The sequence below is a fragment of the Impatiens glandulifera genome, chromosome 3 (genome assembly GCF_907164915.1).
Source record: "Impatiens glandulifera chromosome 3, dImpGla2.1, whole genome shotgun sequence".
Classification (NCBI taxonomy): Eukaryota; Viridiplantae; Streptophyta; class Magnoliopsida; order Ericales; family Balsaminaceae; genus Impatiens; species Impatiens glandulifera.
This window is the reverse complement of record NC_061864.1, coordinates 22,030,930-22,103,018: the sequence shown is the minus strand read 5'-3', so window position 1 is coordinate 22,103,018 and position 72,089 is coordinate 22,030,930. Positions and strand designations below refer to the sequence as shown.

The window sequence follows — 72,089 nt, the reverse complement described above, 5'->3', positions numbered from 1 at the left end:
GAAGATAAATAAAAATTTGAGTGAGATTCCTAGTCATGAAAAATGTGCTAAATGGGAGACTCGGTAATTTGAAGGTGATAGTTTTATTACTTTTTTTGTTCTATCTTAATTGTCTATATACATTGTGGATCATAGTTTGGATGAATGAGATGATTGATTTGTCATCTTATTGATGAGATGATTAAGACCATGAATGGGATTCCTAATCATGAAAAAAGGGCTAAATGAGAGATTCGATCAATTCAAATGAAGGATAATCGCAATTTCTTTTGGAGAAACTATAGAGGATCATTTGAAGCATTTGGTGAAGACAATTGAAGAGAGATAGTGAATCTTGAAATAATATTATTGGATTGCTAGGCGTTTTTGAATTTAAGAAACTAGCAGATTGCAAACTAATTTGTTCAAGGAGAAGTATGAGGTTCAAGTTGGTTGAGTATGCAACGTTCAAGGCAAGATGGGTGACAAATACTTTGTCAGATCTTGAGCTAAAGAAAAGAGATGTCGTGATAGTCTAATTTATTTGGTATGAATTAGACAATAAAAGTTCGTTTTGGGTTTTCTCGCTTTCGATCAATATCTTATTTTGAGAAAATAGACGATGGAAGTTCGTTTTGGGTGTCCTCAATTTTCTATAGATATTTAATTATGAAAAGTAGACGATAAAAGTTCATCTTGGATCTATTTGGTATTTTGGTTTTAGTCGATTATTGAACTTGAAAAATAAGACACTTGGTTTGTGGCAAACAAAGGTGAAGATTATTTTGATATAATAAAGAATTATTAATTCTAGTTTTCGCATATGTCAACGGGTATAAACAAAGATTGAGAAGAGTTATTGAATGTCTCTAGTCGCTGAAGTATCGTAGTTGCCAAAATTACTTGGTATTATAAACTCTATGATTTTATCTTCTAAAGGGCTTTTGAGCGGAAGTGGGGGTATAATGATTTATTTCGTGAATGACTCGAGTAGTGAAGATTGATGTGTGTCTCATAACTTTTTGATGGCGCGATATATGTGATGGTGGAGATTGTTATTCTTCTAAGGGCTCTTGAGTGGAACTAGAGTTACGTAAAATTATCTCATGAATGGCTCAAGCAAAGGTGAAGCTTAAAGTGTTGAACCCATTTATTTCTTGATTGTTGGACTTTTTTCAAGGTGTAGATTGATGGGTACGACTCGTGTATTTCCTAAGGGACGTGAAATTCGTCAAGGTGGAAATTGTTGAATTTGTAATTTATTCATCACTTTTCAATAAGCGCAGTATTCGCTCAAAGTAGAGATTGTTGGATTTTGGGCTCATATTTTATTAGAGTTTATATATTGTAATGACTTTAAGACTTTATTGGGCTTATGAGTAGTAGTTTAATCTTTTTGGCTTTTGATGTACTCTTATAAATATAGACACTGTAACCTAAGATTACTTGAACCATTATTTAATGGAAAATCAATAGAATGGACGACTCCCCGAGGATATAAGCATTGTTGGTCGAACCTTGTTATATCTTGTGTTCTTTATTATTTTTTACCATTTTATCTTTATATCTTCTTTTATCGTTTGTTTAGATTATATTTTTTCTCATCTAGGTGCTTCCTTCCTTTCATATGAAAATTTGATTAGTTATATGAATTTTATTTAATATAACATTTTTTAACTTATATTAATTTTCTTTAAAAGTTTAATTATATATTTAATTTTCAAACTTCAAATTTTCATTTAAAATATTAAAAAAAATTAATTCAATTTTTACTTAAAATGTCTTAAATTGAGATAAATTATATGAAGTTTCTTAAATAAATAAATATATATAGTATTTGAATAATTCATTTGAAATAAATAAATAAAATGTTTTTTTCTTAATAAAAAAATTGCGTATAAGAAAACAAATGTGTAAGATTCATATTTAACCGTATACCCAAAGATATGAGAATAAATTTTTATTTTATTTAAAAAAAATAAAAATAAACAGAGCAATAATTAAATAGTATACATTAAGTAACTGATGTCACATGAAGAAAAAAAAAGAAAAATTATGCCACCGTCTCAATAATGCTAGCTCATGTCTAGCCGACACCTTAAAGTAAATTTCGTTTTTATTTAAAGTTGATTAATAATTTTAAGTAAGTATTTAGTTATACACCTATACATTTTACCTCTAGTTTTAAAAATAATTCTAAAACTTCTGCTTTTAAATTTTCTTATAAATAGTAACAAGAAAACTATATAAGCAAACACTTTTACATTTACCATATTTGAAAAGACTTATGAGCTGTATTTTAATAAAATTTTATATTTAAACTAAATTATTAATGAATTTATCTCTTTTTTTTTCTTTCCTTTTTTTTTTAGTGAGAAATACTTCTAAAATCTTATAGACTTATTGGATGGTGTAGATATAGTGTATATTATTCTCAAACTAATAAAATGATTTAAAATTTCTCATAATTAGTGAATTTGCTATGTTTGGTAACTAAAATACCAAACATAATGAAAACATATAATTATAATAAGACATTGAGTTAGTTTCTTAAATTAAAAAAATAAAATAAAATAAATTGTAATAACATTTCTTCATTACTTGTTTCAATAATTATATAATTGAATTAAAATTTAACAATACATACATAAAAAAAACCTTAAGTCTTTAAATTTTAGACTACAGAATTCTTTATATATTTGATGTAGGTAGCTTTTCCCTAGCTTCTTACCAAATCTTATACATATTCAAATTTCAAAGAGCTAATTTCAAGCTAGAAATGAAAGTGAGACACCAAGGCAATATAATGTTCAAGAATTAACCTAAAATAAAGTTGTGAAAGACAGAAAAAAATACCGATGTTATTGATCTAAACTCATTAAACAATCGTTATTTGTATGCAAATGGAGGATTTGTAACTCTTTACCCTAGTAACAAGACGAAGTTGTTAAGTTGTCTTTTTTTTTTTTTTTTTTAGGTGAAATGTATTTAAAAATAAGCGTGTTCCAGAAACTCTAAATCACAAAATGACAATAATCATGATAAGAAAATAATAAAACTTATTTAATGAATGTCTCATCCCTTTCAAATTGTTTTGATTTTTTAAACTATATTTAAGAGTACCAAATATTTAACCTTTAGTGTGTTAGGTACCATTCTCATGTGATATCTAATGGGTTAGTTTTAAAATTACTTTTAAGAGAAGAAATGAAGAGAATTAAGGACTTAACCTTATAAAAATAAAAATAAAGAAATATAAACAGAAAGAAGAAAGAGAGCCACGAGTTGTCCATGTGCAAATGTCAAAGCTTAGACAAAGAGATGACATAAATAATAATAATATGACCATACTTGCTTTCCCTTTCCCTTTGCTTGCGTTATATATAAAGTTACTCATCAATGCACCACCGACCGACGTTTAATTATGACAAATTATCACCATCTTAATTAATCCTTACAACTAATTTTCTTGCAAGATTAAAATTAATTATTAAAGTTAATAATCTAAAAAAACAATTATGAAATCAGATCATGGCATATAATCACGACCAAACTGATGATCAACACCACGACCTCGGATTAAATAATCTTCATCATTAACAATCTGCCACCTCTGTTTCTTCTTCTTCTGCCGTTGAATTTCATTCTGTCTCCTCAATTCCAAAACCTTCCTATGCGAATTCGAATGTTCCGTCGCTACAAATGTAGGACTCGCCGACGGCCTATACTCTGCCACCAATCTCCCTGACTTATACCTAACGCCACAAGCATTACACAGAGTCTTCGGTCCCATTGGCCCCGTCCTCCATTGCGGCGTCTTCTCCGACGCGCAATGCAAACACTTTCTCCTCGTAATCTCTCCGTTGCCGCCGGTGGCGGCTGCGGAGGGAGAAAGTACGAGGAGACGGGATGACCAATCACATGGTGCGGCACGTGGCCGCTTGCTTCGTGCCTTCCCCGGGACGACGCTTACGTCGGAGAGGAATTCTGGCTGATAATTACGGTTAGTGTCGGCGGCGGTTACGGCGGCGGAATCCGGGAATGTGGCGGGAATTAGTTGGTGATAGTTTTGCATATTGTCTACGGTTGAGAATGAGCTGTCTTCCACGAAATTGGATAGCCATTCCAGCTCAGCCAAATCGTCAATCTGATAAATTCAAACAAAAAAACTGACTTATTAAGAAGAACTAGCATTACACCACAATTCATATAATCGAATTCGTGACCTTAATCCGACTTTTAACACTTTGATTACGTTTATTAACTCTATTCTAAATAAAATTAATAAATTTGTTACTAATTTTAAAAGATTACCGGAACACAAAGGTCATCGGAGAAATGGGTGTCGGTGAAGCTGTGGAAGAGAGTATCTTGGCCGGAGATTGGTGAATTGCAGCTATCAATGGCGGTGATAGTGGAGGAATCGTTGGAATTTCCGGTGAGGAAAACGTCGTCTTCTTTAGAGAAATCGAACAATTCGTCAACGGCGAAGTGATTGTTGTTGTTGTTTTGGAGTAGTTTCTGGTCAAAAAAACGGTCAACTGAATGGAAATGAGCGTCGGCAGCTGAACCGTAATAGCCGCCGGCGGTAATGAATTCAGGTGCTGCCATTGTTAGTGAGGATAGGATGAACAGACGCACTAGTGTGTGTGAGAGAAAGAAAAAGAGAAAGAGAGAGATTGAAGATGACAATTGACTGAAAGAGGAGATGGGGTTTTGATGAGTGTGATGATGATCGAGTAGCGTAAAATATTTTTAAAAAAATAAGATATTTTCTTTATTATCATATATTATTTTTTTATTTTATTTTTTTACTTTTTATTTTATAGTTCATGTTTTTATATTTTATTTCATTTTGTATTAATTCAGAAAAATAAATAATTGTTAAATGTTGTATGTCTTGTTTTTTTGTTTAAATAAAAAAATATTTATATAAAATAATATTAAATTTTATTTATAATCTACAGTTTAAATTAGGTTAATTATTAGGGTTAAGCAGTAATATTACTACTAATTCCTTACACCCACGTTATTGCACGTTGATTACAGCTCAATTTCAGCAAACTCTCCCTAATTACTTATAGATAGGACCCACGCCTAATTTTAACTAATCTTCATGTTAATTGTACTTTTTTTTATAAAGAAAATAAAATATTAATATTTGAGATCAAGAAAAGATGCAACGGAACTTTTATAATATACTATTATTGTTGAGAGTGGAATGAATATAAAACCAAAATAAGTTAATTATAGGATGATATATATATATTAATTAATTAATGTTTTAATAATAAGGATACACTAGTTAATTTGAATGAATAAAGTTTTTGTGACTTGTTTCATTTTTAAATAAAACTTAAAAGATGAGAAATAACTGTAGATAAAAAAAACAAATCATGCATTAGTGAAATATAAAAGACAATGGAATATCATATACCTGTCAATAGATATTTTTTATTTAATAATAATTTTAATAAAAATATTATAAATAAATATGTCCAAAATTATTCTCATATTAAATATGTCCAAAATTATTCTCATATTAAATATGTTTTATTAGAAATAATATACATACCAAGTTGTTAATAATTGTCAAATTTTATGTGCATACTAAAAATACTATATATATATTAAGTTGATTAAAAAGTATAATATTATTAAAAATAAATAGAAATACATTAATATTTTTTTTAATTTTGTATGCATTCAACTTTTTTTATTCATTATTTTAATTAATATAAATTAAGCTATTATTTTTCAAATTTCTAATCAATCAAAACTCAATTTTATTTTCGAAATCTATGAATAAAATTCTTAAATGAAACATTTAAAATGAAAACATACAGATTCGATAAATGATTTGTTTGAATTTGAAACATTGGTTTAAAACAATTGATTTTTTTTTTTTTTAAGATTACTGTCTTTTATTCTGATTTTGACATTTTAATCTTAAATAACATAATTGATTAGATTAAATAAAATATTATTATTATATTTGATTTTTTTAACTGATTGTAATAAATCCTCTTTGAATCTTCTAAAGGGTGGATAACAATTTGAGTAGAAACGTGAATATTAAAGAAAAAAAACGTGTCCCAAAAATAAATAAATAAGAAATTAATAACAGTTTATTTCTATTTTTTTATGGTATTTTAGTATTTTACTCTAATAAAAAGGTAACTGGGTTTTTAGAATCCCCTCTGTTTAGGTTGGCCCATTAGTCGGTAGGAGGTTGTTTCATATATTGGGCCCAATAATTAATAAGTCCAAATTCATGCATAGTCTAAAATCTCAATATTACAATCAATCAGCTGTTTAGCCAAATTTAAATAAAATAAAACATTCAATCAGCTTATTTTGTTCTTATATAATAAAACTGTGATTTTTTATTAGAGTACTTGTTTTATGTATAATTAGCTTATTTTAAATACTATTAATATATATATGTATGTATATATGAGAATAACAAATTTGTCACAACTTTTATTTAAGAAAATTTAGTTGTTTCTATATAATTTATAAATGTTAAAAGCTAAATCTATAAAAATAATTCTTTTTTTTTATCTCAAATGATATAGGAAATATATGTAATTTCAACTTCACATTAATATGCATAACATGATCACAATTCACAAGTCACACCACATTAAAAATGGCCCATGCATGTTTTGTTTGGACATTTAATCATAGAGGGTTGGTCTAGAACAAACCCTATTTATGGGACATGTAGTTTTTGGAGTTGTTTCTTATACTTTGGTGTTGAAAAATGGTGTCCCCCTCTTCTTCATTTTGTGGTTAGATTCATTTTTAATCTCCACTGTTTCACAATTATTGGATTTCATAAATCTATGAAATGGTGTTATTATTTTTAGTTTTACTTTCGTAGATGGTTTAGTGTCTACAAAATGGTTTCATACCTAAATTGATGTGCTTTTATCTTTTCTCGACAATATTAGAACTCAGGGTCCTCTATAATTGAATTATCTTTGTGCTCCTTACAAAGGGTGTAATGATTATTAGTTTTTTATAATTTTATCCCTCCCTATGAAAGGACATAGGGATGATTTCGCTTATAATATTTATTTATTTGTCATCGGGTTGTGCATTTTATTAAATTTAGATTTTTATTATAATATAAAAGTATGATAATTGACGTAAATCATACTAATTAATATATTTATAAACAAAATTTTAAATGATCTAATTATTAAAGATCCTTGAGTGGTACTAAATAAATGACTGAATTGGGATTTTAAATATAAAGATTCTACTAATATATAAAAAGCTTGAGAACTCGCAAAGCACTTCAAAAGGCATGATGATTCAAATTTCCGCTTGATTCCTGAGATGCATTTCCTCTGACTCCTGAAAAAGACATTATATGAACTAGATTAAAAAGGTCACTCATTCTAAAATTTGGATTCATTTCTTGTCGCTGGCCAAATATTTGTCAAATTCAAATTTGAAAAATATTATAAATATTTATATGTGAAAAGTAATGTTTAATTATATTGGGGAAAATAATGAATTAATTTTGATTGACTAGACTATAGAGAGTATTATTTCAATATATTTGTGCAAAATGTCTAAGGTGATGTTAGAAGATTAATAATTACTATGAATTAATACACTATTATTGATGCATGAGGAAAAAGTTAAATTATTTTATAGGGTATAATGATAACTTAATTGTTTTTATATGATTTTTTTGAAAAATGTTTAAATATATATTTTTTGTTATTATAACTTAATTATTAATTCAAACACTTTATTTTTAAGTAATTCTTTATAATTTATAAGTTAACTATATCTTTATTAAAATTTAAGATGACATGTAATTATTATTTTTATTTTAATTAAATGTGATAATAAGATTAGTTAAAGTGAAATTTTAATTGACAAAGGAGGCCCAATACTGCCAATTATGGCAACATTTCAGGAGCCCAAACCTATCATTAGAGCAGCAGCAGCCCTTTACAGCTATATTGCACTAATTTTTTTAAATTTTTTTTTATGAAATTAATATGTAAGGACGTGTTTGGTAGCATTACCCTATCATAAAATAGCAACACGTTTCCGTATGTTATATTATCTTCTCATAATGTAAATTGAGTATTTTTTTTTATTTATTTATCAATCAAATCAAACAAAATTGAATTACATCTCACATTACATTCTTTCCTATTTTTTTAATTTTTGTTCATATTATTAATAATATAATTCATTACATAAAATCATTAAACTATTTCAAATAAAAAGAATGCTCTATAAGAGATCAATATATGGATATCACTAGTCTTCTTAAAGTCGGGTTCTAGTTTGTCGACACTACCTTTGATTTTTAGATTAATTATTTCAAACCGACAAAATCCATATACTTCAAACCTAGTTTAATTTAGTTTATTTCAGATGACAAAAACTAAAACAAAACAAAATATTATGATCAAGTTTTACCAAATACATTTTATTTTTCCACTTTTTGTAAGACTATGATACTCATTATTTACCAATGTGTCCAAATATATATAGTAAAAAGTGCATGGTAAAAATCAAATCAACAACCCAAGTAAATAATAATAAAAGTGAATGGAGGAAACACCCGTAAGAAAGAAGCAAGTAAAAAATCATAAATGACATTGATATTAATATATATGACATGGCACTAAATATCTCATCATGAAAAACACGTCATCAGAATGGACCCACATGCAGCATCCACGTAAGCAGTATACGTGTCACGTCATCTTGAGAGAGAGAGCATGTGATGTAGACGCCAAATATACGGGTGGGTATGGTAATGATGGATTCAAGACCCATTCTTCTAGTAAAATAATAATAATAATATATATATTAAATATAATATTTATTTTAGGAATAAAAAAAGCTGGAAGAATAAATAAATAAATGAGACAAATGTGTGCTTTAGGAAAAATAAAAATATTAAAAAATAAAATAAAATAGTAAAATATTAATTATAAAAATAGAGTAAATAAATGAAATCGAGACCCGCATGCAAAACCCTCATGATGATGTCCTCTACTGCCGGTTCTATGTATGACGCACGCAATCTCTCTCCATATTTCCACCATTTTTTTCTTCCTCTTTTGCCCCTACCACCTCTCTCTATTTTCAATTTTATATTTATTATTTTAATAAAATATCAAATTATTCATATTTTTTTCATTAAATATTAAATATAAAACAATATTTATGTTTTATCAATGTTTTGAATTAATCATATCAATTTATTTTTCTTTAAATAACATCCAAGTCATTATTATGAAACTTTTAATTCATAATCAGCTACCTTTTAGAACTTATTTTATATTGGTTATTTGAGAATTTTTTAATCAATTTTCACATAAATTTTTATTTAATTAAAAAAAAATTTATTTGAGTTTTTATTTTGTTGAATTATTATAATATTTTTGTATTTAAATTTTATAAAAATACAAATATTTTAATTAATAAATTAAATATTTAATAATTGAAAATAAATAAAATAAAAATATGAGTTTTGAGTATTTTTATTTATTTATCAAATTTAGCATCTAGAACTGTTTTATTTATTTTTTATATAAATTTTCTATCACATTATCCAGAGTTGAGATCTATAAGACTTTTATCTTTTATATTGTTTTTAGATATATAATAATTTAACAAAAAAAAAACAATATCAAAATACATTATAATTTCAATTTTAAATATAAAAATATATTTCAATTGTTTGTCTTAAACAAATTTTAAATAATTTTTTATTTATTAAACAAAAGTTTTTGAAAAATATTCTAAATAAACTCAAGATCAAATAAGCCATCCATGTGTGTTCATGATCAGCACTTATTTGGCCTTTTTGCATACTAAGTATAGGAGAAGTAAGGCTAGTCACAAGGATGTGATGATATGAAGAGAGGACAATGATGAGATTATTGTAGAATAAATTTCATCCAAAATGTTAATTTTTTGGATGGGATATCATGTGACCGATGAAATGTTTAAGGGCTGCACACATTTTGCTTCATTAGTTTTGGTGGGAGATTTAATATCTTCAAATGATACATCCATATTTTATATATGGGAATCTTGAATAACTTGAATATTAGCATGTGTCTTAAGAACAATTGTTTCATATTCCATTACCATTTGGCTAGAAGAATCAATGAGTTCAATTTTCACTACTCTAGTTAGGGTTCATTTGGGCAGAACATTTTGAATCTCACTGGATGATAGATAATATGCGTTTTATGTCTAAGATGCTCGACTTTAATATGGGCAAATTGTTTGGTTTTGGAAAAGTATACATTTTCGATAATAAATGACATCCAACTAAGGAAGTTAGGATGAATACAAAGTCATAGGCATTTTTATAATTTTTCTAATAACCATATCATAATATAGTAACACTTTTTTAATTTGCTCAATGTTTTTCGGGTAAATTCAAGTGTGAGAGGCGATGATAGTGTCATTACTCATTGATATAAAATTCTTGTTATTTTTATTATGTTTGTAGCTTTTTTTATCACTCTTTTTCTTTTCTATACGTTATTTGTATTTCTGTTTTAAATACTATAACTTTTGATCTAAAATGATATTCCTCGTTAAAAAAATTATTTTAATACTCCTATTTTCCATTTGGATGTTTTTTCATTTTGTTGGGATACATGTTATTTGTTTTCTTTTAATGTGATTTATAAAATATTGACAATTACTAAAAGAAAACAAGAGTTCATAGAAAAAAAAATAATAATAATAAGACATACCAAATAATGATCCTTATATTTTAAAGCGGATTAATATGGGTTTTAAACTCTTTATTTCATTGCATGTGAAATTGAAAACAATATTTCAGTATCATTTTTTTCAATTTAAAAACTATTTCCCTCCTATAATTATAAACCTCATTTCAACTTAAATTGTATTTAATAAAAATTAAACTTATGCCTGTGATTTGAATATATTGCAAATCAATTTTTTTTATAATAATACATATTCCTAGCTAGTTATATATTACATTATAATAATAAAACGTGCATGGCCATAATAAAAATAAATATATTTTTTTAATAAAGTCATATAAATTCATGGATAGAACAAATAACATGTGCATATGATATGATTTTGCATCTGATGTTCTGTCTTAATGTTGTTGCGATCCTGCATCATGGATCCTGGATTTTCTGAACAAAGTCATTTTGTCATTACCAAAACACTTTTATCGTAGAGATTTCTGAGAACGAAAAATAAATATGAGGCGGGTTGCACAAATGTCTAAGACCGAAATAAATATTTAGTCATCGCATATAACGTGGGAGCTTCTTAGAAATACGTTAAGAGTCAAGTCGAGGGCTAAAAAATGTAAGTTTGAAAATGAGCGGAAAGACGATGTTACAAATAAGACGTTGTAAAATCTTAGAATTCCCCGATTTTTTAGTCTCCTATATTGTTTTAGAGTTTTAAGATTTGTAAGGTGGATGTTGGTGTTTAAATGTGACATCTCTCTCCTTTTATGGGATGATTTTGTTATTGTCTCATTTCTTTTTTAGAATTTCATCATTTTATTAAAAAACAAATAACTAATTATAATAATATGTACAACCAACAAGGGCAATAACATATTAACTTTAAAATCAAGTTAAAAAATTGTGAATTCCAACCAATTAACATGATGAATCATAATTATCATATATTCAAACCAAGCCATATTTAAAACTATAATAATGTGAATCTCTATCAAATAATAAAACCACAAAAATGAAAATCACTTTCTAGATTGATAATTATTGATTGAGATATACTAAAAATTAATGTTAATTTAACAATGATTTATAATATATATATATAGGTCTTATAGCAAAAACATTTTTTTCTTCCATATATTTCCTCCTAAGAACCTATAGATAAAAATGCTATTTTTTAATATGAATTTATAATATAATAATATATATGTAGATACTTGTTATACATACTTTTGTATTTTAAAAAGTAAAGATATTATATATATAGATTTAGGCATTATAGTCTTCATACATACATGTACTGATGTATACATGCATGTATTTTAGCTTTTATCTTTTTGATAATATGATTATTATTTCATCATCACTTATAATAAATAATAATAGTTAAAAAATTATAATCATCATTTTTACTATTGTATATCAATTTATATATAATAAATAGTATTAATAATTCATCATTATTATAGTATTACATTATGAGTTTTTTTATTGATATTTTTGGAGTGTTCTTAACTGCGAAACCAGAATTTGAAATATACCTGGTCTAATTCAATCAAAAAAATTATTCGGACTAATTTGATAATAATATATCAAATAACAAACAAAATAAATAAAGTTTACTGTCACTGGTACATTTTAGCGACGAGAAATCATCATTAGCGACGTTATTGTCGACTATGACGTTATTGTCGACTATAGCCCGGGCAGTTTTGTACTTGGATCCGCCCTTAAGTGTTGTAAACAAACATTGTTTTGATTAAAAAAATAGTTATCTATGTTTTTAATCACTTTAATTATTAAAAATTATTCTATAATATTTAAATTTAATAAAAATAAAGTAGGAATATTTTAGTAATTTAATTTATAAAATAAATAATTTGATAATTATAAGAAAAGTGATGCAATAAAAATTTTAAAAATGAATAATTAAAATGATTCCCTAAAGAAAACCAACCAAAAGAGGCAGTCTGTTTTACAAATTTCTAGTTAAAAGCTAACATTTTGAATTGCTATATTACTGAAAGGTGACACGATCAACAGTAAAGCTACTGCTAGATACTAGGTAAAACAATTAAATGAGTTTTTTTCAAATAAATTTTAGAAGGGGATAAGAGGTTGGGTCTTGTTCTCTTTGGGTTTTTTAAAAACCTACCCCAAATTAATTTTCTAATCAATCATTTCTCAACAATTACATCACTTATTTCATTAACCAAAATACTAAAATACCCTCTATTTTAAATTATTATGATTTATTTTATTCATATATATCAATACTCTTTAAGTATTTTTACCAAAAATAATCATCACCTCCTCAAAATCATCACCAATCAATATTTTTTTCCCTCTTTAAGTTTTTTCAAAAACCCCAATCCGAACAAGACCTTGGATTTAATTATTTTTACTAGAAAAATAAAAAATAACTTAAAATCAACAATATCATCACAACACACAATCAATCAAATGATTAAGCAATAAACTATCCACAAATGTCTAAAAATATTTTTTTATATTATAAAAATATAAAACGATAAATTCAATCCAATTAAACATAATATCACATTGAATAAAATATAATTACAAATTTAAATTTGAATGAAAAAATAAGAGAGAAAAAGACCTCCAATCTTAGAGGGCAGAGAAAAAAAATTCATTCTCTCCAAACTTTAAAACTGAACTAATAATTAACCGTATTCATAATATTATCTTTTGATGCAAAAATATGATAATATAATATATATAGATAATTAAGATGCATGAAGAATACAAAATATTATGATGAACGTAGCCCCCACCTATAGAACTAAAGGCCAATACATAGGGGCTATATTTGTATGTACGACGGTATAAATTAAATGGAAACTTTAGACTGCCAATTTAATGTTCTTGTTCAAACTTCTTTGTAATCATACCTAACAATTTTACTCTTATATGACAAGTTTATTATTATTATTATACTTTTAAAATAAGTGTTACACAATTTCACTCCTTCCTTCTTTTGTTAACAACTAATTTCTTATCCTCCTAAATTCTGTATCCATTCTATTCCTTTTTATTAACTAATTATGTAGTGTATGAATAGCATCACAAATTGACTATAATCATAATTTTCGTTTACATATTAAATAAGATAAAGATATTATTTCGATTCCCACTTAAAACGCCTTAAATGTTAGTGTCAGAGTTATGGGGTCAACTAGCATCCTATATTTAAAAATAAACAAATTACATATTATTTATTTGTTATTTGGAGTATATGTATAAATAATTTTAAATATTTAGTTAAAGATTATATTTTGTTTAAGAATATGTGTTTATTGGACATTCATATTGGACACTTGCATGTGTGTTGGTTGATTGCGGCAATGAAATAATATTATAATTTATTTGAGTTATTTTTTATTAAAAAGATAAATTTATTTTATCAATTTATTTATTTGTGAATATTACAAATAAAGTCTGAATCTCATAAAAACAATTTAGTACAAATTATTATATTATTTGTCATAAATTATTTAAAAGTAATTCAAAAATTGTTAAAAAATCACTAAATGTTTGTGAGCAACAAATAAATAAGAAAATAGTTCACGACACAATTTTCAGTTCAATATATAAAAAAATCAAAATTTTGGTACATCGTGCTAACAAATTTAAAAGCTTTTCTTTTGTAACTATTAGACTTTTACCATATATTTGTTTATCTTTTCAATAATACGAACTTGTTCATCATCGACATATTCTTTCAATGCATTCGAATGAAGCATCGTGAATTAAGGTTTTGTTGCGGGTTGTTCAATATCTTATATCCGTGTAGTCTTGTGCAATTGAGTTGTGTTTTTATTTCCTATTTGGACATATGTTGATTAATTTATAACAACTATTTCCATATTTATTTAATTTCTCATAAAAATCCATTTTTATATTAATGTGAATCAATAAAAAAAAATTATTATTCATTAGCAATTCTCTCATCCAAGAACCTGTTCATAAACTCATACAATTCAACACTAATCAGATCTCTCGAACTCTCTAGATTTGTGAATTTAATTAGTTAGGATTATACATTTTACCATACAAATATAACACATAGGAATTTATCTCTATTTAGTTTTGTATTTTAAATATCAACTAAAAATATAACTAATACAAATCTTTATTTTTCAGTTTTATTTATTAAATGATTTGATATTTTAATTAATAAATACAAAATTTTAAACCAGTATTCTCTTTTTTTAGTTTTTTATTAATAAAATATCTTAATATTTTATTATATATATATAATTAAATTAATAAATATTTATCTTTTTAAAATTATTAAAATGATATATATATATATATATATATATATATATATATATATATATATATAATTTGTCATAAAAAAGGTTTAGAAATAAGAAAAATAGTCAACAACCACACATTTATAGTTCAATACATCAAAAATTTAAAATTTCTGGTGCTATTGAAATTGAAATTTTTTATTTTCATCCATGACTTTGGACTCTTTTTATATTTTTGAACTTGTTCAATGTCATATTCTTCTCATGCATGCGAATGAAACATCGTGATTAAAGTTTTGTCGCGGTTGTCTAATATCTTTGTCGTCTCCCTCGTCCAATTGAGTTGTGCTTTTATATCATATTTTGATACAAGTTAACTATTTTCATATTTTTTTATTTGATTTACAAAATATCCAACTTTATAAAAATGTGAATCATAATAGAAATTCGGTAATTAAATATTAGTAATCAATATTTTCTTGTTTGAAAAAAAAAAGTAACACAAGTTATAGCTAACAAGCTTTAAAAGGTTATGAGAAGAAAAAAAATACTTTTAGACCGTGTTTATTTGGGTAGGAAAAGGACAAAGGCAGTGATGGCACTTTTTTAGATTTTTATTACAACTAATAATTTAATCATATAATTAAAGCTTTTATCATCAACTTCCTTGGTTAAATTAATACTTTATTTAAATAATTTGATTCAAATTAAATTTATATATGATTTAATAATATTAATAAATAATAAAAACATAATTTAAAGCTTTAAAGGTGATTCAAACAAGGTAAACTGAACAAGTCCAAATACGGACACAACAATAATGAACTATTACCCCAATTTCTCACCTCAATAATTCACATAACTTAAATAAATAAAGATATATAAAATTTGAAAGAAAAAAAAGGTGACAGTGGCGCGTAAGGGCATTTTGGTCCAGAAGAAATAGAGTTCGTTTGTGGTGAGTACAGTAGAGAGGGAAAGAGAAAGCTCTAAACCGGACGGAAAGTGAAAATGGCAAATCCAAACCAAGCAAGACACAACAACGAACATCACAAACAACAAAAATGAATTTACCCAATACAAAAAGTCTCTCTCTTTCTCTCTCCCCTGTCTAGGGTTCTTCTGTAGCATCTACTTCTCTTTCACTTTCCTTATTTCTCAGTAATCTCAATCTTTCTCTCTCTTATGGTTATGGTTATGTTATTGTTATGTATGTACTTATGCTTTGTCTAATGGAGCTCTGTTATGTAGTTGAACGATGATGATGGTGATGATGAAGTAGCAGAGGAATGAATCTCCGTCAATATGAAGAGAAAATTCTGTTTTTGATTTATAGCTGCAAGTGAAATCTTCATTTCTAACTTGGTGAGGAAGAAGGCACTTTGAATCAACTAATACAGTACGCCTATTCGATTCTCTTTCTTATTTGCGATCTGAGAAAAAAAAACAATTCTTTAGACTCAAAGCTCGAAAATCGAAGGATTTGCACGTTATCGTGCTTGGTGTTTCATATTGGGACTCAGCTGACAAGTTATTGGTTTCTTCAAATCTTCTTGCGTTTCGTGATCACTGAATATTTTATACGCATGAAATTCTGTAGAGACATTCTCATCTAATACTTGTTTACACCTTCCTTCATTTGTCTGCTTTTGATGGTGAAAGTTGTTGTTCACAGCTAAGTGCTTCAATTCCTTCTCCGAGACAGGTAGAGAAAGAAAGAAAGAGAGAGAATTTACTTTCCCCTTTGAGCTTGTGTGTTCTTCAAAGGTTCTTTTGGGGGAGATCGATTTGATTATGGCACTATCCTGCAAGGATGCTAAAATCGCGATGGATAATGGTAAATATGTTCGTTACACGCCTGAGCAGGTTGAAGCCCTTGAGAGACTGTATCATGAGTGCCCTAAGCCTAGTTCCATTCGCCGGCAGCAGCTCATTCGTGAATGTCCTATTCTCTCCCATATCGAGCCCAAGCAAATCAAAGTTTGGTTCCAGAATCGAAGGTTGGTCTGTCTGTCTGTCTAGTTTGATTTAGTTAAGATATAATATGTCTTAACAGATTTAATAAAACAATAGTCTGTCTGACTGTGGGTGTTCGTTATTTCAGATGCAGAGAGAAACAGAGAAAAGAGGCTTCACGGCTTCAAGGTGTTAATCGAAAGCTGACTGCCATGAACAAACTTCTGATGGAAGAAAATGATAGGCTACAGAAGCAAGTTTCGCAGCTGGTGTATGAAAATGGCTACTTTCGCCAAAATACCCAAAACGTGAGATCGATTCATTTGTAAATCCAAAGTGAGTTCAATTTGATTAAATTCATTTGTTGGTGCAGGCGACACTTGCTTCCAAAGATGCAAGTTCTGATTCAGTGGTGACAAGTGGTCAACACCATTTAACTCCTCAGCATCCGCCAAGGGATGCCAGTCCTGCAGGGTAAGTGGGCATATTGGTGGGTTTGATTCTTTTTATCATATCTCGTGGCTTGTAATTTTGGCACATTCTTCTGTATTTTCAGGCTTTTGTCCATTGCAGAGGAGACTTTAGCAGAGTTTCTTTCAAAGGCCACTGGAACCGCTGTTGAGTGGGTCCAAATGCCTGGAATGAAGGTAAGTCTGAAAAATTAATAAGTGCAAGGAACTGTTAAATTTTTAAATGTTCCACATTTTCTTAATTTTAAAAATAAATAAATTGTTACTTTGATTTGGACAGCCTGGTCCGGATTCCATAGGAATCGTTGCTATTTCTCATGGTTGCACTGGTGTGGCAGCCAGAGCTTGCGGCTTGGTTGGCCTTGAGCCTACAAGAGTGAGTTAGTTCTGTTAATTACATTTTTTTTGGTAATAATTGCTTGTATAGTGATCTATTAAATGTAGAAGATAATTGTCTGTTGCAATTTCCAGGTTGCAGAAATCCTCAAAGACCGACCATCATGGAATCGTGATTGTCGGGCAGTGGATGTTCTAAATGTGCTTCCTACTGCCAATGGTGGAACCATTGAGTTGCTTTACATGCAGGTATGCCTGGATGAATTTATTTAGCAAAAACCTGGAGTCTTGAAATCCTCTTGATGTTTGTAGCTCTATGCGCCAACAACTTTGGCTCCTGCACGTGATTTCTGGTTGCTGCGTTATACATCTGTTATGGAAGATGGAAGTCTCGTGGTTAGTGTTACTTCACCTTTTTTTTTCTGTATATAAAAACATCTAAATACAGAGACATAAACAAAAGTGTTTCCAAATGGGTTATGCTCGTGAAATCTATAGTTAGCTAGCTTTTATTTGTTGTGTCTGAAATGAACGGTTGAATTCTCAGGTCTGTGAAAGATCCCTTAACAATACCCAAAATGGTCCAAATATGCCACCTGTTCAGAGTTTTGTTAGGGCAGAAATGCTTTCTAGTGGCTATCTTATCAGGCCTTGTGATGGAGGGGGGTCAATGATTCACGTTGTTGATCATTTGAATCTGGAGGTAAAGGCAACACACTTTTTATTCTCTTTTTCTTCTTTTAACTAGTTTAATAAACACACTTAATGTTAGGCATGGAGTGTGCCAGAAGTTCTACGTCCACTATACGAGTCATCTGCAATGCTTGCTCAAAAGACAACAATGGCGGTAATTTTTTTCATCTGCTTTGATTGTTTTGAACTTTTCTTGCTCTCAAGAGTTTTTCGTTTGTAGTTAAAGCTATATACACTTATACAGGCTTTGAGGCAGTTGAGGCAGATAGCTGAGGAGCTTTCTCAATCAAATGCCACCAATTGGAGCAGAAGACCTGCGGCTCTGCGAGCACTTAGCCAGAGGTTGAGCAGGTAATTTCATCTTCTAAATATGATTTGCATTATGATTTATGATTATGTCAAACCATAACCTAATAGGTAATTTCTTTTAGGGGTTTCAATGAGGCTCTTAATGGGTTCACAGATGAAGGTTGGTCTGTGATGGGAAATGATGGCACAGATGATGTTACCATCCTTGTGAATTCCACTCCTGATAAATTGATGAGCTTAAATTTGACATTTGCAAATGGATTTCAATCTGTTAGCAATACTGTCTTGTGTGCACGAGCTTCAATGCTTTTGCAGGTCAGTTTATATATCCTTAGCCTTTATTTCCTTACATGATCTTGGCAAGGAATTGGTTGAGTGGAACTCAAAAAATTCTCATGAATGACCATTATGAATTGAAACAAAGCTTTATTGTGTACTAGTCTATAAGTTTGTAACCTTTGTTATTCACCTAACATATTGTGTATTTCTATTTCAGAATGTCCCCCCTGCAATTCTTCTGAGATTTTTGAGGGAGCACAGGTCAGAATGGGCAGACAACAGTTTTGATGCGTATGCAGTTGCAGCAGTTAAACTTGGTCCTTCTAGCTTGCCTGGGACACGAGTAGGAAGTTTTGGGAATCAAGTTATACTTCCATTGGCTCATACTATTGAGCATGAAGAGGCAAGACATGTCATCAGAACTGTTATCCAATGAATTTTGTGTGATTGTTTTATTTAATTTTGAACAATGTCAACTTGCATAATACGATGTTACTTTCAGCTGTTGGAGGTTATCAAGTTGGATGGCATCGGCCATTGTACTGAAGAGGCAATGATGCCTAGAGACTTGTTTCTTTTGCAAGTAAGTTTTGTTTCTTAAAACCATCCTTCCCTTTTGGTTTCATGTTCAGTAGTATTTACAGTGGCATTTTGTTGTTAGCCATGATAATAACTCATACGACCCTTCCTAGTACAATTTAGCTTATTTGAAAGTTGTTATTTTGTCATGATCCTGTTGAAAAACCTTCAAAAGTAAAATTGAAAAACTGACGGCTAAAAATGTAAGTAATTTAATTTTTACTTTTTCTGTTTGGTACAAATTTTTTGTGGATCATGTTCTTTTTTGGATGATTTTCGTAATTTCATTTGATATACAAATTATTTTTTACATCAGGACTCAAATTATATTGTAATTATTTGTTTTATTTGGTAGAGATTTTTTCACATGATGAGATTATTGTTGAGATCATTTTGATTTTTCATCAACATAAAAAATGTAAAATTTTCAAAATCATGATCAGTGGATAACAAAACAGGCCACTTTGATGACATAACTTAGAATTCTCACTGAGAATCTTCTGGTTTTTGTACATAAACTAATATGTACATTCATTGTTTAGTTTGTGTTTCCCTAAAACCTCATCTTCATTCCTATTCATTTTCTTCTCCTTCTTTCTTACTGTAGTTGTGCAGTGGAATGGATGAGAATGCAGTTGGCACTAGCTCTGAACTCCTCTTTGCTCCCATTGATGCTTCTTTCGCCGATGATGCACCCCTTTTACCATCAGGCTTTCGCATTATTCCTCTAGATCCTGCCAAGGTGAAATATCCATCTTCTCTAAATTTCTTTGTTTCAGTAGTATTATCCTCAGTCATCTCTGCCTATCCCTTGTATTTTTCTTGTTTAATTAAAAATATAAGCTACAGGAATCCTCAAGTCCAAATCGTACTCTCGATCTTGCTTCTTCCCTAGAGATCGGGTCTGGAAATAAAACGTCCAACAACTATTCAACTGGCGGAGGATGCACGCGATCAGTGATGACTATAGCGTTTCAATTTGCATTTGAAAGCCACATGCAGGATCACGTTGCTTCTGTGGCTAGGCAATATGTGAGGAGCATTATTTCATCTGTTCAAAGGGTTGCATTAGCACTTTCGCCATCCCATGGCTCCATTGGCGGTCTTCGATCTCCGTTGGGAAGCCCTGAAGCAAATACTCTTGCCCAGTGGATCTCCCAGAGTTATAGGTATTACACTTGTGCTGCTGAATTCATAGCATGTCATATTTTCTTATTTGTTTGTATATATGCTCTTATTTGAGTATGTTAGTGATCAGATTTATTACTCTCCCTCTTGGCAGGTGCTATTTGGGTGCTGAGTTACTAAATGCTGGTGATGATGGAGAAGATTCGGCTCTGAAAATGGTTTGGAATCACTGTGATGCTATTGTATGCTGCTCGGCAAAGGTGTGCATCTCTTGATTATTTGGAAGTAAAATATGGTGGGTTATGTGGTGGATGTGAGTTATTAATATTATGGGTGTGTTTGTTTGTTTGCTTGCAGGCATTACCTGTATTTACTTTTGCGAATCAAGCTGGTTTGGACATGCTCGAGACAACTTTGGTTGCACTTCAGGACATAACTCTAGAGAAAATCTTTGATGATCATGGAAGAAAAACTTTATGTTCCGAGTTCCCCCAAATAATGCAACAGGTAATTAAGTAATCTTTTGAAACTCAAATATGAGATCATGTTTTAATAATGACCATTTTTGGTGCAGGGTTATGCTTGTCTTGAAGGAGGAATATGTTTGTCGAGCATGGGCAGGCCAATTTCATATGAGAGAGCTGTAGCTTGGAAAGTACTGAATGAAGACGACAATCCTCATTGCCTCTGTTTCATGTTCGTGAATTGGTCATTTGTGTGATTCTGGGTGGTGGTGTAATGTTTGAAGACAACACACTATTGCTTTTCTTTCTTACCTCTGCTTTTCCTTTGCTTTCTTCAGAAACTTGGTGAACATTGTTGTATGCTTTTCATGACTTACAAATCTAGTATGCTCTAAACATTAATTAGCTTATGTAAACTCTCAACTACATTATCTGCCTTTCTTTTGTCTATAAATCCTATCTATGGAGCATCAAAAAGGAACACTTGTTAGGTTTTGATCAATTTTCAATGAATCTAAGAATGATGGTGAATTGGGTTGAAGAAAACACAATTTTCATTTAAACATAACTAACCTTCAAAAAGTAGTGGAGGAGTTAGTACAAAAAAATAAAATAAAACTGCAATTAAGACATTTTTTTCCACTAAAACAAACAAGTTTAAACATTTTTAACTAAGGTAATTAATAAGAAACCAATTAAGACCAAACCTAAATCCTAAATAACAGCCGATTATTTCGAGATTTGAGAGAATAATTAAAGTTAAAACTGAATTATTTTATTAAAATAAGAGAAGTGTCATGACAATATCAATATATCCTTGAGACAAAAAAAAAGTTAAAAGTACAATCTTTCTTATCTTCATATAATCTAAGTTGAATTTATCACTGTTAACATTTTACTTTATAGATTTTGATCAAATCAAATCAATTAATGAGAGTGAACTTTATTGAGTTAATTATTTTCATTAAAATGATAATAAGACAAGTTTAGAACATTGTCTCAATTTTATTATTAGATAAGATAAAATTATATGGACATTAAAAGAAAAAAATTATTTTCATGAAAATCTTATTTACAACTTTTTGTTCTCAAAATTTATTTTTAGGAAGACACGAAATACCACTTTTATAACACTATATAAATCAGAATGTTTCGAATATTTTTTTTTTGTCTTACTTGAGCTAATCCTATGAGTTAAAGTGTTTTTTAGTGACTCAAATTTAAGGAATAAGGATGTCAACGAGTACCTGAACTGTCGGTAGTGAAATACTCATCTCGAACTCATTTTTATTTTATTATCCGACCCCGAACCCGACGGATATCTTTATTTGTATTCCTATCCCCGACTGGTACCTCATTACCCAATGAAAATATGAATTTATATTTATTATTTTTTAAATATTAAAAACACAAATAAAAATATTATTTTGTGTAGAAGTTGAAAAATATAACTGCTTTATTATTATTACATATTTGAAGTTTAATAAAAATGAAAGGTTAAAAAAAGTTGAACGAAATCGAGATTTAAAATACCCGAACTCGACTATCGAGTATTCACGGATATCAAATCCATATTCAGGACAACAAATGTCTTGAACCATAGTGTTTTATCTTTTGATAACTGTATAATTATTCATTGTTAAAAGATAGCTTTCTTTTCTTGTAAAAAGCTTTCTTTAGTTTCTTCCACTTCTTTAATTGCTACTTGACATTGCCAAGACGTTCATCCTTGTAATATAATATATCTTTTATCACTAAAAAAAGAAATAATTTTTGATGAGTCATTTTCATCTAGAAACAACACATAAGAATTAATGGGAGAAGAGCTCAGGCAGCCCTCCAAACAGGGACTAAGATTTTGACAGTTAGGTTAATTTTTCTTACTTCAGAAATAATATTTTTTTGGATATGAATTTTTATTTATTGAAAAACTAGTTTATTTAAGTTATTTAGTTATAAAAGTATTTAATATTATAAACTAAAAACTTAAGAAAATTTTGATATTTTATTTGATTAATTTAATAAAAAAGAAAGAAAATATTAATTAAATCCAATTGAAACATGTTTAGGGTAAATTTCCGGTTAGTTCACATTTAAAAAAAAAAATTATATTTAAACTCATTAGAATAACTTAAATAACAAGTCTGGTTAAGATATCCAAATTTTATAGTTCAATTCCATGTTTTCCAGATATCTAGATTTTAATATTAGCTAAAGATGGGCAAAATGATGATTAGAAAGGTTGACTCAGGATATATCTAAATGAAATGCATGTCCAAATTTCATGATATATAACGTTTGTTCAATAGTAATTGGGTTATTTAAGATTTTTATTACATGTTTTTCTTAATTCAAACAAAAATTATTTAAAATTTTAACCGGTTGATTTATTATAATATAAAAATAAATTATAAGTATTTGAGTGGATAAATTAATTATTTTAATAAATAAAAAAACTCAACATCAAACCTATAATATTTAATTTTTTTAATATAATAAGTTAGTATGACACACCGTTATTTTAGATTTTGTAAGAATCATTCTTAACACTAACATGAATCCTGTGCAATATAAATATTTTACATAAAATTAATTATTCAAATTTAATTAATTTAAAATTAATTTTAATTTATAAAAATTAAGTTCAATTCAAAATTTAGTATTAACATATATTTTAAAATTTATTAAATATCTCAAATTTAAAAATTAATTTTATGAGTTTGAAATACACTTAAAAGAAAAGTAAATTTCTTATTAGTAAGAATCAAATAAATTACACAATTTATCTGGTTAGTTATTATAAATCGATCCAAAATTTTTATTTAAAGTTGTGTCATACATTTTGTTTTTATATATCTAAAGTAATGTTAGACGTGCTTTATACTATTACCGACCTCTTATCTATTACCGCGACATTTTTTACTGCCACTTCGACAAACCAACCACCAATCACACAATCCACATCTCATATCATGATTCACACACTTCTACACACCTATTATCTCTCGTTAAATTAACCACCAATCTCAATTGACCTCTCATGTCATGACCTCACATTTTTCACATGCCTCTTATGACACTCGATAAATCAACCACCAATCTTAATCGATCTCTAATATCGTGAGCTCACACTTTTTAACATTTCAGTGAATCAAAATTTCATTCATATTATTTTTAACCATCAATATCTCCTTTATTATCGGCCTCTTATCCCTATAAATCCCACTTCTCATCTCATAATTTTTACCTTTACCGTGGTAACCACCAATCGACCTCTTATCTTGTGACTCACACTTTTTCATATTAATATTTATCCACTCGGAAAATCACCAACAAATTCCAATCAACCTTTAATTTCATGACTTCACACGCTTTTACAATTCAATTAATCAGCATCTCATTCATATATATATATATATATATTTAACCAATAATATCTCATTATTATCATCATCTTTTATATTACCGTGACCTCTCTTTTTATCCCCACTTCGGTAAACCAACCACCAAATCTCAATCGACATTTCATCTCGTGACCTCACACACTTTCACACACCTCTATCCTTATCAAGCCAACACTAATCCCTTAATCAACCTCTCATATTGTGACTCACATTTTTTTATATGTCTCTTTATCCCTTCGACAAATAACCCACTAATCACAATCGACCTTTAATCCCGTGACCTCACACACTTTTACATTTCGGTCAATCAACATCTCATTCATATATATTTTAACCACTAGTATCTCATTTGTTACCAATGTCTTAAATTATTCATCATTTTCTGCAAACCAACCACCAAATCTCAATCGACATCTCATCTCATCTCATGACCTTACATACACTTTCACATCTCATCTCATGACCTTACACACATTTTCACACATCTCTTATTACTCATCAAACCAAACATAAATCTCCACAATCAACCTCTCATCTTGTGACTCACACTTTTTCATCTGTCTCTTTATCCCCCGGCAAACCACTCACCAATCATAATTTCGACCTCTAATCTTGTGACCTCACACACATGTTTATACTCTAGTCAATCAACATCTCATTTATATATTTTTAACCGTCGATATCTCCTTTTATTGTCGTCTTCTTATCCCGAAAAATCAATCACAAATCCTTACCTTGCATATCATCATATTTACTCTTATTGTGACTTCTTTTACCCCCACTTCAACAAATCAACAACCAATTCCCAAATCAACCACTTCGGTCAATCAACATCTCATTCATATATTTTTAACAACTAATATCTAATTTGTTAAAAGACCTCTTATATTTACCCTCACTTCGGAAAACCAACCACCAAATCTCAATTGATATTTCATCTTGTGACCTTACACACTTTCACACACCTCTTATCCTCTTGGTAAACTACCCACCAATCTTAGTTGATCTCTTGTGATTCACATTTTTTCATATACTTCTTTATTCACTTGAAAAACCACCCACTAAATCTTAGTCGACCTCTTGTGACTCACACTTTTTCATATGCCTCTTTATCCTCTCGACAAACTACCCACCAATCTTAGTCGACCTCTTTTACCCCCACTTTAATAAATCAACAACTAATTCCAATTGATCACACACTTCTTTCCCTCGTCAAACCAACCATTAATCCCCCAATTGACCATAATCTTGTGACTCACACTTTTTCATATGTCTCTTTATCCCCTCATATGCCTTTTTACCCACTCGACAAACAACTCACCAATCTTAGACAACCTCTTTTACCCCCACTTTAACATATCAACAACCAATACTAATTGATCACACACCTTTTATAACTTATCAAACCAACAACTAACCTCTAAATTGACCATCATCTTGTGACTCACACTTTTTCATATGCCTTTGTATCATTTCGGTTGACAAACCACCCACCACCCGATCTCCATCTCGTGACCTCACACTTTCAAATTCCTTATATCCATTATTTAAAAGTTGTGCCACCATATATTATACTCAAGAATGCATTCCGTAACATCGATCTCTCAAAAATTTATAATACTCACTTTAAAATTTGCAGTTTTTGGGATTTAAACCATGATCTTAAACATGAAATTAATGTGAACACCTTAACAAGTAGACCATTTGAGATTGTTGAAATAATTTTATAATTTTGTGTATGTATATATATTTTGTATTAAATGTTTATTACCAATTAGTTAATTAGTCGATATTTTGTGACTCACACTTTTTCATATGTCTCTTTATCATATTTTCACACGCCTCATTATCATATTTTCACACACCTCTTATTATTCAGTAAACAACCATCCATCTCAATCAAATTTTCAAATGCCTATTATTCCTTAGAAACCAACCACCAATCTCAATCACAGTTTCACACACCTTTTATCCTTCAGCAAACCAACCACCAGTTTCAATCGACCTCTAATCTTGTGAAATCACGATCCTTTGTTACCCACCTCTTATCCCTTGACAAACCACATTCCAATCATACTTTCAAACGTTTCTTATTCCTAGGAAAATAAACCACCAATCTCAATCGACATTTAACTTCGTAACCTCACACTTTGGTCAATCAAATATTTGATTCATATTTTTTAACCACTCTCATTTGTTACTGACCTATTATCCCTTGGAAAACTATACCCCAATCACACTTGGTTTAAATTTTATATTTGTTTGGTTAGGTTGCAAGTTCAAACATACATATAGCATTTTTAATTTTATTTTTAACCATTTTAAATTTATGGGCAGGTTAACCCACGATCTGACTAAAATATCCATTTACTCTCACATATATATTCATATTAACCACAACTTTCGACCCGATAAACCAAACAAATTCAAATTAAGCATTATTATATATATATATAAATTAGTTAGCTAAAAAGTTGAACTAATATTGTTAGAAATGTCACACGTTAATCAAATTTGGTGTTGAATTTTAAATGAAAAACCTTATTAGCTTAGTTGGTTAAAGGGTTATACTTGTTTTGTTAGGTTGTAAATTCGAAATATACATATAATATTTTTAATTTTATTTTTTACCGTTTCAAGTTTATGGGCGATCAACCCACGATTCGACCCAAATATTCATTTACTCTCACATATATATCCAAATTAACCACACCCCTCGACCCGACAAAGCAAACAAATTCAAATTAAACATTATATATATTAACTTAGTTAGTTAAAAAGTTGAGCTTATATTGTTAGGAATGTGTATCAAATTTGGTGTTAAATTAAAAGTATAAAGTTTTATTAACTTAATTGGTTAAAGAATTATATTTTTTTTGTTAGGTTGCAAATTCTTTTAACCGTTTCAAGTTTATGGACGAGTCAACCCACAATCCGACCCAAATATCCCTTTACTCTCATATATATTCAAATTAACCACATCTCTCGACCCGTCAAACCAAACAAATTCAAATTAAATATTATTAAATATTTGAATAATTTTATTGGAGTTTCTTAATATTTAGTTTTAAATGTATAGATCAATTTTTATTATAAATACAATCTATAAATAATGATTGCTTTAAATAAAATAAATCTTATTATCTTTTTTTTAAACAAAATTTATAAAATAATAAATGAAACTCAATAATATAGTGGGTTTAGATGGTATGCTTCTTAATTGAAAATATCACAAATTGAATAAATATTTTACTAGGTCGCCCTTTAAATAAACACAATTGTTTTTCAACACAGCCCATCTCAAAGTGGAAGGAAATTTTGGAAAAATAATAAAAATAAAAATAAAAAGGGAAATACACCTGAACAAGTAAAGTTATATTTGTCAAAAGTTTAGTGGTCAAAATAATTAATCTTAAAAACGAGTCCACTCACCCCTCAAATCACCAATAATTCATTCTATCAATTCAATCCTAACCAAAATTAAAGTTAAGGAAACCTTCTTTTCTATCTCAAGCTATTCTATATATATACTTCTATCTATTTCCACCTTAAATATCCATCCTCATTCCAAATATAATAACAATCTTCTTTCCATAGATTTCAAAACCAAACTTCTATAAACACAAAGATCCCATCATAAAAAATGGAAGACACCAATATGGCCATAACCGTCAGCCGAAGGTTCATGAACACGCTCAAAACAATACTATTCGTTTTAAGGAAAGGAATATCAAAGGCAAAGGTTATAGGCCGCCGGGATCTAAACATATTGAAAAAACGTGGCAAAGTCATACAAAGCCTTCTATCGCTCCATAACCATATTCATCATCATAACATCCAACCACCAAAAATAGGTGAATTCATCAAGAGGAAGCAAACCGCTTCTCACCGAGGCTTCTTTACGTGTGTCCACTCCCCTGGTACCCATGAAGACGACTCTATAACCGCTGCAGAAGCGGTTAGAAATGCAATAATGGAAATGGAATCATCTGCAGAATCTTCACCCGATTTCTTTTGGAGCCCGATGGTTATGAGTGATTCACCTATGTTACCCGGGTTTGGCATGACGCCCATGGTGAAGCAGCTGAGAATAACTGATTCTCCATACCCAATGAATATGGATACGGGTGATCACAACCATGTGGATGAGGCGGCGGAGAAGTTCATTGCAAAATTTTACGAAGCGCTGCGAAAACAGAGTTGAGTGATGGATGTATTATAAGAAAATCAGTGTATAGTAACTAGGTTTGTTTTGGTTGGTAGTTAGAACCGGCCTTAGAACCTTGGAGTGAATAAAAAGAAAATCAGTGTATATGTTTATGTGAATGAGAATAATCATTTCCTCTAGAATTAAACAAGTTTCATTAAATGTGTTATTTTGAAATGTTAAATGTGTGCAGTGTGTTAATAAAATTGGGGGTGTATAAATTTGACAATGGTAAATTAACCCCAAATGCTTGAATAAATTTATTTATACATTATCAATTCAAAAAAAATATTTTGGATTCATTCTATTAGTATCTAACAAAAATCCGATTTAGTAAGGTAAATATTTCCATTTATACTATTCATAAATAAACAAATCAACCATAAACAAATCAACGGGTGTGGAGATTATTAATTCTTAAATAAATAAATTAAAAGATAAAAATGTGTTTATCCCATTATACCCGCCACTTAGCTAAACTAAAAGAGAGAAATATAGTTTTATCGAAATTTTTAATTGAATAATTATAAAGAAAATAAAACAATATCATGAAAATGAAAATATGGTTGAGAAATGCTTGAGTGAGTTAGACAACTCCATATATATATATATATATATATATATATATATATCAACTCATAAAAATATTGTCATGTTAGAGCAATTAAATCACATGATGAAGAGTGTTGATTAAATATATAATGGACACTAATTAATAATTAGAGAACTAATTAAAATTATTAACTATATTTCATAATATGAATGCTTATGCTTTCTGATTTTTTAAATGTCAAAACAAATTAAAGCAATTGATCCTCAATTTTCTTTTACATATCTTCATGCATTATTAGCATCTCACTTGTATGCACTGCCTTTATATTTATTTATTTTACAAATGGTGTGAATTCTCGAAAACAAACACTCGAGAACTCGAACATTAGTTCATTTGGTTGGAATTAAAGGAATGCAAAATAACAAATTTTATTACTAACAAAAGGCTTTATAAATAATCATTAAAGTATAGATTTTAAAAAAAATATCTTAAAATTTATTTTATAGTGTTGTTTCAACTTTCTTGGATGATTTTAATAAATTCTCGAATCCGACAGTTGTGAAGATAACTGTTTGATTGCGGCTCAAAATATTCTGATCCATAGCTTTTCTTTCGTGCTAGAATAAGTGACAAGTTTAAAGAGCAAAGTAAGAGGAGGTAAATCTGTAAATATATTATGTGAGGAGAAAATGAGGTTGATAAGGAGTTTGGATTACACGTGTGTGTCTTTAACTGAGTTTCCTTTATTTTGGTGTAGCTCCATAATTGAAAATGCTTTATTATGAATATTTATATTTTAGTTGAATAAAGAAATCACCTTTTTAACTGAAAGTTGAAGATATATAAAAGTAATGGAGGTAAATTATTGTTTTCATTCTTCTCTTTTTTTATAACTTTTATGTTTTATGACTTACCTTCCGTGTAGACATAGACATCACATATTAAAAATATTATGATTTTTTTTCTTTATCATGCTTAATTTATGCTTAATTTTTAAAGTGTTTGAATTGCCGGATGGAGAGCGGTGGTTAATTTTGAAAATATATGTGAAAGTAAATGGATACTTGGGTCGAATTGTGAGTTCCCACCCATAAACTTAAAACGGTTAAAAATAAAATTAAAAATGCTATAGGTATGTTTCGAACTTGCAACTTAACAAAAACAAATACAACAATTTAACCAACTAGGCTAATAACACTTTATATTTTAAATTCAACACCAAATTTGATAAACGCAAGACATTTTAACAATATAAGTTCAATTTTTTAATTAACTAATATATATATATATATATATATATATATAAAATTGCTTAATTTTTAAAGTATCCGGATTGCCGGGTTGAGAGAGATTTTGATTATTGATTTGTCAAGGGATAAGTGACTGGTAATAAATGATTGGTACTATTGAGATAGTTGAGTGTAAAAATGAGGTTGCGAGATTAGTAATATGAGATGTCTATTATGTAAGAAATAATAGTGTGCAAAAACGAGGTTAAGAGATTAGTAATATGAGATGTATTATGTAAGAAATGATAATTTTGGTTGACCGAGAAATGAGGATAAAATTAGTGAACTAATGAAAAAAAAGTTTAATGAATGTCTACTTATCAAATTAGTTATTTTGTGTCATATTTTTTTAATAATTAGATAAAAAATATTGATTTAAATTATAAAGTCACATTTTTAAGGTAATTTTTTTTCTTGATTTTTATAATTACTCGTACAAATGCACGACCTAAATACTAGTTTGATTAATGTTCTTGAGAGATTTTTGAAAATAGTGGATCATTCACATTTTTTTTTTCAAAATACCCTTTATATATGTTTTTATTAAATAAAAAAATAAGTTAAATGACATAATAATTAAGGGAATGCGTTTTGAATAAATTTAAATATAAGCATATCATGTCATTATACTTTATCAAGACATATATTCGACTTAATGATAGTTAAGAAATTGGGATTTTAAAATGATTAATCAGATTCAATTAACTCTAAAAATACTAACATAATAACAATTAAAAAAAATGATTAAAAAAACTCGTAAATATAAGTCTACAAGTAATATACTAATAAATAATAATTGTCATGTTTGGTAACTGCCCATTTCGGAGTTGGAGTTCTATTTGAGCAAAAAAAAATTAATTTTCTTAAAAACTATTGTTTTTAAAATATTTTATTGGGTATAGATTTTAGATTAAAAAATGTTTTGGAATATATATTATATGTATATAAATTAATTTTTTTTAATAATATTTGTTCGTTAAAATTCATTTTCTCATTAAAATAATTTAAGCAACAATATTAATTTTTAAGAGACTTACTAAGTTGTTTTAAATAATTTCAATTTAATCCAACATTATTTTAATTCATCTCTTATCAATCACACCAATAAATTAATTAAAATATTATAAATTTTATTTTAAAATTATTTTATCAATATATTTTAAGTTTTTACAAAAAAAAAAAAAAAAATTAATAATATAAAAATCCACTACTTATTTATTTCAAGCCTTTTAGGATGAGTATTACATTATAATTTAAAAAAGTTTATAATAGGTTAACTATAAAATATAAATAAGGGAATGTACCCAATTATTATGGGACAGTTTTGATAGTACATCATATTATCATATTGTATAGTTGTAAACATGATAATTTGACATATTTTAATTTATAATTTTAAAATAATATTTTGAATTTTAAAATTTAAAATAATCTAAATTATTGTGATAATTAAACTCTAAATAGAAAAATTAATTAAAAATTTAAAAATATTTTGATATTAAAATATTGTATTTATTTTACTCGAATTAAACTAAAAAAGGAGTTGAAATAAATTAATTATAATTTTAAACATAAGTTAGGCGTAATTTATAGGCTAAAATAATTAATTAAATACCCAAAATAAAATAAATGAACATAATTTTTATTATAGTGTCTAAAATATTTTTGTGTATTAATTTGGTAAAGAAATAAAAAGAGAGTTAAAACTTGGTTTCAAATAACCCTTTTATTAAAAATAAAACTGATAATCCAGTATAGCCGAAAATAAGGAAATCAGCTGCAACAGGATTTGTATCCATTGGATCAGCGCTGGATTTTCATCCAGCGCCCAAGAAGAAGCCATGCATCCGGTTGTAACCAAGGAAGCGTGCGCCCGAGTTCACACCGAATCAGCTAACGGGACGCTAACCCCGTTAGCCCAGACGCCCGAACGCCAGACGGAACACCTAGCGATGGACAGAACGCCAACAACACGTTCATTTAAACATAACGATGTCATTTTGTTCGTCTTTTCCAATGATACAGGGAGAACGCTGAAGGATCGCGCTCAACGCCGTTGATTCTTATAGAAGCCTTATCTTCGCCATCTTCCATCCTTATCCCTCCAAATTTCACCCATGTGCACGTATATCCCTCGCCTTCAATTCACCTAAGCTAAGAATTCAAACCCTACCCTAGAACTAGGCTGACAAAGACAAAACATAAATCAAAGGATAAGATTTCAGAAGTCAAATTTATATGAATTCGACTTCGAAACAGACTTAGATTGTGTATAAATACTCTCTAAGTGTTCTTCTTTCAATACATAGAACAAACTCCAACAATTACAATCTGCTCAAAGATTTCCATTAAAGATCAGACGACTGGTTTTTGAAGAAATCATTCCAGCGTTCCTAGATTCGATCTAGAGCTCTAGAAAGATTCATAAACATCATTGGAGTGTTCTCCAATCATTAGTAAGTTTCCAGACTTACTGTAGTTCAATTTGTGATATAAAATTAGAAATTTTCAAGTTCGATCGAGTTGATCTTATTTAGGGTTCAATTTCGTGCTTTCTATAGTCGAAATCAATCCCTAGATGATTTCCAAACTTTCTTTTGAAAGAGATTTCATCAATTCAACCTTAATCATAAAAATACATATTTGATTTGAAAATCTAGAAAATTTGAAATTAATTTTCTTGAGCTTTTAAGCTTTTCAAATGATATTACATACATCCCGATTATGTTTGATCGAACTGAAAATTTTGAAATAAAAAGTTTAAATTTCAGTTTTAAAATTTGTTACAGAGCTTGATTGATATTCTTGTTTTGGTCGTGTTCGATTATAAACATAATTTTGAAGCTATTGGAACAAGAATTAGTCCATGAGATGACCTAAATCAAAAGTTCCCAAATTTAGCCCTAGAATTCGTTTTGAAAAATTAATCGTTTAAGGGTTTGATTGATCGATTTTAGGATTAAGGGTTATGATTTCTACATCCAATGGAGTTGATAGCAACTTATAGATCATGTTTTCATGATCTGTATCAAAAGATACAAACCTACAAATTTCTGACCACATAAAGAACACTCAGTTCTCTTGGATCAAGTCTTATAGGACCAAGGACCGAGAGGTATGACCGAGAATCTTCGGTTCTGATCGAGACCAAGGACCAAGAAATTTGACCTAGGACCGAGACTAAGAACCAATGTTCTTGAGTTAGGACCGAACCCTAAGACCGGTGTTCTTGAGTTAGGACCGAGAAATCCGACCGAGGATATTTACCTTGGACCGAGAAATTTGACCTAGGACCGAGACTCCCAGGTCCTAGGACTGAGAGGTCCAACCTTAGGCCCGAACATCCCAAACCCATGACCGGTGAATTCAGCCAAGGTCTGAGAGCCATTAGCACACTGACCTAGGGACCCCGGTCCCCCGATCGAGAATCTTGAGCCCCGATCGAGAGCACCCTCGATCTAGACCGAGCCCATCCGGTCTCTAACCGATAAAAACGAACCTTAAGGCTTGTTTGGTTCTACTTTTCAAGATCCAAAGTTATTTTTGTAATTTTGGAACCTCAATCCATTTTCAAATAATCCTGAGAGGTTAGAAAATGATTTAAAAATATTTTCAGGATATTTCCTAAATAAATATTCTGTTTGGAATTTATTTTTAAATTCTAATACTTTTCTGATATTTTTCAGGTCTTGTATTCAATTTTATATAAACGCAATTGCATGTACGCTTCTAAATAATTTTGTACAATTATTTACGTAATCTAAATTCATTATTTTTAGGAACCCAAACTACTAATTAAAGGAAATGAATGTTATAATAAATATTTTGATAGCCACACTTTTAAAAAATAAAACCGTTTTCAACGGGCGCAGAGGACATAGCACGAAAGCCCTTTCCCGAACGTAACCAAATAACGAACTCCTTATGGAAACTCCGGTATAAAGTACGTTTATACACGTACATTTTACTGATTTTTCTAAAATCATTTGTCAACTCTATTTTCAAATAAATAATATTTTCTTAAATTAATTATGTTTAATTAATTTAAAACCGGATTTCAACTCAAGTTGTCATTTGGTTATAAAAAATCCCCAGATTATTAAAATTTGAATAAAATTAATTATTTTTACATGATTAATTTTAAATGCTGCCATGTACTGTCAAAATCTTTAAAAATGATATTTTATTTTAAAAAGTTGTTTGGCACGCAAACTAAGGTTGAAACCATCGAACCTCGAGCCACCTCGGTTCCCTTCTTGTATTGCCGTGTCCACGACACATGTTAAGCTATGGAATAAGAATTTCCGAGGGTTACAATAATATATTTCTTATACCTAAACCCATTGCTTTGACCATTTCTAACCCACACCCAAACTCATCCTTACATGAATTTTTCACTCCAACCCACACCCAAACTCATTCCAAAATGAGTTTTGCATCATCTTTCCTATCTAAAAAAACCCAAATTTGGGTTTACATTATTTAAAAACTCAAAAAAATATTGAATTAAAATTTAGTCCTCAACTATTAGTAGTATATGTAACTATTAGTAGTATATGTGTATTATATATATATATATATATTTAGTATTTTATATAATTTATTTATTTGTTTTTATCATATATTTGTTTTTATTAATATTGTTTTTTTTCTCGTGCAGTATAATTTGTGTTTTTTAATAATATTTAATTTAATTGTTTTAATTAATAATGTTTGTTTTATTAATTTTCCATACTCATGTAGTGTAATTTGTATTTTTATGTGTATTAATTATTAATTTAAAATGAATTTTATCATAATTTTTTTTAATTGAATGAAAAAATATTAGGGTTCAATTTGTAAAATTGATAAATATATAGTTAGTATTAAAAAAGTTAAAAAGTTGATTTAAAAAAGAATAATTGAGAATATTTTTTTGAGTTTAAAAATAAATTTTTAGGTTGAAGATTAATTACTGTTTGATGTGATTTGTGACTGTTATTATATTTTAGTTTGAAAATGAATTTTTGGGTTAAAGATGATTATACTGAAAAAAAAATTGTAATTATTAGCTTTAACTATAATTTGATTTGGGATGTCCCTTTCACTTTTTTTTAGGGGCCAACTTGACCATTTTAATTAGCTTTGATTTGTTCTATGGTTTGAAAACATTGGATTCGTAACTTCTTTTATCCAAGGCTAATTAATTTGTGTTTTTTTTTTCTTTCTATCTTTTAATAAAGGTGTTAACCCAAGTATTTATCAAAAATTTTAATTACTTTTGCATTGTTTTAAACTGACTAACTGAATATTAATGATTAGAGTACCAGTATAATCCTTTCAGTCATAACTTTTATTTCAACTATTATTTAAATCGAACTTATAACACGTGGTCTTATAAATTTGTTAAGCTATCTTAATGAGTAAAATTTTGAAATATAAATACAATATCTCAATAAGTTTAAGTCAACATAAAAACATATAAAAATAAAGAGACAAGAAAATTGATAACATATTTACCGTAGAAGGTATAACCTTTACTGTCATAATTTTTATTTTAACTTGAGACGTTCTAAATGTAAATATAAGGCTAGTATAACTTTTACCGTTATGACTTACATTTCAATTTAAGCCGTTTTAAATGTAAATCGAACTTGTAACATGTGGTCTCTTATAAATTTGTTAAACTATCTTAATTACTATAATTTTGAAGTATAAACATGTATCTCAACAAGTTTAAGTAAACATATATATATAACAAATAAAGAGACAAGAAAATTGATAACATGTTTACCCCTTAAGAGGGCGATAATGTCTTTGACCGAAGTAGACATAAAACTATTATGAATATTTGTCAGATCATTGTAATGACATTGTGAATCAAGCAAAAACCAGTTAGAATAATTAAAAGATTTTTTTTTTCTAAATGAATATTATTACAAAAATTTAAGGTGTAAAACACTTTCCAATTTTTGATGGTATAAAGATACCTTCCTTAGTAGAGTCATGGAACTCCCAAAATGTTATAATGCACACTGGAAATCAAAATTTATTGACGGACTCCCAAGCCTATTTGTTTAAAGATTCAGAAGAAATCTCAAAATAAATCATACATATGAAAACTATACATATGGTACATTAATAGATACATGTTTCAAGAAAGATTAACCTTATGTAATGACATTAAGTTAAGCCAACAAATTAAAAGACATAGTTTAAATGAAAGAAAACAATTATGTCAATTTTGCCGACAATTCGATCAAGATAACCCGACATCTAGCAAAGATAGAAGGTCAAAATACAATATATTTCATAAATATAGAAAATCCTCCTAGATACATTTAGAAATGAAAAATCAAAGGAGGAATGAAAAATCTTGAACAAGATAAAAAAATGTCAAAAGTAATAAGAAATGTCACAACTGTGGAAAATTTAGACACATATCAAAATAATGTTGGACAAATAAATAAATTAATAATCTTGAAATCCTAGAAGATACAAAACGATTAATTATTCAAACTCTTCAAAACTCAGAATCTGAAGAATTCGACTTAGATTCAACAAGTAGTAATTCTGGATTAGATGTTCTAAATAATGAGAACATTTCTGAATTAAGCTCAGAAGACTCCGAATGTGAGCCATGCCAATTGGGACTAAAATGTCCCTAGGAAAGAATTTAATAAAATTTACCAAAATCAAAATATAAAAAAATCTGAATTATATAGAATCATATCTCAATTCTCAGATATGACAATTAATGTTTTAACCTCTAATCCTTCTTTTAAATTACTAAAAACAATTAGGGATCAAGAACTAAGAATACATATCATAGATCAGTTCAATACTGAAGAAGGAACTTCATCCTCTAGAGGAGAAGAACCAGACATGCCCAAATCTGCTGTGTAATAAGTGAGGCAATTGCCTCAGGCCCAAATATTTTTGGGGCACCAAAATTTTCAAAAAAATAAAATTATAATGATATATTCATGGACTTATTTTTTAAAAGCCCATAAATAATAATTGATAACCTATCAATTATAAGCCCTAACTTAATTTTATCCAAAAAATAAAAATAAAAAAACACTATCTTACTTGGAGAAAAGAATCGCACAATTCTCATTTATCAACAAATCAAGGAAAAAAATAAATAAGAACAAACAATTTGGAAAAAGAAAAGAAAACACTTCCCCCAAACCTCAAGCCCGTCGTTGATCCTCCAGCATGCCGGAATCAGAGCAGAAAACTCGGTCGTCTCCTTCCCCGAGCTCTTGGGCCTTTTTCGCTCATTCCAACCTTGTTTCTCAGCATTGCGCCACTGCCCACTAAAGTTCTTCCTCCGATTTCGGTGAGATTTTGGTTCGATTTACTTGATTATTTTTTGTTGTTGAGGAGTTGTCTGGTGGAATGATGGAGTCACAATCTGTATCTTGCATTATTACATAGCGGAAGTGCAACATTGTGGTTAATCATAAATTCATAGAATGCTGGTTAATCTATAAATTTTTAATGCATACCAGACTTCAAAAATACGAGATGTTTTAATTGATTTGGCCAACACTTCTTATAACTCAAAAATAAAGAGTGAAGCTGAGAGCTTGGCATCATTTGAACTTGAGAATTTTGAATTCCTAATCCGAATGATAATTTGGTACAAGTTATTATATGAGATTAACATTGTTAGTAAGTTTCTCCAATTAGAAAAATGGATATTGATGTTGCTATCGGACAGTTAAAGGGGCTTATTTTTTTCTCCAAGAGTTTAGAGAATCTGGATTTGATCAAGCCTTGGTTGAAGCCGAACATATTGCAAGTGAAATGAGAATTGAACCTAGTTTTCGAGAAAAATGCATCATTCGGAGAAAGAGACAATTTGATGATATCAACAGTGAAGAGGTAACTCAATCTCTTAAAGAATCTTTTTGAGTTAATTACTTCTTATTTATAATTGATCAAGCTCTTTCTTCACTTCAAACTCGGTTTGAGCAATTTCAAAAGTACAAATAAACCTTTGGGTTTTTATTTAGTTTGGAGAAGTTGAAGTCTATTGATGATGATGGTCTCTTGAGCTCATGTGTCAATCTTCAAAATTCTTTAACACATGATGGACACTCCGATGTTGATGGATCAGATTTATTTCTAGAAGTAAAGTTGTTAAGACATTCATTACTCGGAGAAGCAAAAAGAGCGATTGATGTGCTGAATTATTTGAAAACAATGGATAGTTGTTATCCAAATTCCTATATCGCATATCGTGTTTTGCTGACTATACCAGTTACTGTTGCATCTGCAGAAAGAAGTTTTTCCAAATTGAAGTTGATTAAAACTTATATTCGATCAACTATGTCGCAAGAAAGACTAAATGAGATATCTATGTTATCTATCGAGAAAAAATTAATGAAAAAGTTGATTATGCAAACTTGATCAATACTTTCACTTCAAAAAATGCGAGACGAGTAATATTCAAGTGACTATGTACTAGTTCGGAACATGAATTTTATATTTTGTTTGGATTTTTTAGTATTTACTTATAACATATTGTTTTGATAATATTTTATTTGTAGAATTAATGTTACAAATACTATTATATTTAAATCGATAAAAAATATATATATGAATATTATGCTTTTAGGGCACCATGTTTTGTGCTCGCCTCAAACCTCGAAATCTCAGATCCGACACTGTTCTCATCTTTATTTAAACACTAATATATATATAGTTTTAAAAACTTACATCTGAGGTAAAACAAAAAGAACTAGAACCATCCTAGGTATAACACAATTTTATTTAAATTTGATAACTTTTCCTACTCATCATAACATTCCATTAAAAGTGATATTTACTATAATCTCAATTCTCATTTGTTTTTATTTCTCAAGACAAACATGCATTATTCAATTCATTTTACAAATGGCTAAAGCCATGAAGAAGATTATCCTTATCGGTGCTTACTGCAAGAGCAAAGAAAACCTTACACAGAATTTACTAATTACATAAAATCAAGGGGATATGATCTTCATGATGTTCAAACATATGACCAGGTACATGCTACATAAAAAACTTCTTTTCTAGCTAGACACATGGATCTTGTTTTATGTAATTTATTTATTTGTTGAATTATTTAGAGATAAATGACTAAAATATTATTTTGTTGGTAATTTGGTAATTGGTTGATGGAATAATCATGCATTGTTTTATTTGATTAAATTGAAATCATCATTCCTTTCTTGAAAGAAGGCCTTATGACTTACTTTGAGTTTTGGGACAAATACATATGTTTTGTTGAAAGATGTTGCTTCTTGAAAAAAAGTTTTAAAACTGCACATCATGTTTTTCTCTTTCATTAAAAATATTAAAATTAATATATATTAATAATAAAAAACAATAAACTTTTATTTGTTTTTTTATTAAAATATATTTAAATTATTTGTATAATATATTATTTAAAACTTATTAAATATCACATTTAATCATAATAAATAAAATTAATAAAAATATAAAAATAATAATTAGTTTTAAAACTAAAGTCTATAAAATAGAAAAGGTAATATATAAACAAACATTTTGTATCATAAATTTATTACAAAATAAATTTTCACTACTACTTATTAAGACAACTTCTAGTATATTTGAAAATTTCATTTAAACATTTTAAAAAAAAATTAAAATATATCTTAATTATATATATATATATATATATAAATATATATTAAAATTTAATAATTAAATATATTATTTTTATATACAGTAAAAAATAATTTCAAACATTTTTTAAATAAATAGTGTTATTATATTTTATAATATTGTTTAGTTATAATATAATCATAAAATTATGTTTATTTAAATGAATCTATAATTATAAATTTTGTAGTAATTAATATTAATATTATTATTAGAAGATAATAAAATTTTCTATATTTAATAAAACTTATAATTATATAAAAAAATATTATAATAATATTAAATCTATTAAATATAAATTTAGAATTTAAAATTTAAGTTATTTGAAAAATCTATTATTTAATATATATATATATATATTATAATTAATTTTTATATATTATTTAAAACTTTTTAAATATACATTTAATAATAATAAATAAAATAAATAGAAATGTTAAAATCTTAATAATAATAAATAAAATAAATAGAAATATTAAAATAAATATATATTAATAATAAATAATAAAATTTATTAGTTTTTTTTATTAAATAAATAATTAAATATATATTATTTATATGTATAATATATGTATAATATCATTTAAAATTTATTAAATGTGATATTTAATATTAATAAATAAAATACAATTAATAGAAATATTAAATCAATATATTAATATTAAATAATATTATTTTTTAATAGTTTTTATTAAATAAATATTAAAATATATTTATTTTTTTTGTATGATGTTTAGTTAAAACTAATTAAATATATTATTTAATAATAATAATATATAATAAATAATATTAATATAAATATCAAACTAAATATACATTATTAATAAAAAAGAATAAATTTTATTAGTTTTTTAATTAAATAAATATTAAAATATATTTTATTTAAATATATAATATTTATTATTAAAATTTTATATATTTACAAATTTAAAATTATTTAAATTTATTAAAATAAGAATAAAGTATTCTTTTTCAATATTTCCATAAACAAATAAACCTAATACAAAATTATATAAAAGGATTATATTTATAATAATAAGTAAAACAAATAATATATTAAAATAAATATATATTAATAATAAAAATTACTAAAATTTTATTAGTTGTTTTATTAAATAAATAATTCAATGTATTTAATTTATTTGTATAATATATTATTTAAAAATGTTTAAATATAATATTTAATACTAATATATATGGGTAATAAATAATATTAAACTTTTATAATTTTTTATTAAATAAATATTATTTAAAACTAATAGAAATATTAAAATCAATATATATTAATAATAATAAAAAATAAACATTTATTAAATTAATATTAATATATATATATTTTATTTATATTATATATTATATATTATTTAAATTTAATAAATATGATATTTAATAATAATATAGAACTATAAATAAAATAAAAAAAAAATGTAAAATTACATATATTAATAATAATATTAATATATTAATATTTCTTAAAAACAGAAGCTTAACTAAAAACTAAAAATATTCTCATATTCTTAAAATGAGCCGAGTAATACTGGTTCTGGATTATAAATCTAAATAATGATTCCGAAACCTAGAAAAAGGATAGGTGCAATGTATAAATATCTAAATTTGAAATTTTTCCATACTTTTCAGAACTAACTATGGTTGTAGCAGTCAAAACTTTTTATCCATTTTTTTATGATATTATGATATCATGGCTATTTCTTTACAAATAAAAATTGAGATTTTTTCATACTTTTCAGAACTATTGTGTATCAGTCAAAATTTTTTATCCATTTTTTTATGATATTATGATATCAGAGCTATTTCTTCACAAAAATTTGTGTAAGACACAAATGAAAACATTTTTTTTATAAATTAAATCATATTCTGAAATATATTTAATATACTTTATAATCAATCTGTTTTTTAAAACTTAATTTAAATATATATATATATAAATATAATATAATTATTATTTATATATTATTTGAAATTTATTAAATATAATATTTAATAATAATAAATTAAATTAAATTAAATTAATAATATATTTATAATAAACAATAATAATAATAAAAAATAATAAACTTTTATTAGTTTTTTCTTATATATTAAAATATATTTAATTTAATTGTATAATATACTATTGAAAACTTATTAAATATAAAATTTATTAATAATATATAATAATAAATCATATTAATATAAATATTAAAATAAATATATATTAATAATACAAAATAATAAACGTTTATTAATACTTTTAATAAATTAATATTAAAATATATTTCATTTATTTGTAAAATATTTTATTATTACAATTTTTATAAAACTAATTAATTTTTAATTATTAAACTATTTTTAATTATAATTTATTATTTTAAATGAATTGAAATTAAAATATTATTTGATATCAAAATTTATAAAAAAAAACATGATAATACGTTTTTGTATTTTTTTTGCATAATTAGAAATTTTGAATTAAAAAAATATAAAGTAAATTTCAAACAAAGTTTTTGTTAAAGCAAACTATGTTGTTTGCTCTACCATCTTAAAATTATATATGTATTCTTGCTTAAATTAATATATATTGATTTTAATATTTTAATGCATATTTGAAATTTTAATAAAATGACATACATATATATATATATATTATTGTTATTCTTACTCCTTTTTCATTTTTTTCTATAAATCTTCCCTATGGATCATGAGAAAGGAACATTTTTCAATGAATCTAATGATCTTGAATTGTGTCAAAATCCAAAATTTTATTAGAGTTTCACTTTAAAGTGGTGATATAAAAAAAAGTCAGAATAAAATAAGTTAATCATCGGGTATTTTGAGACTTAACTCCCAAAGTTAATTGGATATTTATGTCTAGAGTGGAAGGCATTGTTCATGCTTTTTTAAAATTAAATTACTTCTATAAATAATACTCATTTTTTTCTTTTTCTTTTTTAACATTTTTTTCTTAATTAGATAGAGGAGGACGTGGCCCGGATTTTAAAAAAAGAGATGAGGAAGTAAGCCCTCAAGGTTAGATATAAGTGCTCAATTGACACCAAATTATGAGAATGGAATGTTATTATTTTAAATTAATTAATAAATCATTTTTTTCTGTTTTATACTATTATCTTGTAAGAGAAATTTAAAAATCGTTTTCTTAATATGAATCAATGAAATTTCAAAATATGTTACTAGTATAAAATTGTTTATGAAAGTACGTCGCTTATTATATTTCATAATGTTCATATCTAAATAATCCCTAATTATAGGTATAATGAAATATGACATAATTAAGCCGATAAGATTAGTGTATGTTACATTCCTTGATTTGATCAATCGAATATTTTTATAACTCGAGATTATAGTTGATAATCTGATGAACATACGAATGACTGTAAATAAGTTAACGACGCACCGAAGTGTCCCATGCGAGCAGTGCCGGACCTGAGATTTTGAGGCCTTAGGCGAGCACAAAACTTGGTGCCCTCAAAACTTAATATTCATACATATATTTTTTATCGATTTAAATATAATAGTATTTGTAACATGAATTCTAGAAATAAAATATCATCAAAACAATATGTCATAAGTAAATACTAAAAAAACAAAGAAGATCCAAACAAAATATAAAATTCATGTTCCGAACTAGTACATAGTCCACTTGAATATTACTCGTCTCGCATTTTTTGAAACGAAAGTATTGATCAAGTTTGCATAATCAACTTTCTCAATAATTTTTTTCTCGATAGATAACATAGATAACCCATTTAGTCTTTCTTGCGACATAGTTGATCGAAGATAAGTTTTAATCAACTTAAATTTGGAAAAACTCCTTTCCGCAGATGCAACAGTAACTGGTATAGTCAACAAAACTCGATATGCGATATAGGAATTTGGATAACAACCATCCATTGTTTTCAAATAATTCAGCACATCAATCGCTCTTTTTGCTTCTCCGGGTAATGAATGTCTTAACAACTTTAGTTCTAGAAATAAATTTGATCCATCAACATCGGAGTGCCCATCATGTGCTAAAGAATTTTGAAGATTGACACATGAGCTCAAGAGACCATCATCATCAATAGACTTCAACTTCTCCAAACTAAATAAAAACTCAAAGGTTTCTTCATACTTTTAAAATTGCTCAAACCGAGTTTAAGAGCTTGATCAATTATAAATAAGAAGTAATTAACTCGAAAAGATTCTTTAGGAGATTGAGTTACCTCTTCACTGTTGATATCATCAAATTGTCTCTTTCTCTGAATGATGCGTTTTTCTCGAAAATTAGGTTCAATTCTCATTTCAATTGCAATATGTTCGGTTTAAACCAAGGCTTGATCAAATCCAGATTCTCTAAAAAACTCTTGGAGAAAAGAAATAAGCCCTTTAACTGTCCGATAGCAACATCAATATCCATTTTTTCTGATTGGAGAAACTTACTGACAATGTTAATCTCATATAATAACTTGTACCAAATTATCATTCCGGTTAAGAATTCAAAATTCTCAAGTTCAAATGATGCCAAGCCCTCAACTTCACTCTTTATTTTTGAGTCATAAGAAGTGTTTGCCAAATCAATTAAAGCATCTCGTATTTTTGAAGTCTGGTCTGCATTAAAAATTTATAGATTAACCAACATTCTATGAATCTATGATTAAACACAATGTTGTACTTCCGCTATGCAATAATTCAAGATACAGATTGTGAATCCACCATTCCATCAGATAAGTTCTCAACAACCAAAAATAATCAAGTAAATCAAACCAAAATCTCACTGAAATCGGAGGAAGAACTCTAGTGGACAGTGGCGCAGTGCTGAGAAACAAGGCTGGAACAAGCGAAAAAGGCCCAAGAGCTCGGGGAATGAGACGATTGAGTTTTCTGCTCCGATTCTGGCAAGCTGGAGGATCGACGACGGGCTTGGGGTTTGGGGGAAGTGTTTCCTTTTCTTTTTCCAGAATGCTTGTTCTTATTTATTTTTTATTTTTTCCTTGATTTTGTTGATAAATCGGAATCGTGCGATTCTTTTCTCCAAGTAAGATAGTGTTTTTTATTTTATTTTTTGGATATAAATTAAGTTACTTATTACTGATAGATTATCAATTATTATTTATGAGCTTTTTAAAAATAAGACTATTAATATATCATTATAATATTTTTTTGAAAATTTTAAAGCCCAAAAATATTTGGACTCGAGGCAATTGCCTCACTTATTACACATTAGGTCCGGGCCTGGTGAAAACCTTAATAATATATTTACCATATATTATGTCCTACACTAACTTTCCTCTCTAAGATTTCATTCGTAGCATAGACTTCTTCTGGGATGGAATAAGCATAGACTTCTTCTGAATGAACATCAAAGTCTGCTTCTTGTACTATTTCGTTAGTCAAGTTTATCATTCCGGATCTTCTGCTATCGATTCCCGTGTTCCCTTGTTGCAGACCAATCAAATTGCAACATTATTATTATATTCATTCCGGGTTCACCCCAGACGCCGTTAACGGAAGGGCCAGTTAACGTACGAAATTAATATATTATTCATATGCTCTAGCGAAGATCACTTCTCTCCGGGCGCCATGTTAGAGGGAAGGGTGAGAAGCGAAGGGAGCGAAGATTTCCCCGCCCAGGATCCCTGACCTTCATGTAAACCCTCCAACCCACCCATGAGAAGATCGTTTCCCTGTCATGGAAATACACTTACCCTTGTATGTAAAGACCAAAATTACATTGAATTTTATATTTCAGTTTATTAAATATTAATTCAATTTATTAAAAATGACATGCAACGAAGAAATCTTTGCTTCAATTACTTCACTCTTATTTTTTATTTTTTTATGAATTTTTTTTTACGAGAAGACGATTTAAAGCGAAGACTTATTCGCTTCAATTAATTTTAACCTGACCTTCATGTAAACCCCCAACCCACCCATGAGAAGACCGCTTGCCTGTCATGGAAATACACTTACCGGTATGTAAAGACCAAAATTAACATGAATTTAATATTTCCATTTATTAAATATTAATTCAGTTAATTAAAAATGACATGCAACGAAGAAATCTTCGCTCAAATTACTTCATTCTTTTTTTTTAATTTTTTTATTAAATTTTTATTTACGAGGAGACGATTGAAAGCGAAGACTTATTCGCATCAATTAATTCATTTTTATAGCGAATACCCCTTCGCCCAGATTCAATGGAATGAATAGACGCTTTGTGAGAGAAGATTTGTTCGCCTAGATCAGGTTCCATGTAAAATGGAAGGAATAGTCGTTTTTCGAGAGAATACTTATTCGCCTCTGGTCCAGGTGTCATGTGAAATGGAATGAATAGTCGCTTTTCGAGAGAAGACTTGTTCGCCCAGGTTCCATGAATATATATACACCCTAATATGATTATTTTATAATCATTTCCGCCCGATTCATCTCTCTCTCGCTTCAAGCCTGCCTCCTTTCACGGCAATTCGCATCCGGCTCCCCGTCGACCAGACCAGAAGCGACATCTTCACGTCTCCACAATGGTACATACTCCTAAATAGTAAACTTTTCATATTTAGGATTATGAAACCACTAAACCCTAGATTATGTTATGGGATGTCGTTGTCTCGTTAATCTTTAGGAAACCCTACTCTCAAAATGTCATGTTCAATGAAAATCCATTGTATTTAGGAAAACGTACATAGTGTTAGGGTTTTGTATATTATTTCCACGAAACCCTAGTAAATACTAACAAAGACTGTTTTTTTCATGCATGTGCAGGCAACCGACAATGCATCCGTCCAAAACTTTGGCAAAGACTGGATTTTATGCCCAAATCAATTAACAAGTGAAGATATAGTACTATTCTTGACATATATCCCTTTTTTTTTCCATATTGTGTAAGTTTTCATCATGTTTATCTGAAATATTTATTATTGTTCTTACACAACACTTGATGCAACAATATGCTAACACATGTGGTGCCACGGTGACAATGAGGTGGCGAGATGATGTAACCCACGTCATAGCATCCACCGATGCTAATGGTGGATGTGGTCGAACTATCAAAGTATTGAAGGCAATATTAAACGGGAGTTGGGTCCTTACCATTGATTGTGAGACTCTGTTATTCTTAACTCTTAATTGTTAACGCAATATTCATTTTCACATATATGAAACTAAAAATACCAATTACTTTTGTACAGGGATAACATCATCATTGCAATCAAAATGTTACGTCGACGAGGAACCGTACGAGGTGCAGCGAGATAATCATGGGACTGTGGGCGGTCCAAGAGCTGGCAGAATGCGGTATTTGAACAATGTAAGTTTTTTCTGATTCCTCCTCCTCCTCCATATCTTCAATTCTCCATGATAACTGAAAATATTTTGTATTTTATTTCAGCTGCCAAAACTGTTCGACAATTACACCTTTATGTTTGCAGGGGAATTCATCCCGACTTACAAACAGGATCTGATGGGGTTTGTAATTGCTAGAGGAGGTACGACTAAAGAAATGAAGAATCCATTTGTTGAGCCCGAGGATGACAAAACTATAGTTGTATATGACGGGTCTCGGCACGATGTTAATGAACTTGTTTGGGTATTTGAGGCAGTGAATCCTTTGACGACATATTTGGATGTATTTGGTGTTCCTCACACAAGCTTGCTTGAATCCATTGCTGCTTGTGATATGCAGCCTTTGTTTATATAGACATGTGTTGGTTGAATTTGTTACTGAATATTTGAATATTTGGCATTCTTGAATTTGTTAATGTTATTTTTGATTTCAGATTTCGCTTTTTTGTTCTTAGAATTGTATTTTTTTTAAACAGCAACATTATCATAAACGAAATCTTTAAACATGAAATAATGTATAACTTAAAGTATAAATTTGTATTAATTTATTAATACATAGCAATCTATGTAATAAGCGCCCCTAATGTGATAAATTTATATATGTTTTTCAATTGTCCAAATAATATTGTGAAGCAATCTTCGCTTTCTGATGAAGCGCTTGATTGATTAATATTAATTCATAATAATGTTATTCATTTAATTATTAAAATCAAATATTTTTTTTATCACCGCCACCTACCACCACCTTTTCATTAAATGCTGCCATGCTGCTAAATTTGTACTATTTTCTCTCTCACCTGTCTGAGAAGCAGTCGACCATTTCTTCGCCGGAGTGATACTCCATTGTCTACCATCCCCTTTCCTTCGCCGGAGAGTTCATTATAATATCAATCCATTTTCCTAAATTAAAATGGTACGTTTTTGAATGTCATCTTCCTTCTCTACTTTTCTTCACAACGTTTTTTATGTTTTTTGAATACTCGACATGAAATGTTCTGTTCTTGTTGATTATCAGGAAGGAATACACATGAACGAGAATGATATGAACGAGAATGATATTATTGATTTAAGGTATTTTGTTTAACTTCTCTAATACTATAAGATGTTTTCGTTCATATTTAAGCAAAGAGCTCTTCACTTATAGGATTGTTGATAATAGCTTGTAAAGCGAAGCTCTCTTCGCTTATTGGATAAATGTGAATAATAGTGAAGTGAAGCGCTATTCGCTTATATTTCCTTTATTTTACAATCATCTAAAAGTTTTGGTGAGATGAAGATTTATTTTCTACGTGTTCTAAAATTTAATAGCGAATCTGCTAGTTGTCGCCGTCAATTGAATTTCGATGAAAACGGCCAACCTTTGGAGGACATCGAAGCCAACTTAATTCCACATTTAGGTAGGGAATTTGAGAGTGAAGAAGAAGGCTACGTATTCTATTTAGCATACGCTAAACTAATAGGATTTGGTATAAGGCGCAGTTCAAAACATGTTGACAACGATGGTAAAATACTGGATAGAGTTTTTTGTTGTAGTGCACAGGGTGAACGGGTAAAAGACAAACGTGATGTCTATGTGAGACGTAGTCGTTCTTTGACGAGGTTCGGTTGTGAAGCGAAATTGAGGATAAAGAGGGCAGAGAATGGAAAGTTCCAAGTGGTAAATTTTATTAGTGAGCATTGTCATCCTCTTACAAGTCCAAAGAAAACTCACTTGTATAGATGCCATAGGAATATTTCTGCAGTTGTAGACTTATATATCGAGATTACCACTAACGTGGGAATTCCTCCTAAGGCATCCCATGCTCTAATGTCTAAACAAATCGGTGGAAGGGAGAATCTTGGTTTTCTTCCTGAGGATTACAAAAATTACTTGCGAACGAAAAAACCAGAGACTGTAATTTTGGGATACAAGGGGTGTATTAGAGTATTTGCAGAAAACACAATCAAATGATCCATGTTTTTATAATGCTTTTCAACTTGATGCGGACGATTTGATAACGAATATTTTTTGGTGTGATTCTAACATGCGGTCTGATTATTCATACTTCGGAGACGTTGTCAGTTTTGACACGACCTACAAGAAGAATAAGGAAGGTCATCCAGTTGCGCTTTTTGTAGGTGTGAATCTTCACAAACAATTTATTATTTTTGGTGCAGCTCTATTATACGATGAAACTACAATGACTTTTGAATGGTTGTTTGATACTTTCACCAAAGCTATGCGTGGGAAAAAACCAAAAACCATTCTTACAGATCAAGACGCGGCCATGGCTAAGGCCTTGGCGTCTACATGGCTCGAAACAAATCATCGTCTATGTATTTGGCACATATTTCAAAATGCAGCCATACATCTAAGCTCCGTGTTCCATAATTTCAGAGAATTTTCGAAGGATTTTTTTTCATGTATATATGATTTTGAAGAAGAGATAGAGTTTGTTGAAGCTTGGAATCAAATGTTGACAAACTACGGGCTTGAAAACAACGACCAGTTGAAACGTATGTTTTGTATTAGGCGAAAGTGGGCATTAGTCTATGGACGACAAATGTTTTGTGCTGATATGACGACAACACAGAGAAGTGAGAGTATGAACAATGTGTTGAAAATGTACTGCTCCTACAAACACAAGTTTTTAGAATTTTTCAAACACTTTGAAAGATTAATCGATGAAAGAAGATATGATGTGTTGAAGGCTGATTTCAAATCAATTACCAGCCAACCAAGTCTGAACTATCCAGTTTTGATCTTAAAGGATGCCTGCAAAGTTTACACTCTAAAGGTATTTAAGTGTTTTGAACAAAAATGGTTTATGTCGCATGATTGTGGTGTAGAAATGTTAGAGGATGTCGACACACACAGAAAATATAAGGTAACCCCCCACACTAGGAGATGCTCTCATACAGTTACAGTTCATAAGAATGATGATAAGAATATCGAGTGTAGCTGCTGTAAATTTGAATTTGACGGGATTTTGTGTGCTCACATCCTAAAGATTTTCACTACGATTGACGTGTTGAAGATTCCTCTTGCGTTGATATTGAAGAGGTGGACAAGAACAACAAAAGATGGATTATTTGGAACTGATCCAATCGTGGACAATAGTAATGTTGATCCGAGTGAGCTTCATAACATAAGATACAGAGATTTGTGTGACTTGTCCATGCATTTATTTACAAAGGCAGTCGAAAGAGATGACACAAAGTTTTCATAGCTAAGAATTCTGGCTATACGCGTCATCTCTTTCGGCTGCCTTTGTAAATAAATGCATGGACAAGCGACACAAATCTCTGTATCTTATGAAAGAGATGACACGGTTTAAAATAACATGAAGTGAAGAATTCTTAGCTACAATTCGATTACTCTAAATTCAAAGTTTTCATATAATATTGTAAAACTAAAAACAAGTAATTGAAGCGAAGAATTATTCGCTCCAATTCGACTCCTCACATAAATTTTTTATCAACATTTATAAAATAAAAAAAGTATTTGAAGCGAATATTTATGCGCTTCATGTTTATTTCAATTAATTTATTTATTTAATACATAAATAAACAATTATTATATTTTTGTAACATTTGGTATTTACATGTTAGAGTAAGTGTAATTACATGTCAAGTAATCCGGCTTCTCATGGGTGGGGTGGGGGTTTTACATTAACGCCATGTTTAAAATAACATGAAGCGAAGAATTCTTCGCTCCAATTCGATTACTCTAAATTCAAAGTTTTCATATAATATTGTAAAAATAAAAACAAGTAATTGAAGCGAAGAATTATTCGCTCCAACTCGACTCCTTACATTAAAATTTCATCATAATTTATAAAATAAAAAATAGTATTTGAAGCGATTATTTATGCGCTTCATGTTTCTTTCAATTAATTTATTTATTTAATACATAAATAAACAACTATTTGAAAATCAAATTTCATTAAAAACAATCTGTATATATACATCTTCATTATTGTAAAAATGTCAAGTAAAATTATTTGAAAATTTTAATTACACAACATCTTCATTATTGTACAAATGTCAATTAAAATTATATGAAACGTTTAATTACACAATCTGTATGCATCTTCATTATTGTACAAATGTCAACTAAAATTATTTGAAAACTTTAATTACACAATCTGTATACATTTCCAAATTCATTGACTAATCCATTTACTGCAGGATTCGTAGATATTGTTCCTGGCTATGTTGAGCTCAGAGCCAATGACACGCCAACAATATATCATCCTCAAGGTCTTTATTTGTGCGCGCACATTTTTTTTTAACGCCGAAGCCACTTTTCCAACCCTTCATCTGACCTTCATACGTCTCCATATGTCTCATGCAAAAAATGCCGCAGTTAGTGTAATTCTTGGAATCCTGCCATGACAATTTCAAACATGTCTTTTCCAAACTGCCATACTTTTTAACAAGAACGGGGTCTATAACGTTCATAAACCGTTGAATGTAGTCATCCTGATACATAATTACAAACAATATGATGTAATGTAATTTAGTGCTAACAGTAATTCAATCACTTAACTAGTTCAAAATAAAATTTTAGTGTCATACCAAGATTTTGACATTCTTATATCTTCTCTCGAAGGGCGATTGCATAGGTGACTCCATGTTGTTAATTACTTGAATTTCCTTTTGTATGAAGTTATAGCAAACCAAGTAGAAATGGGAGTCATCAATGATTGGGAAAAACATCTTTGAATAGAATTAAAACAAATAAGATTGCATAGAGGTGTACATGCTATTATAAGATATCACAGCGAGAGATGTACTTACGAGGTCCACATCCAAGAGGTCCCTTTTCGAAATCTTGAAAGCCCGACCTTCACGATAGAACCTCTCATCGAATTCTTTTTGGCAAGTTTTCCCACTTGCACGAAAAATCTGTTTACAGCATAGTCTTCAGTGTCACACGAATAACATAATTGATAAACAATAGTGCTAGTACAACTTACGGTGAGCGCGGTTGTGTAGAAAATCTTATTGCAACGACTTTTTACATTTCTCTTACAAAAGTCGTTCAACATGTACGACCAAATGTCAATAATCATACTATCTACCCAGGTTTGATCAGCCATTGTAAGCATGTCCCCGCGCGTCACGTGTAGATTTATTCTCTCACCCAAAAATAACATTTCACTACATAAAACCAGAAAAACATGTTTCAGAATGGGGTACAAAGTATATTTTTTAGGAATAAGTAAGATTGTCCAGGAAACATTACCTTTTATCAAGTCCTGTAGCAAATATGAAACCCAATAAAATCTTCTGAATGTTTGTCATTTCTTTGACATCCTTAAACATTTTACTGTAATACGGGGTTTTCAATACTGGAGGCAATTCCAATGCTCCAAGGTATTCATTCAATGTCACATGTGAACGAGAAGAGGCAGTTTGAAGTGGCGGTGGTAGACTAGAGATGCATTCTTCTTCAATTTTTATTATCGCCAATGAAGGGGAGTTGTTGTTGGTTTCGGTGTTGATGACCTCGGTTAACCAATCAGTTTTCAAATTTTGGGGGACTTTTCTGCAGACATTTAAGGCCTTTGATGGTCCAGCTTCTTCTGTTTGTTGAATAATTTGGGTAGGAGGCAAGGCTTAGGTTGTTGGAGTGCTGGTTTTGTTGTTGGTTTCTGTTTTGGGAGGAATGGTGTTGGCTTTGGCTTGGGAGGTTAGAGTGGTTGTGGTTTTGGTGTTGGTTTCTGTTTTGGGAGGAATGGTGTTTTGGTTGGCTTGGGCGGTTGTAGTGGTTGTGGTTTTGGTGTTGGTTTCTGTTTTGGGAGGAATGGTGTTTTGGTTGGCTTGGGAGGTTGTAGTGGTTGTGGTTTTGGTGTTGGTTTCTTTTTTGGGAGGAATGGTGTTTTGGTTGGCTGGGGCTGTTGGAGTGGTTGTGGTTTTGGTGTTGGTTTCTGTTTTGGGAGGAATTGTGTTTTGGTTGGCTGGGGCTGTTGGAGTGATGGTGGTTTGGGTGTTGTCTTGGGTGTTGGGAGGAATTGTGTTGGCTTTGGCTTGGGTGTTGGTTTGGGTGTTGGGGGTTATGGTGTTCTTGTTGGCTTGGGGTGTTGGAGTGGTGATGGTTTTGGTGTTGGCTTGGGTGTTGGGAGGAAGGGTGTTGGCTTTGGCTTGAGTGTTGGTTTGGGTGTTGTCTTGGGTGTTGGGAGGAAGGGTGTTGGCTCTGGTTTGGGTCTTGGTTTGGGTGTTGGGGGTTATGGTATCCTTGTTGGATTGGTCTGTTGGAGTGGTGTTGGCTTTGGTGTTGGCTTGGGTGTTGGGAGGAAGGGTGTTGGCTTTGGCTTGGGTGTTGGGGGTTATGGTGTTCTTGTTGGATTGGGTTGTTGGAGTGGTGTTGGCTTTGGTGTTGGCTTGGGTGTTGGGAGGAAGGGTGTTGGCTTTGGCTTGGGTGTTGATTTTGGTGGTGGGGGTAATGGTGTTTTTGTTAGATCATGTTGTGGGAGGAATGCCTTTTTCTCTTGGTTGCTGATGCTTTGTCTTGTCCAAGCTCCTTTGTAAGCCTTCCATCAGGATTGAATGTGAGTTTAGTACTGTGGCAAATGGCTCAAAGGCAGATTGTACAAGTTCCACTGCGTTAATCTGGTGCATCTCATTTAGATATTTAGCCTCTTGTGCCAATTCGTCTGCAGCGGTCGCAACCTTCCTCAAACATGATGCAAGATTTTGTGGAATCGGTGGCTGCTCAGTAAGATTGGATGTAATGTCATCCCCAGCTTGTGGTAGTGGTGGCTCCACATTTTGTTGAATCGGTGGTTGCTCATTCGGAATGGCTATGCGAGCAACTACCCTACCATGTCCAAACCCCCCCTGGGCAGCCTCATAATCATCCCTGTCGTACATCTTCTTCTCGTCCCAGCATCCCAAAATAGGAAAATTCCTTGAGATCTGACTGTTTACCTTGAACTCAACCACCCGGTCTAAGTAGCACAACTGATACATTAGCATAAACAAATATATATTACGTTAAACTAAAGGAAAAATTATGAAACTAGAACATACAGCAAATAAATTTCTACACTCACCAAAAGAAACGTTAATGGTCCATGGAAATATGATGTCTTTTTTTTTCTTTCCACTTATAAACACTGTCAACTAGTCCGTTTAAAGTAAACTTGCACCAGTTGTAGTCTTTAATCTTAGATACATCCTGTAGGGATTTCAGTACTTTGAATCTGTATATAAAAGAGGAGTGCCTCAAATCATTTAAGTTTGAAATGAAATTACAGAATTACTGCTAGGTAGTATACCTGAACTGTGGATTTTGGGATGTCCACAAAAAACTGGATACCACAAACACCACGAAGTCCATCTTGAAGTTACTGTCTCCGGCTGTACTCTGTAGAATTTTGTCCGGCATTTTGTAGGTAGAAGGACCTCCACTGTTCTCGAATCCCCATCTCCTTCTCCACGCAGTGAGATGGTCCTTGTACTCCTTGTCGTCCGTGCGAATCCTAAACACTCTGTCACTTCTAATTCCCCTCTAGGGATGTTCAATACACATTGAACATCCTCTTCATCAATCTGCATCTCCTCTCCACTATGTAGGACGATGCTCCTCCTTCTGGGATTGAAGAGACTCACAATGCACCGTGAGAATTAAAGTGGGAATTTTAATATGCCCAGTGAAAGAAGGAAACCAAATCCTATGTCCCTCACAGCATCCTTCTGTTCTTCGGATAACCTGTTAACCAGGTAATGAAGGCGCGATGGAGAGGTTCTGCTCTTAAAATCAACATCAGGGTCACGAGTCTTTCTTCTTTTCTTCTTAACCTGGTTATCATTAAGTTCTTCATTAGCAGCTGTGGCCAGAATATCCAATGGTGTCGTGGGCGTGCCTGATGTCTCGGGTTTTCTTTTCCTTTGTTTAACCCTACATTAACATGTTGCACACGTTTATTTCAAAAATTCGATGAACTACATAATCAAAAAAGAAGCAAATATGTACATTTTCTAACATTAGCGTAATTACCTCAGTGTGTTAACTTCCGTCGTCGATTCAGTATATGTAACTATTTGCTTATCGGAATCCTGATTCTGAAATGATAGAGTCACATTTAGATTCAAACGAATTCAAATAAGCAAAGGAAAAAGACTCACGCATGCAACCGTAAACACTTCTTACCATTTTCGTAGCAACAGAAGATACTAACCGGAAGAGAAATGGATTCAGAGTCGAACGAGCGGAGACGACAGCGCTAGGTCAAATAGCAGAGTAACCTGGGGGTATAACAGCCAGAGTCGGGCTTGAGATATTCTTTTTTCTAAATACGTGCTCAGTGTGAATGTATTTTCGTGAGCCCGTTTTGGTTTTTACAAACATGAATAAGTAGTTTTTCATGAACTTCATATGTGGCGAAGCATTATTCGCTCATGAAATGTAACATATAATTCAGCATTATGAGAATAAAAGATACTCGAATAGGCGAAGTATTATTCGTGTTGAACGCCGGATTGTGCGAATATATCTTCGCTCAGGAAATCTTTTATATGATTCATCATTATGAAAAAAAAGACATTCGAAAAGGTGAACAACTCTTCGCGTTTAAATGCGGAAGAAGCGAAGAAATCTTCGATCAGCAAATCTAACATATATAATACAATCTGAAGGATTGACATTTGATTAGATGGTAGCAGTTGAAATGACTTGCCATATACGAGTTTCACACAGACTGAGACTATTTCATACAAGACAGGTGAATTGACATGACAAAAAGGTTTTGGCGCTTCATTTTATTTTTTTAATTTAATATAATTTAAATCTTAATTATATTTAATATATTTTTCTTTATATAGAAATAATAATATATGTAATTTAATTTTCCACTTATGTATTAAATATAATTTTATTTATATAGAAATAATTTAATATTTAATATAATTTTAATTAAAATATTGAATTATTTTATTTATGATTAGAAGATTGAGTGTGTATTTGGAGAAATTTTGGGTTTTTATACAAAAACACACAAAGATCAAACAACACATAATGGTATTATTTTTACTTTTTCATTAACAATATATAAATTATGAATGATGTTTCTTGTCAAAAAGACTGTAGACTAGTCCGATTTGATATTTGATGATTACTTTAAGAAAATACATATCCCCGTAAAAAAATATTGCATTAATAAATTAAAAATATGAATGAAGTTTCAAGTAAAAAATTAAAAAATAAGTTTCAAGTAATTTGAGCGAAGATTTCTTCGCTGCATGTCATTTCCAATAAATTTCATTAATATTTAATAAATGGAAAAATAAATTTCATGGTAATTTTGGTCTTTACATACATGCGTCAGTGTACTTACATGAGAGGTAAACGGTCTTCTCATGGAAGGGTAGGGGGTTTTACATGAACGTCAGGTTAGAAATAATTAAGGCGAAAAATTCTTCGCTGTAAATCATCTCCTCTAAATTATAATTTTCATTAAAAAATTAAAAAGAAATTTCAAGTAATTTGTGCGAAGATTTATTCGCTGCATGTCATTTTTAATAAATTGAATTAATATTTAATAAATGGAAATATAAAATTCATGTTAATTTTGGCCTTAACATACAAGGGTAAATGTATTTCCATGACAGACAAACGGTCTTCTCATGGGTGGGTTGGAGAGTTTACATGTAGGACAGGTAAAAAAGGAATGAAGCGAAGATTTCTTCGCTCCGGAACGACTCCCCGTAAAATAAATTTAAAAACAAATTAAAACATAAACATGAAGTAATTTTAGCGAAGATTTCTTCGCTGCATGTCATATCCAATTAATTTATTTAATATTTAATAAACGGAAATATAAAATTCATGTTAATTTTGGTAATTTGTGGGTTATTAAAATGTTTTGACGCTTCAATTGAATTTTTTTAATTAAATACATTTTAAATCTTATTTATATTTAATATAATTTTCTTCATATAGAAATAATATTATATTTAATATAATTTTATACTTATTTATTAAATTAAATATAATTTTATTTATATAGAAATACTATAATGGTAATAAAAATATTGAATTATTTGATTCTTAATTAGAAGATTTAGCGTTTTTTTGGAAAAATTTGGGATTTCATACAAAAATACACAAAGATCAAACAGCACCTAATGGTATTGTGATTACTTTTTCATTAATAAAATATATATTATGAATGATGTGTCTTGTCGAAAGGACTGCAGACTGGTCCGATTTGATTTTTGATTCACGGGAAATTTTCTTTTTAGAAAATGCATATCTCTCCGTAAATAAAAATTTTAAAAATAATTAAAACATAAACATGAAGTAATTTTAGCGAAGATTTTTTCACTGAATGTCATTTCCAATTAATTTATTTAGCATTTAATAAACGGAAATATAAAATTCATGTTAATTTTGGTAATTTGTGGGTTATTAAAATGTGTTGGCGCTTCGATTGAATTTTTTAATTAAATATATTTTAAATCTTATTTATATTTAATATAATTTTCTTCATATAGAAATAATATTATATTTAATATAATTTTATACTTATTTATTAAATATAATTTTATTTATATAGAAATGATTTATTATTTAATATAATGTTAATTAAAATATTGAATTATTTGTTTTATGATTAGAAGATTTAGCGTGATTTTGATAAAATTTGGGGTTTTATACAAAAATACACAAATGCTATTGTTATTACTTTTTCAATAATAAAATATAATTTATGAATGATGTGACAAAAGGACGGAAAACTGGTCCGATTTGATATTTGATCACGGGAAATTTACTTTTTCTGAATGCATAAATATAATTTTTTCTTAAAAACTTTTCTATTTGCTATAAATGTAGGGATTACATAAACAATCTTGGTCCACATGAAATTCGTGAGCATGAGCATTGTTGTTGAGAGTGTGTGTTTGTTTAAGATATTTTGTTGGGATCTATCCTTTGGGAGATTCTATGTGGTGGAAAACTTCTTCAATGAAGATCAACTGGTGGAAAACGTCTTTAGTTACTACAAATTCTTCATACTTCAAGTAGAAACTACTGATCAAATGAAGATCATACGTGTCCACTACTGGTGGGAAGAGCCAGCTTTTGGAGATTCCCTGGGATGGAAAACATCTCAAGAGATAACTCAACAGGTGTATGACCACAGTTATGCGTGAGAGATCCGCTGTGGTCGCTTCAATGGAGATGCATTGAAGCTGGAGATGCAGATGAATATTGTTATAATGTAGAAATGTTTATGAAACGTAGTAATGAAATTTTGTTCATCAAATTATAAAAAAATATTTGTTATATATATTTTCATTCAATTTCATTAAACATTTATAAAATAACGAATGAATAAATAAGAAAGTATTATAATATGTAATTCTGGTTAAGTATATGTTTCCCATAATTGCAATCATTGCCATAATTGTAATTTGAAGGGACATGTAATGTAAAATATTTTGGCGCTTCTTCAATCATTTAACCATGGATGAGATTTATTATACAAGCGAATCCATATTCGTTCAATGTTGTCGTTGTCAAATCTTAGTAACAAGCGAATTGGACTTCGTTTCCTAACACTGGTTGGTTTAATAAACAAACTAACAAGCGAATCAATCTTCGTTCATAAAATCATTAGAGTTTTACATGAACGTGTCACAAATACAATATTATTTAAATAAAATTATCAGGCGAATTATTCTTCGTTTTCAAGCACCTGGTTAAAAGTAATACACTAACAAACAAACGAAGATATGTTCGTTCGATTTACTGATTAGATACGGTGTTATGAAGCGAGCAACGCTTCGATATATCATTATAAGGGGTTTACATGAACACATTAGTTGTTTTACATTATAGTTTGAATTGAAAATGACATCCAAATTGCAATCAAACAATCAAACATAACGACAATGATTCGATTTATATAACTTCAGAATATAATTACTACACAAAAACATTTCATAATTCGTTTACATAATTACTACACAGATTAAGCAACCAAATAGCGGTTCAAAAATATAAATTAAGCTTTAGTCTGATTCATCAGAGGATGACTCGTCAATCGGTCCTGTCATCGACACGACCTCTTGTTCGATGACGGGTGGAATGTATAGCTGAATTGCTGCGTTCACAGCATTGATCCATCGATTGGAGAATGAAACCGTAAAAGAATTATCTATTATTGATGCGTACTCTAGGTAAAGATGATGAGGAATATGCATCAAGTCCTACGGAGGATTCAGTCCATTCGAAGGTAGGGGATTCCGTAGGCCAAATTGTCTATATATGACAGTTGTGCAGTAGGAGGTAGTTCCCTCCAGGCCCAATACAATGATGAATGGAGAACCCCTCATCTCGTACATCATTTGACTAAAAAGATACCACGGAACAATGAACTGAATTGGGTGAATTGGGTGAATATCAGAAATAGAATTCTGAAGCATGATTCCAGCGACCCTTTGCAATTGCAGATTTGCAAAGGAAGGGTAGGGAATTGAAGGACGGGGCGACCAATGCAATTTGTCTAACAACCAGAGGTAAAGAACCAAAGGTGATCCACAGCGGGAATAGTTATTTGCCTCTAGGACAAATTCATTAAGACCAAGTAATGTCACAGCAAGTACAAGGCTAGCCATGTTTGGGGCGTTTCCCATCAGTGTAGGAACTACCTCTAGGAGCCTATCCGAAGGACGTCGTCCTGCAGCCGGACACAAAAAAAATGAGCAAGAACCACAAGCATGATTAGTTTGCTTTGTGTGTGGCTGATGGTCCTCTCAGCTCTCTAGACACGCCAAATGTACTCGTCTATGTTTGTCATATTGAGAAATCCATGTTGGAGGGTAAACAAAATAGCGTCAAACATTGTACCTCCATAGAAGCTTTGGAAAATTTCGAATGCAATATTAGGTTCATGATTGACAGGCAAAATCATGAGTGCAAGACTCCCACACCTAAGGATTGAAGCGAAGTCCTCAATCGTCGGGCATATGTGCATTTCCCCAATAACAAAAGAACGAGTCTGCGTATTCCATCTGTTTTGCATGTGGGCCATCATTCCGTCGTGAACGTTTATTCGTAAAAGAGGTAGAATCTCATCTACATGATAGACACTAAAAGGGATAGGGTCATCGTTGATCAGACTTAAGTATCACTCCAGCTGTTGCTGCGATAAAACCAGCATGTCTGGGTCCATCTCTACCTCCATCTTATGAGTATTATACTAAATGAATGAAGAGAATGAATCTAGTATAGACACCGGTAGAGAGAGAGATATGTGAAAGAGAGAGTCAAAACAGAAAGAGAGGTGAGAGTGAGAGTGGAGAGTGAGAGTGAGAGTGAGGGTGTGAGAGTGATGATGTTTATCAGCAGTAGTTGATGTAATAAATGATTTTTCATTCATGAATTCACATCCTTACATAACTCCAGTAGGGGCATTACATGTTGTGAAGATATCTTCGTTTAGTAATTTGAAAACATATAGTTAAGAAGATATATTCGTTTATGAATTTGATAACATATAGTTACAAAGATATCTTCGTTTCTGATTTTAAAAATATGGCTTGTACCCAAGAAGACATAAGAAGATATCTTCGTTTCTAATTTTAAAAATATGGCTTGTACCCAAGAAGACATAAGAAGATATCTTCGTTTATGAATTTGAAAATATATAGTTAAGAAGATATCTTCGTTTATGAATTTGAAAACATATAGTTACGAAGATGTCTTCGTTTATAAATTTAAAAATATGGGTACAAGAAGACATAAGAAGATATATTCGTTTCTGAATTTAAAAATATGGGTACAAGAAGACATAGGTAGATATCTTCGTTTATGAATTTGAAAACATGTAGTTAAGAAGATATCTTCGTTTATGAATTTGAAATCATATAGTTACGAAGATAACTTCGTTTCTGAATTTAAAAATATGGGTACAAGAAGACATAAGAAGATATCTTCGTTTTTGAATTTGAAAATATATAGTTAAGAACATATCTTCGTTTATGAATTTGAAAACATATAGTTACGAAGATAACTTCGTTTCTGATTTTAAAAATATGGGTACAAGAAGACATAACAAACATCAATAAATTATAAGTTATAATTTCATAAAGTACATTAGTACACTAATGTCAAATGACCAGTTACACATAAGAATTATTGTACAAGTATAATTCCGTATAACACATACAAATCTCTAAAATCTTGATCTAATTGTCTTCTTTAACTTAAACCTATTGACATTGTGCTCAGACATAAGAATTCTGTATAAATATTTGATCCTCAATGTACTCAAAGCTTCTTCGGCCTTCAAAATAACAAGAGAAAGTATAAGAGCATATATAATTTTTAAATGTCATAGACTAACATATGGTATAACACTTACATTTTTTTCGTTGATGTCAATATCCCAATCCTTCACCGCTCCTCTATATGTTTCCATATGTCTCATTAAATATACACCACATTCTTTCTTGTTTGTATTGTCTTGCCAATTCAGCTTTGGGGCCATTATCCTGTATTTTTTTTTAACCTTTTCAGCAATTTTTTCTAGGCCTTGCCTTTCCAAGAAAGTCCCAAAACTATCGATGTGTTTCTTCAAAGTGGTATACTTGTCCAGAATTTTCATTTTATGCGGACGACGGGAGTTTTCTAGTATATCGATTCGGGAGGCTTTAGTATTCATACATACAAGATAGAAATGACGGGCATGGACGACAGGTAGGAATATCTGTAAAAAGAACACAAACATTTATTATTTGATTTCATACTCGTTACTTGGAATTGAGGGATATGTACATACTAGGTCAGCGAAAATTAGGTCTTCTTTTGAGACTTTGAAGTTTATCATGTCTTCTTCAAGGGATTCGCAAAATAAAGTGCAACCATACTGCATATTAACCTACAAAATAAGTCTAGAGTATCAAAGTCAAGTACATTGAAGGATACATAGCACAAAAACAAGAGAAGCACTTACATGTGAATTTGATGGAAAACAAATTATTCGTTGTTCATGCCTTGGAAACCTACTGAATTTGTAGTGCAGAAGTATGGCCCAAGCGTCCATCACTTCGCTCGCAATTTCTTCCTGCAGTTTCAATGTTTGAAATAGTTGACGGGTAATATTACCCGGTGCACCTTCGTACAGAACGTCACTGCAAAATAGATTCATTTAGAAGAACATAACTACTTTCGTATTTCAAATTTCTAAAAGCATGCTAAGTAACTTACCTTTCAGCCAGGTCTTCAGAAAACACAAAATCGGCCAATCTCTGTTCCTTATTGGTTATTTTATGGTCCAACTTATCCGCAACCTCTTTCATGTAAGGGGATCGAAGGTGCACAGGAATTTTTGTGATCTTCCTCTTAGGATAGTCTCTAATGTTGACGCGACCCACCCCATCATCTTCATCTTCATCTTCATCTTCAGAAGATTTAAAAGCTTTAGAAGCCTCACCCTGTTCCTTCCCTTCACCCTGATCATTTGGTTCAACAGTGGGTGATTGAGATTTGTTTTCCTTAACCTCTTCCTTTCGGTCACCCTTATCATTTGGTTCAACAAGGAGTGACTGAGCTTTGTTGGGCAGAACTGCATCCTCAAGATCTTCCTGTTGAACAGGGAGTGATTGATCTTCATTGTGCAGAACTACATCCTCAAGGTCTTCCTGTTGAACAGGGAGTGATTGATCTTCATTGTGCAGAACTGCATCCTCAAGATCTTTCGGTTGAAGAGGGAGTGACTGATTATCTTGATTGTGCTCAACTGAATCCTCAAAATCATTTGGTGTTGCACGGGGTGATGGATTATCTTCATTGTGCTCAACTTAATCCTCAAACTCATTCAGTGTTGTACGGGGTGATGGATTATGTTGATTCTCCTCAGCTGCATTCTCACAGGTGTATTCAGTCAGGGGACTACTGATTTTCAAGCCCGCACTCTCTAAAGTGTCCCCAAGTGCCTCACTTGGAGGATCTTCTCCACTTACACGAACCTCAGCATCATTCACCACCTTCAAGTGTTTCATGAACCCTTCAGACTTTCTTAGGTTCAGGAAACCAGCCTCAAAAAAGGCTTCGGATCAATGTTGCGTTTCTCCAACTCCCCTGATAGGTAATTAAGCTGTTGGGCTGTATCTTTAAAAGTTTGCAGGATTTTGGATGTCAACATCTGTAGATTATGAAAAATATATATTATTAGTCTCGAAAACAAGAAACTATAGACAAATGTGAGTCAATTTCTTGTTTCCACATACCTCATCATTGTCTTCATTTACTTCCACCAAATCAACTGGATTCTTAGGTTATTTATCTGCTAGGCGCGCCCTTGCCCTCCCCAGCCCAAAACCCCCGGCACGACCTTCTAAGGTGGTAAACTCTAACACTGTGACATCATCCCAACAAGAGATGATTGTAAATTTCCTTTCATGAGGCTGGCGTACACCTTCCGCAAAAACACCATCTAGGTAGCAAATCTGGAGTAAGGGAATGGGAAACATGTTAGTAAATATTTGATACCTATAATTATAAATCATATACAAGAGAGGAATTATTTACCAATAAAAGGGTTATAGGTCCATCAAAATATGGATTTTTATCTTTACTTTCTTTTTCTTTCCAACTTCTTACACTTTCAACCAATCGTTGTAGTGTGAAGTGGCACCAGTTCAGCTCCTTTATGTTATCAACATCCATTAAGGATTTGAGAATTTTGAACCTGAAATGAATAAAATACATGTGTGAGTAATCACAAATATAATTAGATATATAATAAGTTTGAATACATGTTTACCTGGCTCGTGAATTTTGAACTAGACATAAAAAACTTGAGACAGCAAAGACAACAAAGTCGATTTTGAAATCGTTGTCTTCACTTGTGTTACTTAATATCTTGGGTATCATAGAAAGTGTTTCAGGAGCTTTTGAGTCTTCCCCGGTTCATCTGGTCTTCCAATCCCTCAAGAAATTAAAAAAATCAGGGTCCTTAGTCTTGTCCCCCCAGCGGACTCAACTAAGTTCATTGGCCCTCTCGGAGGTTCATCACGAGCTGGACGAGATCTTCATCGATAAGGATCTCCTCACCGTTGGCCAATACCAGAGAACTCTTATCCGGGTCAAAAGATTTGATTACGTGTCTCGAAAAATGCCCCGGGAAAGTGGAGACACCCAATGTAAGAAGAGAACCAAACCCGATTTGCTTCACAACTTCCCTCTATTCTACACTCAATTTAGGAATCATTTGATAAAGGCCATGAGGGGATGATCTTGTTAGAAATGCCACTTTCCTTTTTTGATGGTTTTGGTTTTTTGGGGAGATGGTGGTAAATCTTCATCGACTGGTGTAGTACATGGAGCAATATTAGTGGTTTCTAGGGGTGGTGCTGGTAACTCTTCATCGACTAGTGGAGTGGATGTAGGAATAACATTGGTTTTTTGGGGGGAAAAGGTGGTGGTAAAATCTCATCAACATGTGTAGTACCTGCAGCAATATCAGTAGCTTCGATAGCAACTATGGAAACTAATTCATTAGTCATTGACTTCGTATTCGTCTTCGTGTTCGTCTTCGTATTTCTCTTCCTCTTCCTTTCATATGTAACCAAGTTAAACCTCGAAGTCATTATTTTCGGTGGGATAACATAAATCAGTATTCAACTAAATAAATGGAATCAACGGGTGTAAAATTAGTAGAAAATATTTAAACACAATAAGATTAACCTACCTCTTTGGTTTATTGCGGGGATTGACGTTGGATACAGGATTGGGGCAGTTTCGTTCTCATTTATGCTGTTACAAACTGACAAAACGACCTCTCGGGAGTCTAAGGTATCAACTTCCATGTTGTTGCCGTGGTTTTCTGACATTTTCAGAAGAAATCCTTGTAGAATAGAAGAAATCTCTAGGGTTTCAACGTTGAATATTTGATGATCGCCGGGAGATAGAGAGAGAAGAATATGAACATTTGCTTATGAAAATGAAGAGTGTGATTGTAGCGGGAAATTGAAATTATAACAATAAGTAATTGAAGCGAAGAAATATTCGTTCTATATTGTATCCTCGTAAAAAAATTCATAAATTATTACAAATATAAAAATAAGTAACTGAAGCGAAGATTTATTCGCTGCATGTAAATTCCCTCATTAAGTGTATTTACATGAGAGCCTTGAGAGGTAATCGGTCTTCTCATGGGAGGGAAGGGGGTTTTACATGAACGTCAGGTTAAAAATAATTGAAGCGAAGATTTATTCGCTTTAAACAGTCTCCTCGTAAATTTAAAATTTAAATTTTTTTAAATATTAAATTATGTAATTCAAGCGAATATTTCTTCGCTACAAATCATCTCCTCTTAAATAAAAATTACAAAAAAAAATTTAAAACTAAAATGAAGTAATCAAAACTAGGGATGGCAATGGGTACCCGTATGCCCGATACCCGTGGGTACCCGATGCTCGGGTTCGGGTTTTTTAAATCGGGTTCGGGGTCGGGGTCGGGGATGGGGAGTGAAAAAGGTACCCGATCGGGTTCGGGGTCGGGGATGGGGAGTGTTGAAAACCAAACCCGATACCCGAATATATTAATATTAATATTAATATATATATTAATAAAATTTAAGTGACTTATCAAATTCCACGTCACAAGTTGTGGCTACTAAATATCATTAAATAAATATATTAATTATTTTATCATTACTCTCAACATCACGCTTAACATCATTTCCTAGGCAAATCACGCTTAACATTATTTCATTTATTTGTAATGACTATTTCTCTCTCATAATATCTCCATTCAACCTTACTTCAAGACTTCAAGTCTTCAACTTCTATCTTCTTCAACATTCTTCTAGTTTTTGTTCAAAGTCTCCAACAACACAACAAATGTCATATTTTTCAATCTCTACCACATAAGTTACATGATTATGCAAGTAAGTAATGTTTTCATTTAATATTATGTTCTATCACTTTTAAGTTTATTTGTATTTTTGTAGTATGGATGAATTTATAGGATGTAGTATGGATGAATTTATATTATATAGTGTGAATGATTTTTTTTTTATTGTTTAATGATATAATATTTATTAATAGTTTTAGGTTAATTATATTTTATAGTAATATATTATATTTAATTTATATTGTTTTAGTTAATTAAAATATAATTTTTTAATATTTAATATCGGGTAATGGGGCACCCGTCGGGGATTGGATACCCGACGAATCGAGGATGGGGATATAAATAGAGATACCCGTCGGGTTCGGGGTCGGGTTCGGGTAGTAATTTGAAAATCGGGTTCGGGGATGGGTACTTCACTACCCGACGGGTAGGGTACCCGTTGCCACCCCTAAAATATAATTAACCTAAAACTATTAATAAATATTTAAGCGAATATTTATTCGCTGCATATTATTTTTAATAAATTTAATTAATATTTAATTATGCAAATCATATGCTCGTAACATTTCATAAAAAAATTAAAATATAAAAATAAGTAATTGAAGCGAAGATTTTATCGCTGCATGTCATTTTTAATAAATTGAATTAATATTTAATAAACCGAAATATAAAATTCAATGTAATTTTGGTCTTTACATACCTGAGTAAGTGTATTTCCATGACAGGCAAGCGGTCTTCTCATGGGTGAGTTGGGATTTTTATATGAAAGTCAGGTTAAAAATAATTGAAGCGAATAAGTTTTGGCTTCCGAGCGTCTCCTCGTAAATAAAAATTTAATAAAAAAATTAAAAAAAAGAATGAAGTAATTTAAGCGAAGATTTCTTCGCTGCATGTCATTTTTAATAAATTGAATTAATATTTAATAAATGAAAATATTAAATTCATGTTAATTTTAGTCTTTACATACAAGGGTAAGTGTATTTCCATGACAGACAAACAGTCTTCTCATGAGTGGGTTGGGGGGTTTACATAATGGACAGGGCTCCTGGGCGGGGAAATCTTCGCTCACTTCGCTTCTTACCCTTCCCTCTCACATGGGGCCCGGAGAGAAGTGATCTTCGCTGGAGCATATGAATAATATATTAATTTTGTACGTTAATTGGCCCTTCCGTTAACGGCGTCTGGGGTGAACCCGGAATGAAACCCGGATTACGGATTTACCCTCCTCCCTCTCCTACCCAGAATTGATTTATTAATATAATAATAATGCTGCAATTTGATTGGTCCGCAACAGGGGAACACGGGAATCGGTAGCAGAAGATCCGGATTGCAAGTTTATCTACTTAATTTGCGACGGTTCAATCTTTCATATTATTTTTGTATTTTGCGATGATTAGTACGTATTAATTATATTATTTTTAATTTATAATTATACTCTATATTAATTACGAATTTTCCTACAGCAATATTAAATATTTTATTTTATTTATAAATTAATAATTATATATATATATATATAATTTGTTAAATTAATTAGAATTTATATATTTAATTTATAATTATATTAGATATTATCCAAGGATTTTATTACTACAATATTAAATATTTTATTTTATTTATAAATGAATAATACATATAATTTATTAGATTAATTAGAGTTAACTCTATATAAAAAAATAGTTTAAAATAATTATATTTGATTTATTTTATTATTTAATTGAGATTTTATGTATGAATTTCACCTTGATGAAAATTAGGAGAAAAACAAAGGTTGAACATTATGTCGAGAATTTGTAACAGATTTCCATACTAGATGTTCCTTACAGTTTTTTCGACTAACTAAAAATACATTTTGTTTGAAATTTCATCCAAAATATTAGTAGGAATTAATTTACGAATTTTGCTATGGAATTTTATCTTTTAATTTAGCGATGATGATTGAACATTGATAAATATCTTTATTTTTTACGACGAAATTTTATTCGTTCATTAATATTTTTGACGATTTATGTTTTTCGTGGATTAAAACATCGCAATATCTGTAGGGCATTTTCGACGTTAGTTATGCGTCAGTAACTAATCGTTGCTAACTAAGCATTTTTTGTAGTGTCTTATGTAATATATATATATATATATATATATATATATATATATATATATATTATATATTACCTATGTAACTAGAGGTGAGAAAATTACCGATATTATAGGTATATCGAAAATACCATATCGTAATATATCGAAAATATCAATTTTTAAGGTATACCGAAATTATTGACACGATAAAGGTACAAGATTTTTAAAATTTTGGTATATCGAGATATACCGAAATAGTATTTATAAATTAAAATATAATATATATATATATATATATAATACTTATAAGGAAATAATTAAATAATTTTGATATTAATTTAATTATAAAAATATAATTTTTGAATAATATCAAAATATAATTATACTACAATATTATTCTATATATACAATTTCAACCTTACCGATTAGGTTGAAAAAAGATCCAACTAAACTTTTAATCTCTTTGAGTGGTAGAAAGGAAAGGAAATGAAATTTGGTATCCAATCTTTTCAATTATTGTCAAAAATATTTTTGCAATCTAATTATTAACGGTTGTTAGTGAGTCTGCTTTCAACTTAGGTAAACTTTTAGGAACAGTTTGAGTCCTAAAATTGTGGAAACATTAGTTTGCACAAATGATTGACTTAAAGGAAAAGAATTGATCTTATGGAAATATACTACCGATGATGATGATCTTGAATTGTTTAAGAAAATTGAAAAAAATGAAAAGAGTGATTTTTTTATATTAATTAAGTCTAAATTAACTAATATTTATTCTAAATTTCACTATCTCGTCTCCATTTTAGTATAACTTGAAGATTATACTTATGTTTATTCTTGTTAACTTTAATTTTTTTAACTAACTTTAATTTTTAATATTTGCTATTTTTTACAAATGTTGGATTTTAAAACGAATTTTGTAATTTATGATAAATATCTTTTTTTAGTTTTGTGTAACGTTTATGTATTAACTATAATAAACTGATTTTTTTAAGTTAATATATTTTTTAGGTCTCAAATGTATAATACCGATATCGTACCGAAATTAAGGTATACCGAAATCAAGGTAAGGTAATTGTATAAATTTTTTGTATACTGAAATCAAGGTATACCGTAATCAAGGTAAGGTAAATGTATGAATTTTTTGTATACCGAAATATTTGGTAAGGTATAAGGTATAAATAAAACATTAAGATATACCGTACCGACCTACCCCTATATGTAACTCTAAATATAAAATTATCTTCTTCTCTTAATTCTAACATAGTATTAGAGCCAAAGTTTTGTTCTTGAGTTAAAAAATCTAGTCTTTCGCTGTATCCATCAATGGTTACTTTAGCCATTGATGGAGGGCTCTAATAAAACTTTATTAATTATTATTATATTTTAATAATAATTTTTTCTTTTCAAATAATTTTGTTGATGTTCTTATATTCTCCGACAATCATAGTCTCTGAGTTTTGATTTTAGTTGTTGTTTGAGACCAATATTTTATGCCCATGATTAGATGGATCTTCGCTGGTTTATTTTATGCAACACACGGTTATCACATTCATTGGATGGATCTCGAGACTCATGAGTAACTTTGGAGATCATTTAATTGTTGTTTCACCCTAACATTAAATGCCCGTGGAATTCGACTTTTCGTTGATTTATCAGTCATGACATTGACATCATTTAACTAGATGAAGCGAACGAGTTTCTAAAGCTTGAAGAATACATCATCAACAATTTAATTTCTCGTCTTCAACCTTAAGTTGTTAAAGTATTTTCCATCTTAAATTTGAGGAGGAATGTTAGAATATAAAATAATATATCTGTAAAATATTATCACAATATTATAAATTGTGATAATATCATTATTATACTATATTAGTTTCTTTATAAATATAATATAATAGATATTATCTATGTAACTCTAAATATAAAATTATAATACAATCTTCTTCTCTTAATTCTAAGAATCTTGATGCGGAACTCTCACTTCTTAATAATCAACCGTCCATCATCGGGATAATACATCTTCAGCGTCAACAACGATGGCATGTGCGGCCATAGATTCTCCATCCTCGTAATAATCGTCACGACGCCCTTGTCTTCCGAATCCAATGGGCTCAATCGTATAAGAAGGCCCAACTCAAGAAATATTTTAGAAACATTGTGAGAAGGCATACCTTACATTAATGAGCCATTAATGTGGTAGTTGTGTAATATATAACTAATGAGATAGTTGACTAGTATATCATTAATGTAGTAGTTGTAGTTAGTTATATAATTTCCTCAAAGGTATTACTTTATAAGCATCAAATATTCAAATAATAAAATATTATTATTTGTAAGAGTTTTCTTTCTCTCTTTAGAGTTCTTTTGTATATTAAAACAAATATCGAGTGTTGCTTCAAGTAAGGTTGACTAATTACTTATCTCACAAAGATCGTAACTAGTGTCGCACATGTCATTGATAGAAAGACCGAGCCCATGTTAGTTGGTATCAAAGCAGAATGACGAATAAATCAAATGAAAGTACAAATTCCGTGGATGGATTAGAGAAGTTTCTCCACGGAATCGAAGAAGATCTTATAAACCCTCACAAGATTCAAGTAGGAGGATCCAAAACTACCAAAGAAAGGGAGAGATCAAAAGATGCTATTGTTGAAATTATCGCTATGTTGGAGAAGGTATAACTCACCATGGATTACTTATTTTTGCTTGCTTCTTTCTTTCAATAGCGATTTCGTATGGACAAGATAACGTCGGGGACCTAGAAGAACGCATCACCGAGCTCGAGAAGGAGAGAGACGGGCTCCGAGAAGGGATGCAAGGTGCCTTGACCGAGGGTTATTCAAATGTAAAGAGCAAACTCAGACCGTGCAGCAAACCCTCCTTTGTGAGATCAGTACCTTGAACGAGAAGCTCGAGGTAATGGCCTCCAAGTTACAAGACACTAAAGAGGATACGATGTTACTTAAGAAGGCGGTTGCGCAAGAGTGCGGACGTGCTCCTATAGGAGTCCCTAATCTAATAAGGACAAACGTTCCAAGGCCTAAAACGTATTTAGGTGAGAGAAATGCAAAAGAGATTGATAATTTCTTATGGGGTCTAGATCAATACTTCAAAGCACTCGACCTAGTAGAAGAGGCGAATAAGATAGATATTTCCACGACATAAGAAACCACAATTTTATGATGGAGGCGAAAGAGTAGTGACATAGAAAGAGGTACGGGTTCTATCAATACCTAGGAATAATTCAAGAAGGAACTCAAGAGGTAGTTATATCCTGAAAATTCCATTTAAGAAGCAAGAGCTAAGTTGTAGTGGCTCTCACATAGGGAGAGTATTAAGGAGTATGTTAAGGAGTTCATCGCTACTCTCTTTGAGATCCCTAACTACTCGGACGAAGAAACTTTGTTCGCTTTCACTGATGGTTTACAAATGTGGGAAAAACTAGAGTTAACGACGTGGTGTCCAAGAGCTAAATACTGCTATTATCGTGACTGAATCTCTAG

The 72,089-nt window shown here is 30.0% G+C and overlaps 3 protein-coding genes across 3 annotated transcripts; 2 read left to right on the top strand and 1 right to left on the bottom strand.

Moving 5' to 3' along the window:
* Positions 1 to 3,273: 3,273 nt before the first annotated feature.
* Positions 3,274 to 4,673, bottom strand: LOC124931792 (GATA transcription factor 2-like). The gene is made up of 2 exons (XM_047472342.1): positions 4,294 to 4,673; positions 3,274 to 4,126 (listed from the first exon to the last, which is right to left on the bottom strand). The coding sequence occupies exons 1-2, from the start codon at positions 4,588 to 4,590 to the stop codon at positions 3,509 to 3,511; spliced, it is 915 nt and encodes a 304-aa protein (XP_047328298.1). The 5' UTR covers positions 4,591 to 4,673; the 3' UTR covers positions 3,274 to 3,508.
* An 11,492-nt stretch (positions 4,674 to 16,165) lies between these two features.
* On the top strand, positions 16,166 to 21,709 carry LOC124929316 (homeobox-leucine zipper protein ATHB-15). The gene is made up of 19 exons (XM_047469646.1): positions 16,166 to 16,394; positions 16,671 to 16,995; positions 17,100 to 17,259; positions 17,325 to 17,425; positions 17,508 to 17,598; positions 17,702 to 17,797; positions 17,893 to 18,006; positions 18,070 to 18,153; positions 18,305 to 18,460; positions 18,530 to 18,604; positions 18,695 to 18,801; positions 18,882 to 19,074; positions 19,256 to 19,441; positions 19,541 to 19,621; positions 20,225 to 20,359; positions 20,467 to 20,786; positions 20,900 to 21,005; positions 21,103 to 21,252; positions 21,320 to 21,709. Exons 2-19 carry the CDS (start codon positions 16,790 to 16,792, stop codon positions 21,464 to 21,466), a joined length of 2,508 nt encoding a protein of 835 aa, XP_047325602.1. The 5' UTR covers positions 16,166 to 16,394; positions 16,671 to 16,789; the 3' UTR covers positions 21,467 to 21,709.
* Positions 21,710 to 28,271: 6,562 nt separating this feature from the next.
* On the top strand, positions 28,272 to 28,817 carry LOC124929991. The gene has a single exon (XM_047470364.1). The coding sequence runs from the start codon at positions 28,272 to 28,274 to the stop codon at positions 28,815 to 28,817; it is 546 nt and encodes a 181-aa protein (XP_047326320.1).
* Positions 28,818 to 72,089: the final 43,272 nt, after the last annotated feature.

Coding starts and splice junctions, on each gene's coding strand:
- LOC124929316 (XM_047469646.1), top strand. CDS start 16,790: ATGGCACTATCCTGCAAGGATGCTAAAATCGCGATGGATAATGGTAAA. Junction 18,154..18,304: donor TGGAAGATGGAAGTCTCGTG/GTTAGTGTTACT, acceptor TTGAATTCTCAG/GTCTGTGAAAGATCCCTTAA. Junction 18,605..18,694: donor CTCAAAAGACAACAATGGCG/GTAATTTTTTTC, acceptor ACACTTATACAG/GCTTTGAGGCAGTTGAGGCA.
- LOC124931792 (XM_047472342.1), bottom strand. CDS start 4,590: ATGGCAGCACCTGAATTCATTACCGCCGGCGGCTATTACGGTTCAGCT. Junction 4,127..4,293: donor CCGATGACCTTTGTGTTCCG/GTAATCTTTTAA, acceptor TGAATTTATCAG/ATTGACGATTTGGCTGAGCT.
- LOC124929991 (XM_047470364.1), top strand. CDS start 28,272: ATGGCCATAACCGTCAGCCGAAGGTTCATGAACACGCTCAAAACAATA.